The 72089-nt window shown below is 36.6% G+C and overlaps 2 protein-coding genes, 1 long non-coding RNA gene and 1 pseudogene across 3 annotated transcripts; all 4 read right to left on the reverse strand.

Moving 5' to 3' along the window:
* Positions 1 to 18933: 18933 nt before the first annotated feature.
* Positions 18934 to 19863, reverse strand: LOC143544357 (protein MIZU-KUSSEI 1 pseudogene; annotated as a pseudogene).
* A 9708-nt stretch (positions 19864 to 29571) lies between these two features.
* Positions 29572 to 30370, reverse strand: LOC143544358 (uncharacterized). The gene is made up of 3 exons (XR_013137243.1): positions 30200 to 30370; positions 29975 to 30111; positions 29572 to 29877 (listed from the first exon to the last, which is right to left on the reverse strand). It is a non-coding gene; the product is annotated as an uncharacterized LOC143544358 (long non-coding RNA).
* Positions 30371 to 30896: 526 nt separating this feature from the next.
* Positions 30897 to 34489, reverse strand: LOC143544364 (truncated transcription factor CAULIFLOWER A-like). The gene is made up of 5 exons (XM_077036487.1): positions 34146 to 34489; positions 32459 to 32528; positions 31558 to 31622; positions 31365 to 31464; positions 30897 to 30917 (listed from the first exon to the last, which is right to left on the reverse strand). The coding sequence occupies exons 1-5, from the start codon at positions 34430 to 34432 to the stop codon at positions 30897 to 30899; spliced, it is 543 nt and encodes a 180-aa protein (XP_076892602.1). The 5' UTR covers positions 34433 to 34489.
* Positions 34490 to 52987: 18498 nt separating this feature from the next.
* LOC143544375 (xylan glycosyltransferase MUCI21-like) lies at positions 52988 to 55802 on the reverse strand. Its single transcript, XM_077036498.1, has 3 exons — positions 55079 to 55802; positions 54925 to 54993; positions 52988 to 54433 (listed from the first exon to the last, which is right to left on the reverse strand). The coding sequence occupies exons 1-3, from the start codon at positions 55293 to 55295 to the stop codon at positions 53190 to 53192; spliced, it is 1530 nt and encodes a 509-aa protein (XP_076892613.1). The 5' UTR covers positions 55296 to 55802; the 3' UTR covers positions 52988 to 53189.
* Between the last annotated feature and the right edge of the window lie 16287 nt (positions 55803 to 72089).

The following is a 72089-nucleotide window of genomic DNA, read 5'->3' on the forward strand; positions in this document are numbered from 1 at the left end:
ATTATCTGACTTTTATTAATTGGATTTGTTCAAATCCGACACTAAATCAATGCATATCTAACGTAAGTGTTCTGCCACTATGAAATCTGGAACCCGGCCGTTGTGAAAGAACATAAGCCATGATGCAATTCGGTGCCTATCAAACAGGTACGACACTGATGTAAGAAATTGGTGAATTTCGAGTGCTCTAGACTCGAAGACAGAACGATCCACCGTGTTAGTTCACCCAATTGCTTGTGCCGCGAGTGATGAATCAATTTGGGTATTGTTCTTCGCCCTATGTTTCATCATCAGCAGCACTAGGGTTTTGTGAACTCCAATTACGATGGTGACAGTCGTGTTCATCAGTGGTTTAGCGTGAGTGACGGTGGTGCTCTTCGGAAGGGGGAACTTAGTTTTTCAGCTACTCTTCGTATTGCAACTAGTTCATGGTTACAATAAAGTTGTTCATTGGTGTCAAATCTAAAATATTGGGGTTCTTTGATCGATATGAGGCAATCTAAGAGGATGAACTCATCTGGTTCAAATTTGGAGTTCCATGCTCTATATTTTGTTGCAGATGTTGAATTAGGGCTTTAATTAATCATCTAGAGTTAAATGGGGTGATGAAATCCACATAATATGGCTAAAGGCAAAAAAGAAAATAAAAAAAGCCACGTCACATGCCAACACGTCAAGTTACATCAACATTATAGTAACATCGTTAGCTATTTTTAACGGGGGATCATAAATCAAAAAAGATCAAAAAAGTGGTACTATTAGAGGGAAATAACTCATGTAAGATTATTATTGGCCAGTACATTAAATGTGAGATTATTTTAATCCAATTTGCCTTAAATTTTTTATTGTCTATTGTATTATCTTCATGTTTATCATTTTCTAATTAATTTTAATTGTATGCATATGTTACCTTTTCTAGAAACCCGTGTATTTTATGGTAACTGATTAGTGTATTGTGCTTTTTTAAACCGTTTTAAACACTACTATACAACAGTTTCATTTAACAATTTATGATAAGTTTATTATTTTTTTGTATTTTTCTTAATTATTAAGTATTGTTTGTTCATCACATACTTGTGCAGTACATGGGCTCAAGCTTGTATTTCTACAAAAAGATTGCTAACATGCAAAATCCTTATACATCATGTATTTATAATTAAACAGCATTTGTATATAATAATTAGTAACCTACGCTTGTGCATATTACACACTATTATATATATATATATACAAACAAGAACATAGCAATACACCCACCTTCATACACACACGCGCCTACGCGCACGCACCCACACATATAATGTAATTACAAACAAGACATTAAAGTTTTTGAATTATCTTCTTTTTCAAATGTGTTTCAATGTTATACTCAAATGGTGTGACAACGGTTGGTGGTGGTACGACAAAGTGAGTGGGTCGAGTGGTGGCTGAGAGCAAGATGGTGTTAAACAATTTGGATTTGAGAGAGAATGAGTCTAGGCAACTGATGAAACTAGTTTGACTGAAAAATCTTGATGGTTTGTCGAAGGATGTCCAATGCACGGTCTAGTTTGACCGAAGAATCATGATAGATTTATGGAAGGATGTCCGATATGCGGTCCCTAGGTGATTGCCTTGGTAATCAATATAAAGTTTCTTTATGATAACAAGATTTTTGGGTATTAATGGACTTATCATTTTTTAATCGGTTGGCGTAGGCAACATAAAGACACATTAGGTTATTATTAATTCATTCTAGTGTTTTGGACACACATATGATTAATTGTACACTAATAGGCATTGATCAACATTGCCATTTGTTAGTGGGTTGGTTTAAGCTACATAAAACCACATTAGATCATAATAAGTTATATTTGATTTTAAAGGCATGTGTATAATTAGTTTTTACACTTATTGACCTTAATGAGCCTTGTCATTTGTGGGTTTGTTTAGATTATATAAAGTCACATTAGATCATAATAAATAATTTTGGTCTCAGAAACTTTTGAATGATTAGTTATGCAATTATAGGCATGAATGTGCTTATCATTCGTTAGTGAGTTAGTTTAGGTTACATAAAGTTACATTATCTTATAACAAGTCATTTTGCACTATAACACATGTACGATTATTTGTACACTAATGGTTACCTAGGGATGTCTGATGCACGTTCCATCGGTGATTTCCTCGATAATTCATATTAGCTAAGGCTTCTTATGATAACAAGATTTTTTTTTTTGTCTTAATGGGCCATGCCATGTGTTAGTTGGTTTGAGTTACACAAAGCCATATTAGGTCATTGCTAAGTCATTTGGGTGTGAAGACTTGTGTATGACTGATAGTACACTAATGGGCGCTAAGGAGCCTCTCATTTGTTTATAGGTTGGCCTAGGCTACATAAAATTATATTAGATCATAACATTTTTTTTGTAATAAATATATGTGTATACTTAATTCTACACTTATTGGTCTTATTGAGCCTGGTAATTTGTTAATGGGTTGGTTTAGGTTACACAATGCAATGTATGTTAAGTCATAAAAGTCATTTTGGTGTTAGAATTCTATGATTGGTTGTGCATTGTAAGTTGTTAGTGAGTTAGTTTAGGTTGCACAAAGTCACATTAGGTGATAACAAGTAATCTGGTGTTAAAAACATGTGCATGGTTGGTTATATGCACACTAATACCTCTAATGAGCCTTGTCATGTGTTAATGGGTAGGTTTAGGTTAGGTTACACAAAGCCACATTAGACTATGGCAAGTGGTGTTAAAGACGTGTGTATGATATACACGGATAAGCCCCAATGGGGGCTTTTCTTGTGTTATTGAGTTGGGTTAGGCTACGAAAAGCCCTATAAAGGTTCCGACTATTCTCCACGCACCCGATGTAACGGTGGGTATACATAAAGGTTTTGATTAAGGTTGATGGTTTGAATTTTGAAAATTTAGTAGATTGTCTATGCTTAATAAAAATGCACAAACTTGCCGTATTGTGTGGACACAAATACTAGTTTTGCTTAAAAATAAAGTCTTCAAAAACTCACGGACGGCCTAGTAGAATGGAATACTTTTTTTCTTTTTTTGAACGGCAGTGGAATGGAATAATAATGCTTATAATTTCTTAATAATATGAATTTCACGTTATAAATCTTTTCTAGAAGTTCTTTAAAAGACACTGGCAAAAGTATGTGTCGGCCTTTAACTTTTTAACTCCTAATTCTTTAGATTAACATTTGAAAATATCAATGAACATTAATTCAAGAATATCAAATAATTGGTTTTGAAAGAATTATACTATCAAGATTTTAATCAATAAGCAACTATTTTTAAATCAGATGATGTGAAAGATAACCAAAATAATTTACAAACATTAACCTAAAAAATTTAGATAATTAAGTTAATCAACTATCAAAGGGGTTTTGGCTTAGCACTCTAGCAATATCAAAATATTGAATAAGACTTTGTGTTTTTATACGTTAACCATTCAAGTCTAGTGATAGTAAAAAAAATTGTATACTCTATCTAACAATAGAGTTAGAAATGTCTTTCTAAAAAAATTAAGTTAACTAAGACCTTTTTAATATTATAAAATGATAAGTAATCTCCTAAGCAATCCCATTTGTTAAGCTATTATATGTTGAGTGCTATTGCTTTTCAGTTTTTATCATTGTCACACGCATTTTCCTTTTAGCTTTTTTAATGATGATGTTCAAGACTTTACCGATTTGGCTACATGCAAACTCCACATTTTCCTCATTTAAAATATATGAATATATGGAATATGTTATTGTCGTATCGAGTGATAGGTAGGGTGGAGTGTAGTGGGATAAGACACCACTCCACCTCAACTTTTAAGGGTGTTAAGCTATATGTAGTGGAGGGACTATAAATTGAGGTGTTTTGCGTCATGTGGCGTCCAGTCAACAAATGATAGGTATTTGTTTTTGGGATGTATTTGTGTTGTAGCCTAATATATATATATATATATACACACATATATATATCACACACACCCCTAATATAATAATAATAATAATATATACCCACAAAACACACACACACACAAGGCCGACGACAATTTCCTTGCGCCCCACCCCTTTTCGCCCCAAAAGTCGCCCAGGGGGCGGTGTGCTCGCCCTTCATTGCCGGAAATTGTAGCCCACTACGGGTGGCCTTAACACCATTACAGGGTCACTATTGAGGGTCGCCAAGGGCACATGCGGCATGTCATTAGACGGCGTTAGGGCAAGGGGTGTACGGTCACTCTTTTTGCCAACAATAACATTCAATGTTCACTTTTTTATATTAAAAAAATATAATAAGTTGTTAGTTAAATCATTACATGTTTTTATTAAAAAGTTAGTAAGAGCTCATATATATAATCGTTTCGTTTTCACTTTCTAATTATACCATTACACATATTCTAACACATACTTTTTTCCCAATTGTCACATGCGTATATCCGGCTTTGATCATATTACATGTTTTATTTAGTATATATACCTTTTTCATGCATGTTTTTTATGTTTTAGAAATTGTCGGTGGCATTTATGTAAACAAAAAGAACTCATTCCGCCGTGATAACTTTGATGTTTTCGCTTTTAGTGAGAGTGTGATTTTTGGACCTTGTTAAATCGTTTAGGGTTCATTTCATGAGCAATCTCATTGAGATTGAAGCGTAGATGATCAAGTGAATTTTGGATCCCCTAATTAAATGTTTCGGGGCGGTGTATATACGGGCAGGGGCGAAGGATATCTAGGGCCAGGGGTGGCCCCACCCCCCTGTTTTTTCGCGCGTTGTGTAAATTTAATTGTTTTTCGTCTCAAAATTTTTATACGTGGTGTAATTTTACCTGTTTTCGGCCAAAAGTTTGAGCCCCCGACATTCGTGTCCAAGCTTCGTCACTGTATACGGGCAGGTTAAGTATAATGTATAAAAAATAAGTTTTAAATGTGTGTTTTTGTGAATTTAATGAATGGTGTAATCTGCCAACAGTCCTTCTTGTGGACTTAATTACCTATAGGATGAGAGCATTTTAAACAGTGGCGGTAGTTGGTGGAAGCTGGTGGGGCTAGTTTCTAATGTCTTTATGGCATTGTCAGCAATCACAATTGTGTAGAGAGCGACGACAGTCATTTTGTAGTTAGGTGTGTCACCTATAGTAGTAGAAGGGTAGATTTAGACATTTAATCTTAAACTTATTAATGAAGTTACTTTATGTAGACGAGCCTATAGATGTTGTACGAAGTTTTCTTTTATACTTATGTTTCGTGTTGAGAATGGCTAGAGGTGTTGGAGATGTGATGGCTGTCGTGGCAGGAGAAGGACCATGATGATCGTTTTTTCGGTTGTGTTGGTTTGGTTGTGGAAGAAAAACTACAGTCGTGATTTGGCCTTAGACAAAGAAGAAATGTATGGTTAAAAGGTGTAAAAATCATCATCATCATCATCATCATCATCATCATCATCATCATCATTATTGTACTCAGTAAATCCCACAAATAGTAAAAATATGGTAGAGTATGAGGAGAATAAGATGTAGACAACCTTACCTCTATCACGTAGGAATACAGAGACTACTTCAAATGAGACCCTTGGCTAGATAGTAGTTTTGCATCAAGCATTAGACATAAGGCACATAACATTTAACCGTTGGGACACCCGCCGATTTGGTGCATGTACCTTTGTCTTTCGGCAATCAACGCCACCACATGATGCCTGATTAATATTCCGCCACTTTTAACGTTATTTTCACGATATTGGTAAAATAACGTCAAAGTTAGTGCAATTTGTCCACCTAAGGGTCCACCAGGACGAGACGTGTAAAAATGAAAATTAAATAACATATATAAAAAGTGAGTGGACGGTTTTTTTTTAGGCATAGTGATCAATTATTTCCCTTTCCACAAGCATGGCCCAGAAGATCCTTCTTGGTTTCAATTCCCTGCAAGTGCTAAGTATGTGAAGGGTTTCGCCTTGACACTGTACCCGCACTCGTCTTATAGTTTCTTGATTTCCAAGGTATTCTTGGCTTCAATTCCCTGCAGGTGCTAAGTATGTGAAGGGTTTCGCCTTGACACTGTACCCGCACTTGTCTTACGGTTTCTTGGTTACCAAGGTATCTTGTTAGCTTCGATTCCCTGCAAGTGCTAAGTATGTGAAGGGTTTCGCCTTGACACTGTACCCGCACTCGTCTTATGGTTTCTCGCTTTCCAAGGTAAGGGGGTATATTCCCTCTTATTTTTGAATCTTTTTGAAATATAAATTATTTGTTAATGCCTTGCCTTGTAAACCTTATATGTTTTGTTTCACGCATATTTTAGTTTAACTTAGCAATTTCTTGAGTACTTTGGATAAGTTAACCTTTCCTCCAAAAGCGTCACCGACATATTTGCCACCGAGAGGCTCCCATGGCCAGAGGCTCCAATAATCCAAAGTACTCAAGAAATTGCTAAGTTAAACTAAAATATGCGTGAAACAAAACATATAAGGTTTACAAGGCAAGGCATTAACAAATAATTTATATTTAAAAAAGATTCAAAAAGATTCAAAAATAAGAGGGAATATACCCCCTTACCTTGGAAAGCGAGAAACCATAAGACGAGTGCGGGTACAGTGTCAAGGCGAAACCCTTCACATACTTAGCACTTGCAGGGAATCGAAGCTAACAAGATACCTTGGTAACCAAGAAACCGTAAGACAAGTGCGGGTACAGTGTCAAGGCGAAACCTTCACATACTTAGCACCTGCAGGGAATTGAAGCCAATAATACCTTGGAAATCAAGAAACTATAAGACGAGTGCGGGTACAGTGTCAAGGCGAAACCCTTCACATACTTAGCACTTGCAGGGAATTGAAACCAAGAAGGATCTTCTGGGCCATGCTTGTTTGAGGCTCCAAGATGGAATTGGTTGTTTAACATAATTGATCACTATGTCTAAAACTACCAAAACCTCGTGGAGAATCTACACAAGTGAAACTCAACGCTCCTAACTTGCGAGGAGGTTACACACCTACCCGCATCATACCCAAAGATCAAGCAGAAAAGTCGGGAATTTCTGCACGTGACATTAGGAAAACCGTGGGAAGAATCCCCACGGAGAACCTTAAAACTAAAAACCCTTTTCAAAACCCCTTGCTTAAGTCCAAAAGTTCACCTCACTTATTAACAATTCATGAGAAGAACAATGGACTGGGGGGACTTGAAGAGGTAGGTCCCAGCAGAGCCCAGTTGGACCCGCAAGACTCACCTTGAAGAGGGACGTCTGCTCGAAGACCAACTGGTTCCGCAGGACCCACCATGCTCAGAGAGATGAAGACTTTACGCGCAGTACGCCAGCTGTTCCCGCAGGAAAAGCCTCCCAATGGTAAAGTACCCCGCCTGTTCCCGCAGCTGCGGATACAAGCCATCAGGGAAGGCTACCCGCACTAATAGTAAGGCTACACGCACAAGGCACTAACTCTCAATAATTCAGTAATGTCACCTGAAGAAGGAATGAGCAAGGCGGGAATACTCCCGCCCAAATGAGCCAGTCCGTACGCTTCTGGAAGATCTTTTGTACTATACCTGCCAAGGTATGGACAAAATAGACAAGATCTGACCAAAGCAGCCCATGAACCAATCACAGGGTGACAGCTCACCGACAACAGTACGAGGAGGAGCACGCTCTAGTACAAAATGTCACTATCAGCCGCTGCCTACCCACCAACCCTCATCGTGGCACGTACATAGCCTGTAGTTGGTGGAAAAGGAACAGTACACAGCCGGCCATGTCACTATCAGCCGCTGCCTACCCACCAATACCAGCATGGCACGTACGTAGCCCACAGTTGGTGGAAAAGGAATATTATACAGCTGGCTGTACCTGCTTGGAAACCTACCTTCGGCTATAAATACTCCAACACCTTGGAACGGTATGATTATCTTATACTATCACATATCATCTGATATTATCTTATCTACTCTAGCTATTTCTCTTAATATACACTTATATTCAGAGCAATCTAGTCTGATTCTCACGCCGGATGGTGGTCACAAGGAGGTACCCCCCCCCCCTTCTCAGTGACGAGCTCACGGTGTCTGTTTTGCAGGTCATCAGAAGAATAACCATCTTTGCCGGACCTAACCCTCGTGGGAAACATCTAATTAACCCTAAAATTATCCTTAATCTGCCGGGGTCACGTAGTGTTTCTTCAATATCCATCTCCAAAATCTAGTAGTTTATGTTTATTAAGAAGTGAATTATGACACATGAAATCTTAAGAAAACAATTCTACTATATAAAATGAGAAATCAAAAATGTAATTAAACTACCATGGATTAGGATGATTAAATTAGAACATGGGAATTCAGGTCCTAAGTTTGGTGGCGCAGAAGTCTTTTTAGTACGCAAAAATTCTTGGTTCAAATCCTGAAAAGTAAAATAATTTGCATTTAAAAAGAAAATGTGAGAATTCAAGTAAAAAGTATTACACTACTTTCACTCATTTGTAAGACCATCTCAACATCCATAGGCCTCGTGACCATAATAATACAGTAAGTTTTATTCGCTAAAAAAATTTACGCATTTTAGTACGAACAGTTTTAGATGAGAGTCAATTCACATGTGTGATGATATTTCATATTTGTTTATAGATTTCATATTTGTTTATAATAATATTTATTTACCAAAAGCTTTCTTTACTGTAACTTTTATTCGCTCAAAAAGTTTACATATTTTTTGGTTGCACGATTTTAAATGAGAACCAATTCACATATATGATATTTCATATGTTTAAAAGCAATATTAGTTGATCGCTAAACTCAGTCACAACATGTTCGGCGTTTTTCATGGTTGCAACATTGTGATCGCAAATCAACTGTGATGGTTATTTTCCCACCGCGGCTCCGTTGCAAAGTAGTGTGTATAACTGGATCTTTCATATTTAATATTTATTTTTATTTAAGGATATAGATTAATTAATTAAGTCTAATCCTTTTCATAGTTTCTTAATAAAAATAGCAATATAGTTTATCAAAAACAAAATACTGCTTTATCAAAGTGTTCCTATATTTAATTTTTTTTTTCTCTTTGAAGTTTAAGTACAAAGAGAGATGTACTTACAAACTACCAAAGAAAACATGCAATTTAATAACCCTTAGTAATTAATTGAATTATTCCTCAGTGACAACAAGATATCTTAGTTTTCATGGTGGCACTTCAACATAAAATATCCAATGCACACCCTGTTTTCTCCAATAATTGTGTTGCACTTTTTATAAATATCTTCTAATTAAAAAAGCTTGTATCTTAACTAATATAATATCGTATTGCACTTTTTTCTAAATATCTTCTGACCAATAAGTTTATAATAACATTAATCAAAGATCAAGAAAACAATAAATAAATGTTTGAAAATTTTCGATGTCCAATCTTGTTCTCAAACATCTTTTAAGTAGAAAAATGGAATCTTTACGTATATCTCAACCGACGTATTTAAATTAAGTAATAAAAAATTATCATAGTTATCAAAAACACAAAAAGTGTGAATATTTTATGTTGTTTTTTTTAATATTCTTTTCATTATTTCTTGGAACTGCAAGTGTTCAAACTGCAAGTGTCAAGTGTTGTGTTTTACATCTGAGGAACAAAACATTGGCAGTCTAATGGCTTCATGCCATCTGAACCAAGGCTAGATAGTATTTTTATTATTTTCTTCTTCTTTCTTTTTTAATAAAATTCGGTTATTACTTCAATTTTTAGAAATTGTTTACAATAAAGTGACAGACAAACGGGCAACAGGCTGTGCCGCTACCCTTTTTCTTTTTTTGCCTGATCTCGTGTTGCCTTCGCTTCGCGTCTTTCTTCCATACCGTCCACCTTAATAAAAAAGAACGGCAAAATCGAATGCTTTGGGTCTCTTTATGAAAATAAATCTTGAATGAAATTTATTTTTATCTTTAGGTAATACAAGTAGTTAATTTGCAAAGTTGCGTAGTCAGTTTTCTTCAAAATATTGCAAAATATGGAAAAGTGCAAACTTAAAAAAACAAAAGTTTCACAAAATCTTCATCCTGATCTATTTGAGGAGAGAAAATGTGATGCCAATAAAAATATCTTAAACCTTACAATAACTTTTTAACAGCTTTCATATTTAAGACTTTTACCTAAATTCTTGTTACTTTTCAAAATACTAGAGGGACAAGCTTGAGTATGTATGTGAGAACCATTCTGAATGATGTGAATTACCAGCGCCGGCTTAGCGAATGTGGAGGCCTAAATCAAAACAAGATGTTGGGCCTTTTCATAACAATTGTTAAGAAAAATTAATTATTATAAGTTTTGAACTCATGACCTATACTTTAATAACAAACAAGGATACCATCACACCAATACATTACTTCAAGTTTACTATACCCACTATAATATATCTATATATAATGTTTTTTTTTGGATTTGAAGGCTCTTAACTGAGTGAGGGCCTAAAGCCCTTACTTTTTTCGCTGTCCCACGAGTCATTCCTGAGAATTACCGTTAGATCGTTTTTGTCTGTTCTTTCTCTCATTTTTTTAACGATCAACAAGTCAGATTTACTTGATGAAAAAAGTTAACAACTTCCAATTTTGTAACTCAAAAAATAATAATAATAATAATAATAATAATAATAATAATAATAATAATCACCATTGAATAGTTGAATGTTAGTATATAGTGTATTCACCGTTGAATGCTAATAAACATCACTGAATTCATTTTAGAATTCATATAGTGTATACACGGGTAATAAATAAAATCATCATTATCATCATCGTACTCAGTATATCATACCAATAGCAAAGCTATTGTAGGGGTCTGAGGAGAGTAAGATGTAGACAGTCTTACCTCTACCCCATAGGGATAGAGAGGCTGCTTCCGGTGAGACCCCCGTCTCGATGGTAGTTTTGCATCAAGCCTTGGACATAATGCACATAGCACTCAATCATCAGGACACCGGCTGATTGGTGCATGTACCTTGTCTTTCGGCTAGCAACGCCACCACATGATGCCTGGTTAACCTTCCGCCACTTTTAACGTTATTTTCATGAGATTAGTAAAATGACGTCAAAATTAGTGTAATTTCACTTTTGCCCACCCGAGGGTTCACACATATATACAATATATGTGCGCACCGCAAGCAGGGCGTTACGGGTAGTAAATAAAATGCTACAACAAAATCAAGCAAACAATTTTAGAATTAGGGTGCGGCCATTCTTGCTTATTTTGACATAAGTCACATAACTATTAACAAAGAAAAGATGTGTGTTAAAACTTAAAAGTGATTACAACTAAGGCATTCAACTAGCTGTTAGACTAAGGTTATAACTAATAGTTAATGTACTTTAATAAGGGGCATTTTTAGTCAAAACATGTGTAATGGATAATGTTCATTCAATCATTACCATTTCAAGACCCAAATGAAATTTATTGCAGAAACGGTCATGCTCTTATGATGCTCGGGGAATGGTATAGGAGGTGTATCCTCCTCTATAATGCTCATACAATGCACCATTACACATGATCTTAGTGTTAGAATGAGTTTGCTAATCAAAAGCGTTGTCATGACATGGGCATTAACTAACTCATGACTTGCGTGTATTGGAGGGGCTTTAAATAACCAAGTTTATAATCATTTTGGTTTTATAAATATATGAATGGATGATTCTCATTGGTTGGATTTAATTGTGGTCTCACACATTAAGGCCCTTTGCCAGTGGCGAAGCTTGAATATAAACGTCGAGGGGGCCGGACTTAATATGTATAAAAAAAATTCGTAAACTAGAGGGGCGTGGGCTCAAAATTTCGGCCGGAAACGGGTAAATTTACACTATGTGTAAAAGTTTTCGGCCAAAAAATGATAAATTTACACTACCGAGCGAAAAAACGGAGGGGCCGGGCTCAAAATTTCGGTCGGAAATGGGTAAATTTACACTATTTATACAAATTTTCGGCCGAAAAAAAGATAAATTTACACTTCCGAACGAAAAAACGGAGGGGGCCGGACTCAAATTTTCGGTCATAAACGGGTAAATTTACACTATGTATAAAATTTCAACAGTAAAAGGATAAATTTACACTATCGAGCCAAAAAACGGAGGGGGCCGGGGCCTCCCCTGGCCCCAACTAAGCTTCGTCCTTGCCCTTTGCTCGTTACTGAACTAGCGCCCGGGACTGAATATTGGTTTGGCGGCATCAAGCTTTGGTTGTATTGTAATGGTCTACCCGAGCCAAATGTTGAGATAAGTAAAGGTAACACTCATAACACTCGGTCTGATCACTCACATGATAAGTTGACATTATCAGACCAATAAACCTTAGTTACTAGTCACATGGTGTTTTTGGATCTCAGGTACGTTGCATGATACTATTTGATAAATCGCTGACATGCTCACTTCTGTTGCTGTTTTATTAATGGAACTCAAAAGCAAGATATGGTTATATCAAAATTAATTTTCCATTTTAGTCCCATCAAATTATATTACTTTCGATTAGTATTTTTCCAAAAAAAAAAAATTAGAAATGGGAATAATAAAAGGGATAAAATGGTTTATTGGAGAGAGAAAATATTTTGTGTTTTAGGTGTTCCGCCATTTGAAATGGCGGAACCCACAATGGTTACAGAGTGTGTCAGAAATTGTCTGATGAGCTGGAGAGTTTTTTGGTATTCTGTCATTTCAAATGACAGAAGTGACTTATTTTACACGTGTTCCGCCAATTGAAATGGTGGAACACCATTTTTACCCTATCATTTGAAATGACGGAAGTGAATAGTAATATTCATGACACGCCTGACGAGACCTTTTGACCACACTGTTCACTAATGTAATTTCAAATTGCGGATGCGAACAGTACTGACACTTATGACAATTGACAAGACTTTTATGATTTTTGAACGTACTATTCACTCATGTCATTTCAAAATGCAAAAGTGGAATAAATTGGATGTGGCTCAATGGTAGAGCACTCCCTTTACAAGTGAGAGGTAGAGGTTCAAACCTCACTATCACCAATATATATGAGAAATATGAGGGATAACCTTGGCTTGTCCTGATCTCACCCGGTTTTACTGGCTCCTCGTTGTCGTGTCGTTTGGCGGGCGTGGGGTCGGGTTTTATATGGGGAATCCCTCAATAAGTGGCGTCCGGACTTGTGGCCGGCTTGGGCTACCTTTAGCCAATAGGGGCCGCGTACAGAGTACCCGACGTTACTTAGTTGGTCGTTCTAAAAAAATGGCAAGAGTGGAGTTATATTATTAATTTTTTTACAATATTATTTTTCTTAAAAAATTTTATTTGAAAAATATAGTTTTAAATTTAACTTTAATTTTTCTTTTTATTTTTTCTGATAACTATGAAACCAGAGTTTTTTTAAACATTTTTTAGTGATAACTATGACGTTTATTGTAATGATATAGTCAACTATGTTGCCACTTAAGTTAATTAATGTTATGTTTGTAAATATTATGTGTTTCTAATTATATTTATTATAAAAATATTTATTACATATTAAGCCAACTATATAAAGTAAACAAATATATAAAGAAACTGAAAAAAATAAATAAAAACTAAAAAAATGTTAAAAAAACTCTAGTTATATAGTTATAAAAAAAATTATAAGAATAGAAGTTGTAATAAATTTATAATAATATTTTTCAAATAAAAAATTTCAAGAAAAATAATACTGTAAAAAAATATTAATATAACTCTACTCTTGCCATTTGAAATGGCACGAGTGAATAATATAGTCAAAAAAGCAGATAACTCTTGTCAATTGTTACAAGTGTCAATGTTGTTCACTTCCGTCATTTGAAATTGTATGAGTGAACAGTGTGGTCAAAAGGTCTTGTTAGACGTGTTAGGAATATTACTATTCACTTTCGTCATTTGAAATGATGGAAGTGAAACAAATCTTATAGGGGCAAGTTATAAAGGGTAAAAGTGGTGTTCCGCCATTTCAAATAGCGAAATACATGGAAAATAAGTCACTTTCGTAATTTGAAATGACGAAACACTAGAAAAACCTCCAACTCACCAGACAATTTTTGACACGCTCTGCTACCATTGTGAGTTCCGTCATTTTAAATAGCTTAACACCTAAAACCCAAAAGTATTTTCTCTCCAATAAACCATTTCATTCATTTCATTTTTTCCATTTCTAAATTTTTTTTGTATTTTTCCTGATATTTTAAATAGTAAACTATTTCAACATTTGAGGCTGAAAATATCTTAAATAACATCTAAATGTTGTTGAAAACACGAAAAAGTGTATATATTTTATTGAGCTCATTGAAGGCTGGGTTATTAGGGAATCTTTAACCCATGCAAATCAGTATATCAACTAGCGGAGATAATATATTTAAATTTCTTATAACTTAAATATCATAAAATGGATTTGTTTTTTTAATATGAAAAATCAAATATGTTAAGTGTGTGAGTTAGATGAGTCTATTAAAATTGATAATTATTGAGATGGCTTTCTTTAAAAAAGGTATATTTAGATTTAACGTAACTGTAAAATATATATATTTAAGTTAAAATATTTTTAAATTAAAAACACCTTAATTACCTCATAACTGAATATAACTTGGTTTCCAGCCCAATAAAAGTAAGAGCATGAGCAAATGGGCAATCTTTGTAATGGAAGATGAAAATAAAACAAAAGTAAATATGTTTAGAATGGATGGATACATAAGCTGTTGATACCAATCAAGCAGTTTAAATCAAATAAAATAATATTTATACTATTTGTTTCATGATTTGCGGTTTGAAAAACTTGATTAAACGGTTTAACTTACGGTTTGAAACTTGAAATCACAATATAAGCGTTAAGCGGCACTAACCCTTTACCATTACTACTTGTTTTTCATTTTTCATTACCATGTAATTATGCATCATCATCATCATCATCATCATCATCGTACTCAGTATATCCCACCAATAGCAAAGCTATGGTAGGGTCTGAGGAGGGTAAGATGTAGACAGCCTTACCTCTACCCCATAAGGATAGAGAGGCTGCTTCCGGTGAGACACCCGGCTCGACATGTAATTATGCATATGTATGATATTAATGCACCATCTTTGTCTCTCATTTGCTTTTAATACATTTGGTTTTTTAGTCTCGAAAGCTGTGAATTTTTTTAACAGGGTTCAGCGTGTCATGCAAGATACTTGTTCGGCTCCTAAGTCCAAAAGCTTTTTTTTAGTAGGATTGGTTTTGCTATTCAAAAGGGGTTGCGGTGCAGCTTGTTGCCCGTTTGTCTGCCACTTTATTGTAATCGTTTTGAGTTTAATGAGAAACTCAACTTTCAAGTTAAAAAATAAACCGATTCGATTAGAGCCATTTTGGCCGATCCGTCTGACCCAAGTAGCCCATCAATCCGACATGTTTGCTTTGTCCTTTTTTGAAACCTAATTAGTGAATTAATTCAAATTAGATCTTAGAAATCGGTCGAAGCAAAACCCATGGACACAAGGTAAGCAGTAAATATGCATATATTTGAATTTTTTTTTTTTAAAGTAAACATTTGATCTGTTTAAAGAAATATATCTTATAATGTGGGTAAGATGTGATCTGTTGTTATAGAGTCGGCAAAGACAAAATTGGTCTTTCCCATGTGATACAAACAACATATCTGTCTTCTTCCAAACAATATGGCAACTTTTCTTTGGTCAACATAAAACCAAATCAATTAACTTCATATGTGACTATTTTGTTCACTTGGATCGGGTAATATAATAAGGGATGGACACACTTTCACTCTAGATACTTTCTAAGTCTCTTAGTAAAGTTTAATCATTCTTATAATTACTTACCGTCTCCTAATTTGGTTTGTATTTTTCTCAAAAAACATATCACACTTGTAGAATTGATCACGCCGTTAGAAGTGAAGCCTTGATCGATATACAACAAACATTGGCTTGCATTATAAACTTAACAAGAAACTTTTCAAATCATTTATGTATTCGCAAATTCTAACATGATCAGTACTATCATGATGAACGTTTTACACTTTGAATGTGTATAATTTTGTTTTTCAAGGTATATTAGATAAACATTAGACAATCAAGATCTTATGAGATACATGCTTGAGTTTCACAAGTAAAAGATGCTTGACTTGTATCAATCTATATTTACAAGAGTGTAGGTTTGAAGAGTTTAGATGGAACCACATGAACCTCTACTATGCACATTTTAATAGGCGATATTTCTGTATTTTTATTGTTTTTTTAAACAAAAATAGCAAGTTCATTGCTCGACTATTTCATATTTTGTATATCGCATTGTTTGAAAGCGTCTTAATTATTTCACTAAGAGACTACATCTAAATCAGTTAGCATTAAATGTATTTGGTTTATTAGGACACTTCTGAATCAATCAATAAACCTCTTACCCATTAAGTTTTCTAAATGATGTTGAATCAAAATTTTACTATTTTGTTTCTTCATATGTGTTCATAACCCGCGGTCTGCCACTCAGGCACCACCTCCTCAACCCACCATCACTTCGGCGCACTCAACATTTACTGACTCAGAGTTTCTTAATCATTAAGACCTCTTAATAGCTCAACACTTACTAGTGCAACGGTTGCCAAACAACCAGTAAGTCTATAGCCCCCATGCAATGGATGTAGGAAATTGATACAAGACATAAAACTTAGAATTAACACAACTCAAAACACACATTTTTATATATATACGACTTATGTTATATTTGTTTTTGCTTCAAACGCCTGCAAAAGGTTTATGTCTGCGGGCGCGCAGACATAAGGCTCTGAAGACAGTTTGTTTTAAAAAAATCTAAAAGCTGATTTTATGGTCTTAAAAAATACGCAAATATCCATCATCTTCACACTTCTTCACATCCTAGCAACACCCAATGTCCAACACCACCACCACCACCCATCGTCCGCCACCACCATCACCATCCACCACGCCACCCACCATCCGCCACCACCACCGTCAACCACCCACCGTCGTCCACAACCACCTTCCACTACCCACCACCCACCACCCATTGTTCGCCACCGCCACCACCGCCACCAACCACCCACCATCACCGTCCACCACCCACCATCACCATCCACCACCTATCGTCCACCACCACCACCCAATGTCTGCCACCACCACCCACCGTCAGCCACAACCACCGTCCACTATCACCACCCACCGTCCCCTACCACCACCCACCCACAACCGTCCATCACCACCACCACCGTCCACTACCAACCACAACTGTGCATCACCACCACCCACCGTTCACCACATACCACATAACTAATTGTCAGCTTTTGTAGACGATATCCAGTTTATTAAACAAACAGTGTTATATTTTCAGATTGCAGACAGGGGCGGACCCACGTACATCCGATCGGGGTCCCGGAACACTAATGTTTTTTGAAAATTACTTAGAGACGGTATATTAAATTTTGTATTGACCCCATAAAAATTAATACTTGGAACTCATACTATTAAAACTGAACTGGTCTAGTGGAAAATCCCTTACTTTTTCTTTGAGAGGTTGCAAGTTCAAGCCTCACCATACTATGTTTTTGTTCTTTTTTTTATATATCCTAGTCAATATTAGTTATTTAGTTAGGATATTTGTGTTTTTCTTTAGTTTCTCCCATACAGTCATTATCACCCTACAACATATATAATGGCAACATGAGTTTTGCATATTATTTTATTATTTATCTTGTGTATGTATATTATAATTAATCATTTATTTGTGTTAAAGTTATTTTTTCAGGTTTTGGTCATGTATGTAAGACTATATATATAGCTTTCTTTTATGTTTTTCGAGTATGAATAAAAATAAGTTAAAAGTCAAATCTAGGTCCTTTCTACTTACTCGTTTCCGATGACACCATATTTTCGTGTTTTATTATGTTCCTCGCCTCGACCCGACCCGAATAACTAAAGACCCGAAAATTTTGTAAACCGAAAAAATTGGGACCCCGGTGACAAAAAATCCTAGGTCCGTCACTGATTGCAGATCTTCAGACTATATCTTCAGTTGCAGACATGAAATCGGATTACAGACAAATTTTGTCTTAAAAAACAAATAACACCTTACTTGTAATAGATGCCTACTTATCGTAAATGTGCCCTTTAGAAACTCACATAATTGAAGCTTGATCAATGTCATTGTAGCACCACGTCCCGGTTAGAGCTGGTGTCAGTTATACTATGTGTCAAAATTCAATTTTCCTTTACACTTGATGACAAGACATTTATGAGATTGCAACTAAATACAAAACGTTATTATTTACATTGAGAAAAACCATTAAATCTTTAAAACCCTTGAGCCCTAGCTAGATTAGTGCATCCTGAAAAACATTGTAACCTAATGTATATAAAAAGGAAAATATGTGAGTTTTAATAAATTTAGTTTTACTTGGTGGAACAACAATTATATAGTATGCAATGTCCTAACAATATATATGTATCTAACAACATTTATGCGCACTCAGTAGTTCACCTTCACTAGTTCACATAATCACATATTCACATTTAGTAGTTCAGCAAGTCAAAATTTGCGAACCCGTAGCAACAATACGAATTTGTTGATCTAGACATGAATATGTGTCTTTAATTCCATAGTCCTTTTGTTCAGGATTTGAATCTACCATTTGTAGATCTACATTAGTATTGTGTTGCTTTTCCCATATTTTTCCTGTCAGACCTAGTTGTTTCCATTTTTAGAAAGTTTTACAATGATTTGTTAATTACCTGTCATAGATTTTGATTAATAAAAACAGGAAATGTATAAATTAAGGACTAAAATTGAAAAAGAAAATATTATTTATTACGAATTCCAATGAGCAATCAGCAAACATAAGCAAATTAAATTACATGTTTACATGCATAATGTACATTGTAATCCAAAATTCTAACATGGCCTTCAAGTTCAAGCCATATACTCCAACATTAAATCTACAATCATCATCAAACTTATAATAAAATCAATCCAGAAAAAAAAACTATAAATTTGACAACAAACATGATGATTTAACAAACATTATATTAACTTAACTTTCTTTAAATTAAATTCTAAGCAGAAATATACTTAGTTCCGGCCCTCCACTTTGATCCGGGTTCATCATATAATACGCTTCTGAGTCACGACTCCCCACAACTCGCTCGAACTTGGCTCGCATATACACCAACTCACCCTCGGACCCACCGGCCCCACTTCCACTAACATTACTCTTTCTCCCATCCTCCAACACAGGAATCACCCCAGCCCCGACTGACACACTCTGCACTGTACTCAGCATGTGCCAGTCGGAGTCAGTACACGCCTTGGAAGACGCGTAACCACACTTTCTTCCATTACAATACATGGTCCACACGGGCTCCTTAAACAACTTTCTGCCACGTGTCACCAACCGCTTTTCACACTCGAGTGCGATTCGCACTAGTCCCGATGACATTTCCTTAACCAAAGACGCGGTGGACACCCCCATTTCGATAATTAACACGGGGGCGGACCGCGGGTCATATTGCACCGCGAAGCTAACTTGACCCCTTCGGTTCCCGAATAAGGTACCGGTCACTTTTCGCCCTAGCGAAGGGGTTAACGACAAATGGTACGGCAAACTAATCCGCCGGAAAGTGGGAAGAATGGCTGGGATTGATATGACGGTGAGTAAGGACCGAATAAGTTTCGAAAACCCCGAACAAGCACCCGAGAACCTGCGGTAGGATACCGGAGAGCCTTTAGCGACTAGAGGGTTTTCGTCGGACGAATTAGAATTAGGGTTTATCATAAATGAAGTGTTGATGATGTAATTTGATGGGATTAATTTGCTTGAGTTGTTTCTTGACATAGAGACTAGACTATCGTGACTCATTCCGATGGTGGTCATGGTATTGGTGGTGTTATAATTACTAGGAGGTGGATGAGACAGTGAAGGTCTTGTTGTGTAAACGATGGATATTTATAGAAAGCGTGATGGTGTGACCTACAAATATTATTTCATTTTCATATATTAATTATAAGATTATTAACGAATTAATTAATAGACATTATTAATTTGGATGTGAAAGCAATTTGATCATTTGATGCATGTCGTCAAATCTTACAAGCTTTTTAAGAATGTTTTTTCATGAGTTTAATATGTAAAAGGTGAACTATGTGATTAATATTATCACCGTGTTGAAAACAATTAACCATGTCCAATAGTCAATATGTATATCTGTTTCATAAAGTCGGGTATTATATGTCTGTCGCTCATTATCTATTCGTTTCGTAAGTGTTTAGGGTGTTTATTACTTTAATTAAACTCAATCTTAAGCACACTTTATAAACTGATCTAAGTTCTAAACTATTAAACATTTTAAGTGCACTTTTAAACAATATTTTTATGTTTATTAACTATTTCATGTTATTAGAAAGGATAGCTAACAACCCTAATTGTACATATGATATGTTTATTATATGGATGAAGACTTAATCATCATTACGAACATAATTTTGCATACGATATGTTTATTATATGGATGTATAATAAACATATTGTATGCTAACGACCATATAAAGGATGTAGACTTAATCATTATTATGACTTTGTACTCTTTATGATGGCTAGCGACCTTAATTGAACACATTGGTATGACAATTTCTTTTTAATAATAAACTCAAACAAATGTGACAACTAATGGAAGCCTTCGACCATTTACTACAACGGTTTATTAATAACTAATCGAATGCCAATTTTTTTTTTTTTTTTCTGAATGGGTTTATAACAAAATGTTATAAATTTTTCGGAAGAAACAGATCTTAAATGTTTAGTTTTAAAGCAATAAATCAAAAAAAAATTTAAGAGGAAGAAGTATGGTTTCACGTGGTTTTATGTGTTAATCTTAAGATATTTGTGATTATCATTAAAAAATGTATATGTTTTAATTTGATTGATGGTTATTTTGTTATTCGTGTGTCACATCATGATGCTTACACGCGCAGCCTTTCATTATCGTTGGATCTCATGTGTGTCATTTGTTTATTCGTTTGTAGACCCCATGTGTTAGGAAACATTGATTCTTGGCCGGAGTTGCTCCACTACAACTACTACTTTTTTTCTTTTAATTTAATAATAATCAAGAAAGAAAAAGTAAAATCATGTCCCTCTTCATAATATAAAAAGAACTAATATGATGAATTTTCAATGTGGCTAAACAAACATGGATTGCTTTCCAATGAGTATTACCCTAATGTATGAATGTTATAAATTTAATAAACTTATCTTTAGTTCAAGAGTTCAAAGTGAGTAAGCAATACTCAAGAAAACAGATAAAGGTAAAATTGGAGATCAACTTGAAAACACGACTTGTTTTAGACTATATAATGAGTGTGCATGTGTTAGTTTTAGACGCTAAACAAACACACTATTTATATACGGTTTTGAGAAACCAACTGATTTTGGTTCATGGCCGGTTCAATGACATTTTTGCAATGCGGGTCGATTTGGTGCACAAATTCTATCGGTTCGCTTATGAAAATCGAAATTCGTATATGTTTGATTCACATAGTTACAAACATTTAGGTCCGTTTAAACTATACAAATATTTTGTTTATGATACCATTAAGAATAACCTAGAAAATTGAATTAATAATCACCAATGCCATGAAAAGTTGTTGATGTATGTTTGTTGATTGTATATTCAAGATGTGAGCCCAAGAGTGTTGGAAGATACGAAATTATCATGAAATGCATATTGGTTTGGTTTAATTAATTGGTTATGACGTGCTCCAAAACCTAGCCACAGTTTTCATTTATCTACAACATAGATTAACTAAATAATCGGTTATTTTTGTAGTTCAACTAATTCTATGGTTCGGTTAATTGGTTAGTTATTTAGCCTTATGTTAGGTGTGAAGGAGTCATATCGCTCGTTAGCTACTTAATATCGGTTTGTTAAAAATTCGAATCGCGGAGTCTAAACGAGACTACAAAGAGTGTACGTGTTGATTACCATAAATATATATTACCTTAAAAAGACACCTTTATGAAGTTTCGAGTTCTTTTGTCATTACAAACAAAGCATGTTACGTAATAAACATAACAACATAGTAAAATATTACATTTGAATATAATTAAAACGTTTGAATCCAATTTTATACTTAAGAGTGATGTTTGACTTTAAAACTATTAATAGAAACAGTAAAGGTCAATCACTCTCAACAGATAGAAGCATGACCTATAAAGGCCACGAAAGTCTAAACGACTGTTTGAGCTCCCGCATAATCGTTCTTATCAGCAATAGTTTTCTTTTATTATTTTAGGGTAATTATAGAGTAAACTATTAATGTGTCACATTTCCTTACAAAATTAAGATATTTTATTTCTAAGTTATAGCGTACAATTTGTAAATTTCATCTTATTAACAACTATTTAAAACTTCCATTTTCACTCAATTTTTTTAAACCTTTTTTTAACAATGATTAATGTTTGGAACTATCTCTAATCCATGAGTAAGTTTTCCTGAAGCAAGAAGCAATTAAAAATAGGAAAAAAAATAATAAAAAGGTAAAATAATGATGTATTGTTTAATTGAATAAGATTAAACATGGGGACTTAATGTGTATTGGTTATTTATAGAGATAAAGATGAGGATCAGGGACGTAGGTTATGAGGGACTCGGGGTTTTCTGGGTCACTCTGTTTTTTTCGTTTAGTAGGATAAATTTTGACGATTTCCCGTGAGTATTTTCCAACAAGCTATTGATCACCCTTGATTCAACTTACGATTACTTACAATCATTTAACTTTGAGTTAGTTGGGTTTTTTCTTCCGATCGACAGCCAAGACTCTGATCTAAAACAAAAGAATGGCTTCAGAATTATGAAGAAGATGACCTAACTAATAATATTGGATTTTTTTAAAATTTAATCTATGATCCATAGTCTTTAACCAACTAGGTTTTCCATCATAGGAAGATAAAAGTTAAAATAAAAATAGAAAAGAAAAGTCTTTATAACCATTTTTATTATTATTTATGATTTTGAATATAAACAATTTAAAATCTGAATTTTATTTTTTCTTTAATATATTTGTTCACCCTTTTATTTAGTTTTATTGTTTATAAATTTTCAATTGTTCTTATGTTTGTAATACATTGATTGTTAAAAAATTAGTAAGCTATCATATGATTGTAAATGTAAACTCAAGCTCTTATACAAACATAAGTCTTTTAATATATATATATATATATATATCTATCTATATGTGTGTGTATGTGTGTGTGTGTGTTTGTGTGTGTATAGATAAAAGATCCAATACAATAATTGGTTATTATATAATTAGTACACGACTTAATAGATCGTTGATTTCTAGAAACATTCGGTGGCAAAATTGTAAATTTGTTCAAATCTGATTTCATCCTTAACTGAATCCTTCGCTCATCAACCAAAATCATACATTGACTCCTAAATTGCAGACTAATATCTGAAACAAAATCAAATTTAAATTGAAAATGGAACGTATAGTTTTGTGTTCTCCATCCTTGTTCTCATTCATGGAGTCGGACTAATTGAAGATTGAGAACTAGACTAATCGAACAATTGAACATAACGAACAATAAAGAAGGTTCAATTTTGTTTCAAACTAATTCATCTGAACCCTAATTTTGTTACGAACGTATATAATTTTTCATATGAAGGTATCAATTTTATTCTGAAGGTTCAATCTTGTTTCAAAGTAATTCATTTGAACCCTAATTTTGTTCTGAACGTATCAATTTTGTTATGAAGGCTAAATATATTTTGAGTAATTCATCTAAAGCCAAATTTTGTTTTGAACGTATATCAATTTTATTCTAGACGTATCAATTTTTTGTTCCGAACGTACATCAGTTTCGTTGTGAATGTTCAATATGGTTTCAGAGTAACTCATCTGAATCCTAATTTTGTTTTGAATGTATCAATTTTGTCTTAACGTATTAATTTTGTTTTGAACATATCAATTTTGGTGTCATTTTTGTTTTGAATGTTTCAATTTTCTATTGATCGTATTAGTTTTAACACTCAAGATAGTATTGCAAGTAAGCTCAAGGTATGATGTACTTAGTTAAATCACTTGGCAAGGTAAAGTTGCAGAAATACAATACTCTTTAAGTTGGTCGCTATGGGGCTTGGTTGAGATGGTTTTTGGGGCGCGGTCCAACCAAGGGCGCCGAGGGTAAGGTGGTTCAAACGGCCGGCGCGGATATATATATGCATATCCAACCAATGTGTGGGCCCCCTTTCAGCTGCTCTCTCCATCTCTCTCACACACATGCATACATATGCATATATATATATATATATATATATATATATATATAGGGGCGCCCTTGGGGCATTAAACCATAGCGGGGCATTTTTGGGGTGGGGCTTCGAAGCCCTCGGTGATTACGTGGCGCTGACGTAGCACGGTGGAGGGGCTTCGAAGCTCCCCACCATAGAGGACAGCCTTATAGTTGGAGTGTAATTGTCCCTTTTTTAACCCGAGCGTAATTGCAATTTTAATTGAACTAATTCAAAGCATATGAGTGGCATGGAGTAGTGATCATAAAAGAATTAGTTGATATGAGTGGTATGCAACAGTGATATTAACTTAAAGCGTACCTTTTTAATCAAACTAATTCAAAGAAATACTCTTCAAAACATGATTAATTCAACTATAACGACCTGCAAATTCAATTAGTTATGTCGATTAGACACTCTATTTTGATTTTGTTTTTGTTTTGTCGATGATTTGATTATGGTTGAAGGCTTGAAGCAAATGGCGATCTGATTTAGTATGTGTGTGTGAAGTATTTTTAAGTTAGGTACAACTATGTGTCTATGCCACTGCGTAGTATTAATTGCAATTAGAATCAGTGGTGCAGGATGCCGCGTACGTAATGTACGATAACCCATATTGTACAATAACTCACCACTATATATATAATTGTATGAAATGACGGACGAACCAGGAAATTTAGTTCTTCATAAACAAATTATATAAGGTTCATTTTCTATATTTGTCTTGTGCATTGGAAAACTCGGAGAAGGCCCTGCACCTGATGAAAGAAGTATTGGAAAAACTGAAACACTTTCTCGAGAATTAAAACACTCGGACCAGGCCCAAACCGAATCACCGACCCTAAATCATCCCTATGATTTAGCCCAAACTTTACCATTGATGGGGATGAACCATGAATCCTCTCTAAGTAGTTACATATTATTTTAGCCGTATTACGCGTGTGATGGTTTAAGAAATGTGAAACTAAGGGGGTGTTTGGGATTCCTTATTTTACTTCCTTATAACTTTTCATTAAGTTAATAACTTATAAAAGTGTAACTTATGGAACTTTTACTCTCACAATATAAGCAAACCAAAACACGTTATTACTTCTTAAAAAGTTTATAAGTTATAAGTTGATGAAAATAAGCAATCTCAAACACCACCTAAAGCATGATAAAAACAGTTTATGTAGAATGAGAAACTTTATAAACAATTTTGAAATAAATATTTGTGGTGATAAACTAAACAAAGTTTAATAAAGCAATCCAACCTTTTCTGATTCATACTAAAATCCAACTCATTTCAACTATAAATTAACCAGTCTTTACCAATTAAATCGGACAAACCGCACACTTTTGTCACTTATATGTTATAATCATTAGCACGATACTCTCAATATAATGACTCAAGCTCAACTTTACTAGCACGAGGCCATGGATACTGACGAAAAATGGTCGTTCCAGTCAATGATGAAAACCTTATTTCTTTAATCAATTATTCTTGGTCACCTAATCAAGCTTTTGATGACGACCTTGCTATCAAACAAATTACGCCTTTCACCATGTCTTTTTCAAATCAACTTCATCACCCTTGAATAAGGTCGATATGCTAGTGTCCAAATATAATTTCATGCACAATTATTTTTAAGATAATCTAAAATGATGAGGATATACAATTATTTTAATTTATTTTATCAAAATTATTAAGACATGTATGCATATTAAGTATAGTAAAACATATCGAATGATGAATCTACCATTACATATATTTTTTTAGTTTTAAATATATAGATACAGCGTGCTTATTATTACATATACGTTTCTGTATATACGTTTAAATCAATTCTTGCCAAATATAATACACTTTCACTTTTTTTTTGTCACAACGTGATGTTTCTTTAAATTATGAATATACGGTTGTGACTTTGTTGTTTCTATGAATTTTTTGATATAAATTTAATTCAAAACCGATCCTTTATAGACCGAAATGCATGGATCAAAATATAATATATTTTTGTTTTTTTTTATTTTAATAATGTGGCGTCCCTGCTTCTATTTACGTTTCGATATATATAAATTATATATAAAACTTAGTTACCACAACGCGCAAGCAAAACTTTATTAAGGAATTAAGAACCATCATTAATGTTATATAGCATAGACGACATAGATAGATACTGCAAACTCACATCAGAGCTCTAACCTACTTCTATAGATTTTGCCCAAAATAAAACTTAACCCCACGTACCACTTATGAGGAACTCCACCTTATCTAAGGTGTTATTTGTTTCTTCAAAGGTAAAATGTTTATAGTTTATGAATAAAGTTGTTCACGAGCCGAACCAAGCGAAGACTTGCTTGTTGCTTGACTCGTTTACAACCAAACCAAACGAAAACCGAAACGAGCCAAAATCGAATTGAGCATTTTTTGATCGAACATTGAGCGATTTCAAGCATTATTTATTTCTTTTTCACTTTTAATTTTTTCAATAAAAAACAAGTTTGAAGGTTGTAAATTATATATATATATATATATATATTATAAATAAATTAGTAGTTTTTAGACAAACGTGTAATAGATTGTAAATTTTTATTAGAAGTGAGTTTAAAGTGAGATAAATTGATCATGTAAACAAACTTCTTAGTATTCTAAAAACTTGAAACGAACAAATAAAACTATAAAATTGATAGAATGGGAAATATTTAGAGATTAAAAAAATTGTAAGCTTATATTTATGTGTTTTGTCTATATATTTATATATTTGTACATATATAATAATATATAAAATAAATTAAAAATATTCGAGTCGAACCAAACTGAGCAGACCTTTGCCCGTTGCTTGGCTCGTTTGCAAACCGAACCGAGCAGAGCGGCTCGTTTACAATCGTGCGAAAAAAACAAGCGAACATTTTCCTAGCAATTTTTGAGTGAGCAGCGAGCGATTGGGTGGCCCTATTTGCGGACCACATAACAGAATAGATGAATCAAATCTCTGCATTCTGTAAGAAAAATACTTTTTGTTTTTTAAACTTTGTAGACTGCTAAAATAAATTTTCTACAAGAACTATTCAACCAAACACAAGATCTTTGTATATGTATCATTCAATTCAATTCAATTCAATTCTAAATAATAATCAACAAAGGCCCTAATGATTCAATTCTAACACAAACACTATAACTTTTCATTTCTCAATTCAATTCTAAAGAAGAATAAAAAAATATCTATCTATCAATGCAATTCAATGCTAAATAATAAACAACAAAAATCACCACAACTGCATCACGTAATCCCCAAATTTAATAAACTTATCCTCTAATTACATATATAAACCTGAGGTTTGTATACCTCAACATCTGCTCGTAATATGTGCGGACTGCGGAGTAGACACAAAGATTCAAAAGAACTTTTCAAAAACACAAACACATCCTAAATCTTTGGAAACTAAGATTATGTAGAATATAAAAATTATAATGGCTGTGTGGAAAAAACCAGATTTTATGCTTTACCTTTATTTTGTTTTTTGCATTAAAATATGTTTAATGAATATTTCACAGAAAAAACAAAAAACAAATATGCATGTTAAACTTGAAATGATAATCCCCGATGAATAATTACAGACAGAAGAAACAACTACATTGGTTAAACTTCAGATCGTGTCATATCTCCGGTGGACCCCAAAATTGATGGTGTGTATATCCCCAGCCACAAAAGAAATTTCGACTTACCCCAAGCCACAAAAGAAATTTCGAATCATATTACCACGATTAATCAATTTATTAAAGTTTTTGTAACTATATTTTTATTTTCAGTAAATACAATAAGACTACTGTCTTTATTATAACTAGACGTATACTTGCTTATCGGCTCTAGTTTGCGATGGATTTCTTCACTCGCAAGTTAGTTGTTGACTTTAAGAATTAATACAACTCTTTAATACTCAATTTAACTTGTTAAGACCAAATATGCTGGCCTATTGAAAGTGTCATACCCTATTAAAAGCTATCATAATCTCTAAAATACAATATATTGGTTAGTTTTCCGGTAATTATTCAATTTATTTGGTTTGGGATTTTATTTAGTCGTGTCCTAAAGCCAAAGTGAAATGAATTTAATAAAGCTCTAACCAGATTTAGTATGGTCAATTAAGACATGCAAAAGTAGCTATAACTCATTTAAACTTAACTAGTATTTTAGTTTGGCGCATTGCGTCGGGGAAAATCAGAAAAGCTAAGTGGTGGTAAAACCCAAACGTTGAGGCAGTAAGTCGACACGAATTTGATCTATTTCGGTTTCGTGCGTTATTGTACTGAAACTAATACCAAAAATAAAACAAAAAGGTTATAAAAGTTGAGATGGAGTCAGTCGTTAAAACTCAAGCGTTGGTAAAATCCGATAGTTGTCGATCCCGATCGTTGGTAAAGCACGCATTGAAGTGGTGAACCTACGTGAATTTGGAATAGTAGCGGCACTCGTATAACATATAACATGTTTAAAATGACATTTATTTAACCGGCAAAACTCGGACGTTGCGGCAACAAATTAACTCGAATCCAGTGGGTATCTGATAGTTTCGTTACACTGTCATAAATAACCCCAAATAATAATTTTGATAATTTAACATACTTAAAAAAACAAAAATAATAAAATAATTCAAAAGAAAACCCATATAAGACAATATGCAGTCATAATGTCCCACTTCTGGGTATTATGCGCCTTGTTGTAGCATGGGAAACCTTTGTTGTCTTCCTTCAATTTTATATCATTTGGATCTCATCGTAATCATATCATGACTATTTTAATTTTTGTCATAAAAGATAAATTAGTCAATTTTACATGTATTTTTTTTTCACATAGTTTGTAGATATTTGCAGATGGGTGCAGAAATATCTATTGCTTTTGAAAATGCACTCTTATGAATATGGAAAACATTTATTATTGGAATCGGCTATATGAACAACCATGATTTTACATCAACAAGGTAATTAAACACGAAGCATCTTCAATAAGTCATAAGAATTCAGATTATATGTACATCATCTTTATATTAAGCAAGAGATCCTATCAAATTCTATACTTAGTCAATACGCGTTGCATCTCAACCTTCATCGCCTCAAATCATTTTTACAGATCGATTTCACTTCGAGCAACAACCTTTTAAATCGTCTAGAGTTCTAAACTCCCTAGGATTAGAATCCATGTGTGTCACAATGTACAACTTTGGCAATGAATGATCATGTAATATGCAAATATATATATAATCGATAATTATTCTTTTAAGCTTAAAATTGATAAAACACTCGATAAACATTACTTGTAATCCATACTCTTTTTGATTTTTATGTTTTAGCTATTACACACATAGTCGTGTAAGATGCCTTATACGTCATAAGTATAATAAACGTACACTTATGATAATCAACATTAAAACACGACCAAAAGTAAAAACAAGATGATTTTTTAGATCGTAAAGAGCAATTCGCTTAGCATTTCATACATAAAACTTATAGAATTGAAATTTAAAGGAATGGTTTCGTCGTACTCTTCAAAACTTATGGATCATGCTCTACTTTTGGAATTTTTCGCTTTGGATGATCATCACGTTGTGATAACCTGTAAACATTACAAAAAGGGGGGATGCCAACATAAACTTTTTATAACTATTAGAAACACCATTAAGCTGAAAATAATTATTGCAAATGTCACATACCCTAAATGCAAAGAAATGCCGGCATCTCCGTTATCCGGACCAAGATATGTGACTGTGCTAGGCCTTACGAAAGGACTCTTTCGCCCTACTAGACATATTTCATGTCCGCTTGTTGATTTATATAGATGCTTCGCAATCTGCAAAGATTCGGTTTTTCAAAATTCTTAGAAAGCGTATAACTGAGTGTAGGACATGTCGGTAACTCAGTATACGAGTAATAGTTACCTCTTTCTTCAAAGATTCATTTTCCTTCATGGTCTTTTGTTCCTTATTAACAAATTTTAACAGATCAATATTAATCTTTGGAGTCAAAACTCATCAAATATTCAAACAAAAAGGTTTTATGCATCAAAAAATAATTTACCCTCCGTTTTGTTTGTTCGATTTCTTCTAATAATGCCATATCCTGAAACATAAAAGGACTACTTAGTATATATGTTTAAAATATAAAAAAAGAAATACTTCGTCGTGACGTACAAACAGGGCGGCCCAAATGCATTACAAAGTAAGGCTAGGGCTTTAGGCCCCACTAACTTTGAGGCCCCAACTTTTAAAAAAAAATATCTAAAGTTTATATAAAAGGGTTTATTTGATTCTCTTAACAAACGAAGTGATTGTAGTCTGTTGGTATAGCAGCATGTGGGTTACCAAGCTGACCATGGATCGAATCTCAATTCCCTTCTGCATTTTAATTTTTGGATGCTAGGTGGGAAACGGCTCGCCATATACCCAATATATTTATAGTGTTTCATTTGTTTTTTATTTTTCACTTGCTAAGATTAATTCAATGTTTTTTCTTCTAGTACTTCAAACACTTTTCATTTTTTTTTAAACTTGAGTGTACAATGTAGTTCCCAATTAGTTGCAGCAAAAGTTGTTTTAAGTATAAAAGATTGAAATTCAACATATATTAGTTATAACATTATAACTGTAGAAGCTCATGCTGAAAATGTCAAATGTGTGTGATGTCATCCACAATAATTTTTTCACTATCTTCCAATCAAGTTATTTTGCATTTTAGTTAGTTTGATTTAAAACAAATATGACATTGTAATTGACTAGCTTATGTTATAAAAGAGATTGTCTAAAGAAAAATGAACTAATCTGGTCATATTTATTTCACGATGAAGCAAAATGAATAAGAAATTGAAACGTACAAGCTTAACTTTTTTTTAAAAGCCCCGAAATTTTTATTTACTTTAGGCCACCAAAATTGTTGGGTCGTCACTGCGTACAAACACACAAGAGTCTAGTGTCACATGACACCGAATAGGCGGATAAGTAACTTTTTTATGTGTTATACAGTATCTTCTAAGTTCTAACTCTCCTTTTTATTGTAGCATACGTATCCACCCTTGAATATATATATATATATATATATACATGTTACCTTACGATTCTTGATGGCTAACATGCCATCATGGAGTTGACGCTCCAAGTTTTCAAGCTCCTTGTAGTTTAACCCTTCCAACTCTTTTCCCATCATCAGCCTTCAAATATTGTATATATTTTTTTATAAATAATTAAACATATATAAACTTTTTATCAAAGAAGAAAATATATAATATTATAAATAGAGTCACCTTTGTCCCTTCCGTAGCTTCACGATTTCAGCCTTCAACGCTTCTACCTCATTGTTTACTTCTTGCTTAAAATACCAAAAATGATACGAATAGATTAGTTCAATTAAATAATCATATTAAACTAATTAAAGTGAGAGGTTATTATATACACTCGACTGAAAGGAGAGGGGTGAAGTGACAATGAGGTACGCTGGTTGGCTAGTGTTATGAAATAGAGAAGTAGAGCAAGTCCCACCTACCAGGTTAGCGGAGAGTGACTCACCTACCAGGTTACCTGTCCTTATGAAGGAAGGTGCGCATGAAAGTCTTTACGGAAGACCATCAAATTACTGATTAGGAAGCCATCTATTCTGCTAATACCGGTCCTATCCTCTCCTTTCTCTGATTCCCAGTGAGGGGTATAAGTAGTCTAAACGCTCTTTCCAGCCTTTGGTTTGGCTAGGTACTACTAACTATCTGAAAGTTCAAAAAGAGGCATTCTTTTAAGAAAGAGATCCGAAATATTCATAGGTCATATCAAAGATTTTCTTGCAGCGAGTGATTCTCCTAAGAGAAGGAGGACTTACCTTACACGAGTAGAGGAAAGTACGATGCTAGGCGTGGAAGAGCTTTTTGTATGCCTTCAGAGAGAAAAGCCTTCACAGCGGAGGAGAAAGCAAGATAGAAAGCTTCCTCCGAAGCTTTCTATCTGAGTAGTCACTACGGCCTACCCTATCGCTGAGTCTTTGGAAGTGGTTTCACTCCTTTATAGGTCGGAACTCTGGAACCTAAAGACTTTCTCAATCAGACAGGATAGATGGATTGAGCGCGCGTTGCCTTGATTTGAGGTGAACTCCTTTTCCTCTTCTTCCGGTCGATGAATACTACTATAAGTAATAAGTAACGAATTGGCAGCGGATACCTGTGTCCCAGAGTTTGGGTCATTCCAGCCATTCGAACTTCTTTCATATCTTGATATGATATTTTGTAACCTTAAAAGAAAAGGGTAAAAACAAGTTTATATAGGAAGCAAGAATAAGTTAAGTACGATATAATTAACCTTTTAAATATGAGAACTCGAATGTTATGAACTTACGATTAGTGTATATCGATTGGTAAAATATTAACTGATGTATGCTATCAGATACAAAAAAGTTCATTTGTGACCGACTATTAGAAAGTCATGAAATTGCTAGTGAAACTATGGATACATACACATATGCATACATTTTATTGGTATTAACTATTAAGCATTGAATTTCTAAAGCGTTAAGACAACTTATGAAGTTAAACATCACTGTTAAAAATTCGTCACAAATTGGTTGTCGAATAACTCATTGGTTGTTAGATTGATCGCCTTAGGAGTCTGTCTAGGGCTGTTCAAAATGCTCGCTGCTCGTTCGTCGTTCGCTCGAAAATTGCTCAAAAAATGCTCGTTCGATTTCGGCTCGGTTTGGAAGTGAATCGTTCGGCTCGGTTCGGTTTAAAAACAATCCAAGCACGAGCAAAGCTTTGCTCAGTTTGGTTCGGTACGTTTTGCTCGAATTATTTTTTATTTATTAATTTTATATATAAACTTTATGAATCGCTCAGTTTGGTTCGGTTCGTTTTGCTCGACTTATTTTTTATTTATTAGTTTTATATTTAAACTTTATGAATATATATAAAAGTATACTATTTTTTTTTAAGTTTTTAAAATTTCAATCTTTTGTGTTTAATTCAAAATTCAAATTTAAACCATAGCCGCTCGTTTTATATATGTTTTGTTGTTAACTTTGAGTTTTATACATTTTAAAGGTGGGACTTTAGACAATTTAGAGTTAAAAATCTTGAATTAATGATATTTTGAAGTTTTAGAAAATTTAAAATTTGAAACTTTGTACGAAATCAAGCAAAACCAAGTCGCTCGGTTTCAAACCAAACCAAGTTCAAGCATAAAGATATCGCTCGTTTCTTTAAATTCAATCCGCTCGGTTCGGCTCGCCTTCAAACCAAACCAAGTATGAGCATGTCCGCGTTCGGTTTGGTTCGGTTCGTGAACAACACTACTTAGGACCCCCGTATGATGAGTTAAAACTAGAAAATAAATCAAATATCATAAATCACACAATTATATTAACAAGAAAAAAAAATAGAAAGTGCTCATGTAGATAAAAATTCACTATACAATTATACAAAGCAGTAGAGTACTAGAGTCGATGTCCACCAATAAACCTTTTGGGTCCAAATATCTTTTATGGGCTTAACAACAGTGATTCTCGTAGACTTAGTAGGCTAAAAGGCTTATTAACATGTCTCTTGTAGGCCCAAATATCTCTAAAAGGCTTATTTACTGGGCTGCTTTTAGATTAAGTAAACTTTGGTTTGCGCTTTTCCTAAAGAGTAAAGCCTAAGCAAAGATATAACGCAATTCATTTTTTTATATATATATTTATATTCCGATTTTAACTTATATCTATTTTAATCATATATTCATTAGAAGTCTAAACTAATATTTATCAAGATTATAATGGCCCCATATGTTCAAGCAATCTGAATCCGGACCAACCAATCAGTGTAAACTTTTGTCTAAACAAACCTCTAAACAAAACATTAAATCTTATACTTACCGAGAACTAGCAAAATCGTAGAGCTTTCCGGTGCTCGAGAAAATAATAACGCCTACCTCGGCATCACACAAAATCGCCAACTCTTTAACCTTCTTCATAAGGCCAGCTCGACGTTTTGAAAACGTCACTTGTCGACTACTCACATTTTCAATCTTCTTTATTTCAATCCGCCCCCGACCCATCGTCTTTCTCGTCCTCTCCTCTCCTCCACCACCAACAGAACCACCACCACCACCACTAGAGGATGAAGAAGAACCACACATGATCATGGAAACCTTAGTGGGCATTTAAGAACTTCTATATGAGCTCTACTAGTTTGAAGTGATCTCTTTTAAAGGGTAATAGTTGCTAAATTTGGAAACATATCATAGAAAGGAAGCGATGTGGTTACTATAATTGGAAAAATGCCATTCTCATCATCAAAAATTATATTATAAATAAAATATAAATATACCATTTTGGTGTGTCCTCATTACAAATTTACAAGGTTGGTCATCGGGTATTTCCCATTTTTATAGCTAATTAACTATAAATGGAAATATATGAATTCTCAAGGAAGAAATATTCGGCCATCATTCATATTTATTGCAAGGATGTCACACTTTAAATACATTCAGTTTTCTTACCACACGTTTCCTCTTTTGGAAATCACACCTAAATTGAAGAATTTTAATTTTCAGAGTTTACTTAACATTCTAATATTGTATTTGTTAATGCAAACAATTAGTTTAATATTTAAGATAATAAGAAAAATGGAGGAGCAAAAGATGGAAACTTGTAAAATAAAGAAATTATACCAACACAAAAGTAGAATGAAACTTGTTACATCCCAAACTTTGCATAATTCTGTTCAAAACCACACAAAACACGTTTACGTGTTAGTTTCGAACTTTAGTTGACGAAATATATGTTACAATCAATGATTTTGATGGTTTGTTGAGCATAGTAGCATAAATTGTAATGCCATTTATTATTTTGTATATACATCTTTTAACATATTGATTTGGTATGACATTCATTGAATTATCAAGTATTTAAGACTAACGGAAATTATTTGTTTATTTTTAGAACGAAAACTCTTGCACTCTCTAACTCTGCTCATAAATTACACATTTACAACCACATGACTTTAAGCCTTGACATTTAGAAAGAAAAAAAAAACGTTATCAAACACCTTAATACTATTAGCTCAGATATGTTTATTAGATGGTATAAGAAAATCACTTTTCAAATCTAGCATTACTACCCACTGGTATAGATTTCGCAAAATGAACTTTGGGTGAATTAGAAAAAAGAATGCTTGTAGCATAGATTAAATCTTAGACAGTCGAAAGATTTAAAGATTTATTGTATGGTATAATAGTGATTCCATGAACTTCTATGACCGGGAAAAAATAGATCAGGTCAAAGAACACGAAATGATTTAACAAATAACAAGACTTAAAAAAAGGTATACGATTATAGCTAGCAAATTTTAATATTTTATACTACATTTGGTATATAAAGTTTTTCTTCTTTCAACGGAGATTTACACAAATAAATAACTAGTTTTGACATACGAGTAAAGATAAGACGGGAAATATAATGAGATTGGCTTTCAGTTCAATTTTTTCAAGAATATTTCATAGTTGGCAAGTCCTTATATAAAGTATTAACCGGTAAGGGTAATGGTGAAGGGGACACAACCATAACAATTTCAAACTACCCTAAAATCCGACCAATCTTACATAGTCACCTTATTTTTATCCTGAACTACTCTGCACTACTATAAGGGGTGACGACGCAAAAAAAACAATATTTAATTAAAAGTTACTAATATATTAGAATTAAAAAACACAAAAATAAATAATAGTACATAAATTATAAATTAAACAATACTAAGTCATCAAAAAGAATACATAAAAATAGCACTCCTATAAATCCTAATTCCATCAGCTTTCGGCTTTGTTCTCTCTCCAACGTATCGTTATTGCGAATGGTAATTTGTATCATGCATCTTGTCATTTTAAACACACTTAGTGCATAGTACGATCGCTTGATCCTCTCTCTGACTAGAAAATAGTGTCATACTCATTACCAAAAACCCAACGTTCATTGGTTCACATGGTCCAAAACTTTGGGAACATAAACCCATGCCTTTTACTAACGATACTTCTTTTTCATAGCTCCATGTTCATAGTCCTCTTCTAATTCTCGCCTTCTCGATTTGAGATTTGGTTGTTTAATAAAGTGATGTTTTTGGAGAAAAAAGTTTAGGAATGGTTATAGAGAGTGTAAAATTTGAGAAGAAATGTTGTATTTTTTTTAGTGTGTAAAAAATGAAAGATTTATAGGGTATTTAATAATGAAAATGGGATAATAAATGTGAAATATAACCGTTGAATGGCTATATTTTGTTGAAGGCCAACGGGTTCTATAACCTGAAAAACATACTAGCTTGGCGGCATAAATTAAGTGATTAACATAAACACTTTTAGTTATATTATATACTCCATCTGTCCCATTTTAAGTGTCCTAATTTGATTTTTCAAGTCTTTTTTGTTTAACTTTGACCGACAATATTTTTGTTTGTGTTATATAATACTTGATGTAAAATATATGAATGGATTGAGTTTTAAATGTATTTTACATTGATATAATTTTCATCAAGTATTATATAACACAAACAAAAATATTGTCGATCAAAGTTAAACAAGAAAGACTTGGAAATTCAAATTAGGACACTTAAAATGGGACGGTGGGAGTAATTAATATGTTAATTAACTTGAAACTAGATAAGCAAATCACCACACCAATGTTAATTACTAACTAACAAGTACAAGTCTCATATAAATAATTAATTAAATATCAAGTTTCAATCAATAAAACAAAAAAGAAAATTCTTTGAACCTGGGAGAGGACAACTGGACAAGTGGCTCTCATATGCTTAGAGATCAAATGCTACTGGTCCACACAACCACCCAAACTCTAACCAACCCCACATGAGCCTAAGATAAACTCATAAAAGTATGTGAAGGGAGCCCCATCTTCTAAGAAAAATTGGGCTAACCCTTGGACAGAAAAACCAACTTTAGAGCCTTGTTGGTGGGCCTGTACAGGGCCTTGCCCCCGACTTGTGCATTGAATCCGTCAAATTGATTCCAGTTTCCCGTTGTTTATAACCAAGACCAATATTTGATATTAATACTAAATGATGGTACGTTTTCTTGCAAAATCGATTGTGTTGTCTCAATGAACATCAGTTTGTACAATATGAGATCCGGAAAACAATCCTTGGTGACCGACTATGAAAAAAACCAAGGACCTGATCGCCAATAGATTCAGCTAAAAGAAATAAATGATAAACACTAACCCTAAATGTACGCATTCGGAGCATTTGTTATTCAAGTTTTTAGAAAGGTTTATAAATTAAATTAAAGCACTAGCTTGCATAACGAAAACATACACCCAATTATGATCACAACGAACAATTAATTGATAGTAAAAATTATATACAAATTGGATGCAGTAACTATTAAATTCTTCACCATAGTTAATAAACAAATTAATGTTCAATGACTAAACAAGTAAACAAACTCTTTCGCGTGCACCGGTAACCAACGAGGTTGCTTTTCTTCCATAATAGTTCTTGTAGCAAGTTATCAAAACATGAATTCATATTAATTCAGCCCACTTGCAGATTACCTGCAAATGGCGATTAATGTAAGTTAATACGTCTATTAACTGGAATTCCATTTTACCACGTTATCTTCCTATTGACTTTGTAGCAAAAGTATTTTCACCATTTAATCCACAATTTAAGTGAATTCATTTGTTTCAAAGTTATATTCAACCAGACAATCAATCACTAAACGTGTTTTTAATGCAAATTTGTTGGCTTAGCTCACGGTTTCTTGACTTTCTTCAAACAAGTAAATAATGATAAACAAATAATAATAAATCAATTTGTAATGATGCTAACGTATTTGATCAACAAATTAATAGGAGTATATCATAAAGTGTATCTAATATGAATGGAGTGATCCATACGGCATGAGTGAAGGAGTGGAGTGTGATGTGATGCTGATATTCCACAGAGTTTTATTTAGCATGGAGCGATCCATACCGCATAGTCTTAGAGAATTCCAGTTGGGTCCTTTCATCTCCACCTTTAAAAAAATCACGTATCTCTCAATTTGGTTTAAACTCATACATATATATCATTCATTATCTTTATCTTATTTTATTATAATTTATCTCTCCTTCAAACCGAAATGATTAAGACATGTGAATAATGAGTCTCAACATGTAGAGATTTACTACAGTATTTTTTGTTTTCCATTTTGATGATGAAGATACAGATTCGAATGAGGAAGCTTAGGTTTTTTTGTTAAACTTCAACCTTATGTACCAAGCGTGTCTCAAACTTCGTATAAACAGCAAACTAACCCCTTGATAAATTGGAGTATTGAAAACAAATGGTAAAGAGCAAGACTGCTTACCAATTGGACTTCCTACTTTAGTCCCAAATTCTGTTTTATTTTTATTTCTTGAACTGAAAATTATACACCATTTTTTGGCCGCTATAGGATGTGAACCGTCACTATTTATGAGAAACTTAATTAACTTTTTAACAAATTTCTTGACATCATTGGGCTACTAGCAGCCCAATAAGCCTCATTCACAAATGTTTCCTTCACCAACTGTTCCATGGTTCCATTTGCAACCTCTATCTATAATCGATGGACCACTTGTGCGAAAAGGGAACATGCTAGCAGTTGAAGCCGTTCTACACGGGAGTTCCTTGACAGGTTTAAGTTGCTATTCACTCATTTCGAATCCGGTGGACAAGAATCATATATAGAGAGAGTATTGTTACATTCATAAATAGTCTAGAACTATAAATGAAAATTATAAATTCTGGTGACTATTTTGTAACTTTTGTGACATCCAACAAACATTTGATTACTTAGTTGCTATCATATTAATACACAATTGAGCAATAATAGATACAGCTTAGGTTTGGTCCGTTTGGATGCTTCTCTTTCAATTCTCAGCCAACATAAATATATAATATTTTGACGATGTGATACGTGACGCCCAGACAAGGTAACATGTTTGATTCCATAGGTCTTCACTCTTCAATATATTGAAGTTATTTAATATTTATTTATATATATATTTCATTTTTAAATTTTTTGAATCACCTGTGTGACTCTAAAAAAAAGTCAAGTTGCCATAGAATCTTATCTATAAAACAGTGAAGCATCAGTAACAAGATGTCAGAGAGTAGTTTGCGTAGTATTTTGGAATAAACCCCATGGTCCAATGGATGGTAATGTTGCCAAAAACAAAGGCAATTTAACCTAGTTTAAGTTTGTTTAAGAAAAATGTTATTCCCAGCACCAATCATATTATCCTTTTACACTCCCAAGAAGAGGAGAATCCAAAGGGGGGGGGGGGGGATTTAACTAATTAAAAACTTTAATTCATTAATATAAAGGTTACATAATAAATAAACTAAATACTTAATAAAATCAATGATGAATATAATAAGACCATCACATACTCTAAATTCTTAGGAGGCAGCCGGCAGGCTACCCGATTCCAGTTCGAATGCTCCGTCAGCTCTTTATTCTTCACCTATAAAAGAATTGACTTTTTTTTTCCTTTCCTAATGGTGTTTTGACTTTCGGTAACTCATTTAATCTTTAACGTTACATTCTCGATCGACAAGTACTTTAATCCAATATACATGTTAGTAACACTAACTATTAACTATTTCAACCATCAATTATTAGTTTAACGATTCAAAATTTCATACCCAAAACCACCACAGAAGGAAACCCCTAAATAAAAATCTACGACTCAAAATTTCATACCCAAAACCACCACAGAAGGAAACCCCTAAATAAAAATCTACGATCCAAAAATTCATACCCAAAACCACCACATAAGAAAACCCCTAAATGAAAACCTCCCAGCCTTCATACTAGAGCCCTAATGGCTAGGGCATGGTCTATAATAACAGTATTAATGATTACTTAGTTATATGAGAAAATGTTGTTATATCCACTCTCAAAGGCAAGCCGTAGTGATTCGATAAATCCTCACATTCGGGGCGATTTTAGGCGGTAAATCACACCCCCTCCCACCGGGCGATATGGGGGGAATGCGATATGTACCTGTCGCCGGTGAAGGTTAGAAGAATATTATTATTTTATTAAATGGATCATCGGGGGCGATTTTTGGAGTATAACATCACTACACCTTTAAAATAAAAACCGATTATTTGTTAACGTGACGCCACATGTCAAAAATCACCTCCACGTTAATTCACACACATAACCTATGTTAATTCAAGGTAGTAGGTATTTTCATAGTTATAGAATTTATAAGTAAAATAATTATATATTGTGTGGATAATGTGAAGTGGGTACATGTCAGTTTATACTTCATAGTTTATAGAATCCCAGGCATTTCTTTTGTCATCTTTGGTTTCAGTTTTCTCTTCAAAGTAATTAAAAAGGAAATGAAACAAAAATATAAGTTGGTTATCTTGAAGTTAATAAACTAGATGGAGGCATCCGCACATGTTGTCACTTCTCTTGCCTCAACACTGTTCTTAACCTTATCAGAAATTTATATATAAAGTGTGTGTGTGATGAGATAATGTTTTTTATATTATGATAGATTTACTTAGCATGTTACAAATATTTTACTCAAACGTGAATCTCTAGTTTTATAATAATATGTCACTGACTCACGGATCATGGCGCATGATAGATGGCGCCAATTAATCAATTATTATTTTATCGTATAAAGAAATTATCACAATCTACTAAAACAATGCCAGCTTTTACTAGCATTTACGTAGCATTCTTTATCCTCGTCCTTATAGTTTAGCTACAAGTTATCAATGCTTAAAGTTATAACAACTAGCTTTTAAACCTCTCACATCTTACTTCTCGTATTCATCCCTATATTCTCTTTTAGTTACTCTTTTTCCATGTAATTTAATATAATATCTATATATATCAACACTTAATTGGATGAGGCGAATTTGGGGGATGAATATTGAACCCCCAATTTTGGGGGATGGCCATGTTTCTCTTACATTTTTGGGACGAGGTGTTATAATGAAGTTACGTTTTAGTACGATTTCCTTTGTTTTTAATGATACAAGTAAGAATATGATGTCAATGCTTTTCATACTCTTAGTTATTTGTTGATTAAAAAACATAAAATTTAGAACTTTAAATATGAAGTGGCCTTCTAAGATTTAAAAGTATTAGGCCGCCTGCTACAGTATAAGGGTCACATGTGAAAAGATGAAAAGTAAAAAAACATCACGGAGGTACTGATTGGATTGCCTCACATTTCACACCTAAGGACATATGTGTAGTGGATTGAAATTTGAAATGTACAATATAATTGTCGGTTAATAAGATGAGATACAGATAAATGAATAGATTATATATATTTAATATTAAAAAAAAACAAAACAAAAATAACTATGCCCTCGGTCTCATGCCTATTGCGCCACATCCCTCTTGGTACCCGGTGTGTGGCGGTGTATAGCTGCCACCAATCCACCATGATGGGAGAACCACACCCTCTTGGAAATTGCACAACGCATTGCCTTAATTATAAGATATTGGGTATTTTAGATATATGAAGAATGAATAGGGTCGTGTGTAACATGATATATTTAAAGAAATAGAATTATCAAAATATGTTGTTGTAGCAATTTAGAGTTTAGTTTATATCAACTTATCAAGTTAAAAAGGTAAATGTAGCAAAAGTAAAAATTGGTGATATGAAGAGCGAAAAGTTGGGATAATTCATCGTCTAGACAATGTTTGCCTAGTATCATGATCAAGATACTAAATCCTTAAAAAATAGAGTATGGTATTTACGTGTATAATGAAAGAAAGTAGAATGCTCGGTAATACAAAGATGGTTAGAAATGTTATTGTTTGGTAACAAAGATAGTTTTCTTGATGTTTATTGAACTTTTCTTTTTCTGTTATTTTTTTTAATCTTCTAAAAGGTTTTTCTTTCTAAAATCTAAATGCCGTCTATTCAAACTGCATTTGCACATATTTGAACCCGATGAGACAATCACCAATGCCACCAGCACACTAGGCTTTGGGCTTATATAATTTAACTAGGAGTTTAAAATCACTAAAAGTTGAAAATGGAAGCCTTAGACGAAAATGGAGGTTTAAAGTCACACGGACACGGGCATGTGAACACTAATCCTTGTTTATATAGTCAGTCACCAGGTTAGGTATCCGTGCAAAACACAAGTTGTACTAAATAAATTTATTTAAATTATAACACAATGAGAAATATAAAAAACGTGTTCAACATATATAAAGATATAATATATATGATAGAGTAAATTACATAATACATAATATGGAAATAAAAGGTTGAAAATTCGTAAATCTCTAATATTTTTTGTATACAATATTTGTAATTTTATTTGTAACTTTATCCTCTATACTAAAATTAGTAGTTTCAGTTTGTTTTTTTGTTTAACTCTAACTAATAGAACACATAACCGACCATGTATGTGTAAAAACAGGTTGTCTCAAAAACAAACAAACCATCTAAAACGATTGGCATTGACTTTAACTTTCATTAATCTTCATTGCAAAACAAACATAAAGTGATAAATTTCCTTTTTTGAAATTTAAAATTAATTATTTTATCTAATCAAGTAATAAACGTGAAAATATTAAAATAACAAAAAACTGGTTATCGAACCAACCCTTGTTTACAAGTCTGAATAGGTAACATAAAGTTTGTAAAATATAAAATATAGTATAAACAAAACAAAGTATAAAAAAAATTATTAAAATATTGAAAGTCCAGTCCAATTCTAGACAGGGGCGAACCTAATGTGTTTGCTAGGGCCGGCCGCTTATACCTTAATAATTTTAGTGTTATTTGTATGTAAAACTTGATCGTTCTTTAAAATTAGTGTTAAGTCCCTTGTCGCCCACCATGACAAAAAAAATCTGGGTCAACACTAACTCTAGATGCGATTCAACCGATTCAATACATGAAATCGCTAGTTTAGATGTTTAGATGTACTGGGAACGAAGAAATTTTAGGCTGTGTCTAATGGGCGATGGTTGGGGGCGATTTTGGGCGACTAAGGGCGCAAACACCGCCCCCCTGTACGATATTTGGGCGATTTGGGGCGGGGGGCGAGGTGTATTTGTCGCCGGCGAGATTGAGTAATAATAATATAATAATAATAGTGTTACCGTTGGGTAACGGCTAAATATATAAAAAAATAATTTAAAAACTTAATCTAAATATCAAACACAAACCCAAACCAATTAAACAATTTTCACCCTATTATACATAAACCCAAACATAAAAATACCAATCATTTTTATTATTTTCATACTTCTTCAAACTCAATGAGTTTCCCGGATTCGACGAACCCTGCCGAGATTTGGGATCAATTAATCAACGAGAGTCGAAGAATTCATCAGATTCATCGACAAGTGGCGGAAGAGCATTTAGAGGTCACGAACGCGGTTCGGTTCGTCGCCAATAACATGGTGTCCGGCTCTGCTCCATCTACGGCACCACGTAGACGGTCATATATCCTTCGGGATCGTAGGCAAGCGAACGCTCGTTTAATGAAGGACTACTTCGACGACACACCTACATTTAACGACGCTATGTTTCGACGACGTTCTCGGATGTCCTAGAGTTTATTTTTGCGCATCGTTGGAGATATGGAGCGGGAGTATGAGTATTTTCAACAGAAACCCGACACAAGAGGATATTTAGGATTCTCCGCCATCCAAAAGTGTACTTCGGCTCTACGCATACTAGCATACGGCAACACGACCGATATCAATGACGAGTATTTAAAGATGGCTGAGAAAACAACAAGAGATGCGTTGGAGAATTTTTGCATCGGTAATATTTAAATTGTTTGTATTAACTATTGTTTTTAATATAAATATTGTTTAATAATTTATTTGTATAGGGGTAATACAATTATACTCTCGTCGTTATCTGATGATTCCTACTTCAAACGACCTGACTCGCATATATGATGTACACGAAAGCAAACATTCTTTTCCAGGCATGATCGGGAGTATAGATTGCATGCATTGGGAGTGGGCCAAATGTCCAACCGCATGGCGAGGTCAATACACTCGTGGTGACCATGGAGTGCCAACGGTTAGTCTTCAAGCCATTTGTTCACACGACCTCTAGATTTGGTCAGCCTACTTCGGCTCAGTCGGGTCCAACAACGACATAAACGTTCTCAACGCGTCACCCGTGTTAGAGTATTACATCAGCCGTAGCATACCGGTCTTACAGTTTTATGCCAACGATACCTTCTATCGTCACGGATACTATTTGGGAGATGATATATATCTAGTACTCGATCATCGTCAAGACATTTCAAGACCCTATCGAAGAAAAAAGAGATTATTTTAAGAAGAAGCAAGAGTCCGCGAGAAAGGATATCGAGAGGTGTTTCGGGGTTCTAAAAAAACGTTCGCATTATGTGAAAAACCCTTGTCGTGTATGGACGTTGGCAAAAATGAGCGATGCCATGTATACGTGTATCATATTGCATAATATGATTTTAGAAGACGAGGGAAAAGCAATATGTCAACACTATATACCAGGAAGCGATCCAGAACAGTTCCCTGAACCAACCCAAGACCAACGAACGTATAACATTCACCAGCTCACATCAAGTGATATACATAACCAACTGAAGGCGGATTTGGTTCAACACGTGTGGGATAATCGTCCCATTGAGGACGAAGATGAGGACGGAGAGGAGGACGAATACGAGGAGGAGGACGAAGACGAGGACGGGGACGAAGACGAAGATGAAGACGAATAGATTAGTTTTTTTATTTGTTGTGGTGTGTTTTTTATTATAATTTATTTTTATTATTTGTGTGTTTTTATTAGTTTTATGTATTTTTTTGTATTTATTTTTTAATTTTAATACATTTTTATTTAATTATTTAAATAAATTGGTTTTTATTTAATTAGTTTAATTATAAAAAGAAAATAATAAAAAAGACAGTGTGGGTCCAACTTGTTGCCCCTACATCATTACATCCTAAAAACAAATTTTCACTCCATGCTGACTGGGCGCCACGTGTCACAATTCTCCCCCAATTGTAGCCCCTCCACTACACATGGCCTTACAAAAAAAAAGTGAGAAAAAAGTTGTATCTAGAAAAAGATATTTGTCTTTAAAGTTGAAGAAAAAAATAGAAAAAGCTGTGCATAGTAACGTTCACAAAAACCAGATAAAGAAGAAAAAAACAATGACACCCCACTTCCAAACCAACCAATGGGACACAACTAACGAAGTATAAAGTACAATCCCCATTTTCCCTGGAATCTAAAACCAGCTCAAACCCCAATTGTTTTATCAACAATAATAAGATTCTTTGTCATCAAAGCGACCAAACAAATTACAATTTAGAAAGCACTAAGAACAACATCATTTTGCATACAAATGACATTTTAATATTTTCTTTTTAAAACGTCATTATCTATGCTAGTTTTATTAAGAGTAGGTAACACAATCCATCAAAAACAACCAAGTACGACGCGTGATTTTGATAATTAGTTGTGTTAAAACTTAAAGTTTGGCATGTCCGCTAGTCAGAGAGCGGTATTATAATGTCTTCAGGCTTCTCAGGCTCAAGACTTTTTGACTGTCAACATCATCGAAGGGTTATGCCAACACATGTCAGCAGTGGAGTATCGGGTCATTCTTAAATATCATTTAATGATCACACTATTCCCAGTTGATTAGCCATACCCGGTATGCAGTAGAGTTTGTGTAGATAATTTTGGTGAACATGCGGTTCATTGCACCAAGGGTTCAAATATTAGACAAATTTGGTTAAGGATGTGCTTTGTGATGTGTTAAAATGGGCGGGAATCTCGGAAAAAAAAAGACGCTCCTGTGAATTTATTGTCGGATCCGCGTGAAGGAAAGTCTACTCTTCAATCAACGAACATTCTTGTGTTTGGATGGGCGGGGGAAGCATGCTTGTGTGGACCACTGGATCTTACTGGGGTGTCCCACGGGCTTAGAGACACCGGGTTTATTGTTAGGCAAGTAGTGCTAAATGCATAAGCAGGAAAAATTGCTAAACACGAGAGGCATGTGTTGAGAATCAACACGCCTTCATTCATTTTGCTTTCGATACATTTGGGTCTCTTACCCCCGATACTGCTACGTTTCTGAAAAAGAGTTCAGCGGGTAGTGCACAGTACTTAACGACGCCGAAGAACGATAACTTAGTTTTCAGTAGGATCGGTTTTGTCATTCAAAAGTGGGTGACGGCGTAGCTTGTTGCCCGCTTACCTGTCTCTTTATTGTAATTATATCCTTTTATTTGTTTTATGTGATTCTTAATTGATTAGATTAAGTCAAACTTTGTTTAATACAAAAAAACTTTAAAAAAAAACTAAACTATAATATGGACACATGAATCATCTAATCCACTTACGTAAACAAGTTAAAAATGTTGATAAATTATATTTCATTGATGGTTGTAAATGGACTACTATGTAAACGGGTTAACTATACATCCCGAAATACATGCTTTTAATGCATTGAAGAGGTAGGTCCCAGCAGAGCCCAGTTGGACCCGCAAGACTCACCTTGAAGAGGGACGTCTGCGCAAGGACCAACTGCTTCCACAGGACCCACCATGCTCAGAGAAGACCTTACGCGCAGTACGCCAGCTGTTCCCGCAGGGAAAGCCTCCCAATGGTGAAGTACCCTGCTTGTTCCCGCAGCTGCGGATACAAGCCATCAGGGAAGGCTACCCGCACTGATAGCAAGGCTACACGCACAAGGCACTAAGTCGATACTTCAGTAATGTCACCTGAAGGAATGAGCAAGGCGGGAATACTCCCGCCCAAATGAGCCAGTCCGTATGCTTCTGGAAGATATTTTGTACTATACCTGCCAAGGTATGGGCAGAATAGACGATCTGACCAAAACAGCCCATGAACCAATCACAGGGGTGACAGGTCACCGACAATAGTACGAGGAGGAGCACCCTCTAGTACTGTTTGTCACTATTAGCCGCTGCCTACTCACCAACCCTCACTGTGAGACGTGCGTAGCCTACAGTTGGTGGAACAGTGCATAGCCGGCAGTAAAGGAACAGTATACAGCCGGCCTTGTCACTATCGGCCGCAGCCTATCCACCAACCAGCATGGCTTGCGCGTAGCCCACTGTTGGTAGAACAGGGATACTATTCAGCCGGCTGTACCTTCTTGGAAACCTACCTTCGGCTATAAATACTCCAACACCTTGGAATGGTAAGGACATCATCTGATATCTCATTATCTTATCTTCTCTAGCAATCTCTTAATATACACTTATATTCAGAGCAATCTAGTCTGATTCTCACGCCGGAGGGTGGTCACAAGGAGGAACCCCCCCCCCCCCTTCTCAGTGACGAGCTTACGGTGTCTGTTTTGCAGGTCACCTGAAGAACAACTTTCTTTGCTGGACCTCATCCTCGTGGGAAACATCTATTTAACCCCCAGATTATCCGTAATCTGCCCGGGGTCACTTAGTGTTTCTTCATTGGCGCCATCCGTGCATAAAAGCTAGAACTAATTCTTAGTTTTTTCAAAATTTCTGAAGAAATGGTTAACGTTACTCGGGTCCCAAAGCCAGTAAGTGACCAAGAAACCCCGGTAACCACAACCCCAGCAACTGGGGGGAACACCGGCGGTTATACAAATTTTACGAACACTACCCCGGTTACCCAAGCCGGGACAAGTGCAGTAAACAATATTTCACTGGGGTTCACTGATGCCCAGTTGGAGAAACGGACGAGGGTCCCTCGCCAAACACTCGATCAAGTTAAGGCGTGGGCTGAAGCACGTCAGAAAGAGTTCCAAGCTGAGTTGGATGAACGCTTGCGTTCACTTCAACAGGCTGACGAATTCGGAGTACTCGCCAACATCTCAACATGAACAGTGAGTGCGAGTACTCGGACGATGAGCGGGAAGAATCCGATACCGACGCAAACCCTCGCCATAAGGCAAAAGGGAAGCGTAAGGAAACGGACTTCCAACCGACAAGGAATTTTGGAGAAATCTTTAAACCAACGAACGCGGGGAGAAACCCACGTGACTTCTCCAAAACCTTTAGACCAACTGCTGCAAATGCATGAAAGTCCAAGTTTGCAAGGGACATTGCGGAAGCAATCGCCCCGAGAAGTGCCAAACAAATGTCCAACATCGGCACTTATGATGGTCTATCCTACCCAGACGACCACTTGAACAGATTCATTGCGGGGGCAACCGTCAGTAACTGGACGGAACCCACGTGGTGTTATATGTTCCAGATGACTCTGGTTGGAGCGGCCAGGGCATGGTTCGATCGTTTACCGGTCCACCACATCTATGATTGGGCGGACTTTCAGAACAAGTTCAGCCAACACTTCAGCCAATAGAGGAAATATACTGAAGAACAGTGGACGATCCTCAACTGCGTTAGAGAGGAGGATGAATCTTTACTAGACTTCATCACTCGCTTCAACTCCAAAAAGCTGAGTCTGGGCAACATAAGTGAAGATCTTGTTCGAGCCGCTTTCATCCAGGGCGCCGAATACCCAGAGCTTATCCGCACATTGACGGGTAAGGACGGCATGCCATCCACATGGGATGCCATCATGACGGCGGCCAAGCGCTTTGCCGAGACGGAGAAGCAACTGGGAAGGGATCTTCCCCAGAGTACACACCTCTACACGCAAAGGACTAGAGAAAACAATGTTCGGATCGCCCGGCAGAACAAAAAGAGGAAGCTAGGTATTTGGCAGTCAAGGGTAAACTTTGACACCTCATCCAGCTCTCGCCCTCTTGTTGGCGGAAGGGATAACACACATCCTTCAAGCCGAAAACACCGGTGGACGCCACTCACCAAAAGCGTCACGGAGATATTTGCCACCGAAAAACTACCATGGCCAAAAGCTCCAATGATCCGGCAGCGACCTAATGCGGATCAAAGCAAATCCAGTGACTTTCACGGGACAAAAGGTCATAGTACGGAGGAGTGTACATCCTTGAAGGATATTGTTGAAACATTCGTCAAGGATGGAAGACTTGCACACCTTGTGGCATCAATCAAGAAGGGAGGAAGGAATGATAACCGGTACAGAGGCAACGGACGAAAGCCCGTTGACATCAGCATCAACATGGTTCATGGCAACATCAGAGGAAGAAAAAGGCGAGCGACAGAACCATGCGCGTGGAAGGAAGCTGAGGTGCGCTTCCCGCGAGTGCCAGGAGGACCCAGCAAAGAAGGCCCTATCGTCATCAAAAGCCAGCTGGGGCACTACATCACTTCTCGCACTCTTGCTGACAACGGCGCCTCGTCAACGGTGATGTACAGACAGTTCTTCGACAAGCTAGATGACGAAGACAAGGAACGCCTGGAAACGGTCTACGCCTCGATGGAAGGGTTCGACGGCAGCACAAACACCCCCTTGGGTATCCTATCTTTCCCCGTCACTCTTACGGATGGGAATCACTCACGCACAGAAGATGTGGATTTTGTCGTGATGAGGAAGCCACACCACACATACGACATTCTCTTCGGAAGAGACGAGATGGCAAGATTCAACGCCGTGGTATCTTCAGTCCACGGCATGATGGGATGGCCAACAGCTGAGGGTGTAGCGATGATCACCGGCATTCCCCAGGTATGCATCGCATCTGTCTCATCTAAACTCAAACCAAAGATGGCTAAACCAACCATCACCGAACCGGAAAGATGGGCCTTCAATGGCAAATACCCTGACCATGCCGTTACCATTGGCCCAACAGTTGTTGATCCCACACGCACCTTACTCAAACGCTTACTACAGAAAAACGCTGACATCTTCGCGTGGACACCAGCTGACATGACTGGTGTACCCCGAAGTAAGGCAGAGCATAAGCTCAAGTGCGATCCAGCTGTTACACCAGTCGTACAAAAGCGCAGAGTAATGGGGCCAGAACAAACTAACGCGTGTAGAACCCAAGTCAAGGAACTCCTTGACGCAGGCATCGTACGCGTTAGCAGATATCAAACATGGGTTGCAAATCCCGTTATGGTACCGAAGAATAACAAACAATGGCGCATGTGCATAGATTTCAAGGACTTAAACAAAGCATGCCCCAATCCGTTACCCGAAATTGATCTTAAGGTGGATTCGTTAGCACCGTTTCGCCTTAAATGCTTCCTGGATGCGTATAAGGGGTACCATGAAATCCACATGGCCGTTGATGATCAGGACAAAACCGCTTTTCGGACGCCCGATGGCACATTTTGTTATCAAATGATGCCATTTGGACTTAAGAATGCCGGGTCCACATACCAACGCCTGATGGACAACCAGTTTCATGCCCAAATTGGGAGGAACTTGGAAGTCTACATGGATGACTTGGTCATCAAAAGCCCTGACGCAGAAGCGATGTTGAAAGACATCGAAGAAACTTTCAACACGCTCAGGAAGATAAACATGAAGCTCAACCCGAGCAAGTGTGCCTTTGGAATGGAAGAAGGGAAGTTCTTGGGGGTCATCGTCACTAAAGATGGCTTCAGAGCTAACCCTGAAAAGGTCGAAGCCATTATCAAAATGGAATCACCTACTACCATCAAACAGGCTCAGACACTGAATGGACGACTAGTCGCACTTAATCGCTTTTTGGCAAACCACGCGGATAAGTCGTTTCCTTTCGTTTCAACGTTGAGAAACTGTTTAAAGAAAACGCACTTCCGCTGGACACCAGAAGCGGAAGCAGCTTTTCAGGAGATTCGGTCACGCTTGATCGAACTCCCAACGCTCACAGCACCAAAAGCGGGGGAGGAGTTAATCCTATACCTTTCCGCAACAGATAGAGCAACCGGAGCGGTTCTGCTAGTTGAACGGAAAGGCATCCATATGCCAATCTATTATGTCAGCCGTATCCTAACAGACGTAGAAACCCGGTACTCTACCCTCGAAAAATTAGTCTTAGCACTTATACACGCTTCACGCAGGTTAAGACGATATTTCCAGGGTCACCCAATCACCATTCTCTCAAACTTCAAACTTGCAAACGTTCTACACAAACCAGAGTTATCGGGACGCCTAGCCAAATGGGCAATTGAGTTGGGGGAATACGCGATAAAGTATAAGCCAAGACCAGCCATAAAAGGCCAGGTTTTGGCCGACTTTATTGCGGAAGTGCCTGCATCGCGGGAAAAAGAGTGACAGGAAGAGGCTCAACCCTCTCCAGCACAGGACATCAATGATGTCTGGCGACTCTACACTGATGGAGCAGCCAGTAACGAGGGTTCAGGCGCAGGGCTGAAACTAACCAACCCAGCAGGCCAAGAATACACTTACGCTATTCGACTGGATTTTCCAAGTACGAATAACGAAGCCGAGTATGAAGCATTCTTGGCCGGGCTGAGAATTGCGCGTAAGATGGGAGTGAAACACTTGGAAGCCCACGTGGATTCCATGTTAGTAGCCAACCAAATCAACGGGACGTACACGGCCGTGAACGACACAATGGCCCTATACCTCGCACAAGCAAAAACCCTTATGCGCGATTTTAACGATTGCAAAGTCATACACGTCAAGCGTAGTGAAAACAAATCTGCGGATGCGTTAAGCAAGCTTGCATCATTAGCCTTCACCCACTTGGGAAAGGACATCCGCATTGAACTCCTCGATGCACCTTCAGTCCCGCACAAGGAAATTTGTGTCATCCAAACCGGCACAGAAACGTGGATGACACCAATAATAAAATACCTTGCGGCAGGTACACTACCAGAGTCAAAAACACAGGCAAGAAAACTACGCTGTAAAGCACTGAATATCAACTCATCGATGACATCCTTTACAGACGTAACTTTCTTGGCCCACTCTTAAGATGTGTGGACAACCAAGATGCTGACTACCTCCTAAGGGAAGTACACGAAGGCATCTGTGGAGTACACGCAGGTCCACGCGCTGTTGTAGCTAAGCTAAACAACGCGGGATACTTTTGACTGGGGATGCATACGGATGCGCTGGCATACATCAGAAAGTGCAGGTCTTGTCAGTTCTACACACCCAACACGCATCGCCCGAAGAATGAACTTGTTCCAGTCACCTCTTCATGGCCATTTCAGAAGTGGGCCATCGATGTGACAGGCCCATTTCCTACAGCAGCAGGAAATGTTCAGTTCCTAGTGGTAAGGACATCATCTGATATCTCATTATCTTATCTTCTCTAGCAATCTCTTAATATACACTTATATTCAGAGCAATCTAGTCTGATTCTCACGCCGGAGGGTGGTCACAAGGAGGAACCCCCCCCCCCCCTTCTCAGTGACGAGCTTACGGTGTCTGTTTTGCAGGTCACCTGAAGAACAACTTTCTTTGCTGGACCTCATCCTCGTGGGAAACATCTATTTAACCCCCAGATTATCCGTAATCTGCCCGGGGTCACTTAGTGTTTCTTCATGCATGATGTATAATGCTATTTAAGCATGATTTAAAGATAAACGCATTTAGAAGGGGGAATATATTTATTGTCCCATTATTTTAAATCATGTTTCTTATAGTTTGGTGTGCACGTCAACCTGGACATTACATGATTTAAAATTGGGTTAGAGTAGTTTGATTGTGGTCGATAGATGAGGTTATACTTTGATGAGTCAATGACGGGATAAAACTAGGGATCCATTTCAATAAACAGTACCATGATGAAATAATTAACACTTGGATAATCGAACACACTCTGCCTGATCTTTGTAGACACTATGCTTGCAATCAATTACTAAACATGAATACTGTCGTTGTATGTAATATATGTATTAGTAAAAGAATGTTCTTACTCAAACATGAAATAAAAGAATTAAAAAATATAGTAAACATTTTATCTATTTTTCCTACAATATACTCATATACAATCATTCAACCCCCTAAACTTATACATTGGGTTCCAACTCCACCCTACTACTTTCGTTATGTGTTGCAATCTTCTTGATCTTATTATTGTGACCGGACCATCTCATTCCTCTTCGACATCGTATGAATATACGAACGAACCAAACGCTTTCTAAATCGCACGAGATTTAGCCTCACTTTTTGTCGATCAAGATAAATCTTTTTTGTGAATTCCCACCCCCTATCGTTTACACTATTCGGGTCTCTTAAAACCGGGTCATTACTTTCATATTCATCATACAACGAGCTCTCTCGAGGAAGAATCTCATACCCAATATATCTCAACCCAAGCTTCTTCGCGGGCTCACCATAATACGTCTCTGCAGCCCAATTTGTACCCAAAGGTACAACTTGAATAAAAACCGATCCCGGTTTCATAAACAAGAAATGAGTCATGGCGGCCCCGTGGACCCCAATCATGACATCACTCGAGTTAAGCTCCCGATAAATTTTCGCAAGCTCGGAAGTCCTCTCTGGCTTTAGCACCGTAACCGAAAACCCAATTTTCGAAGCCATTTTCACCAACTCGTTCTCGTTCATTATCGCCCGTGACCCGTTTCTCGATATGATCACAAGCTTCGGTTTCTCGGGTCTTCCAACCATCCCAATCGGGTTTCTCGACCCCGAATTTTCTCGCTCTTCTTGAATTAAACCCTCGATTCTCGGCCTATACCCTTTATCCAAAATCTTACGAAAATCGTTAATCGTTTTACCACCGGTTAACGACGAATCAACCGTGAGCTCATCGTGAATTCGTAACCCGATAACCGACTCCGGGAAACAGTGTGTTCGCTTATCTCCGGTAAAATCAATCGGTTCGTAATCCGACAGATGCGTAAGGATATTCGAGTATTTCGTTATCCACCAATCATGATACTCAAGAATCACAAACACAACCTTCTTGTTATACTTCTGCGAGGTAATATAAAGCGGAATCAACCCGTCATTAAACTCGTGATAAATATTTCCGGTGTACCCTCCGGTGGAGAAGAACACCGCCGGAACATCATGATTCACATCACATTTATGATCATTGTGATCATTACCACCAATGGTTGAAGTATTTGAGTTCTTGACAATAAGGGTAAGTTCGTCAATTGTTGCCATAGTTGATGCCTCCCATTTCCGAGTGTACGGCCGGATCTTTTCTCGCCGGAGTTGCTCCCCGCCGGCGCCGGAGTTCTTGGTGTTGTAAAGAAACACCGAAAACGATGAAGAATCTGTTCTTATATCGCCTTTCATGTAACACACATCTGTTCGAATACTAGTTCTGTCACAACACATAGTTCCTGTAAATCAGATTGAAAAAAATAAATTAAAAAGATTTCTTGTACAATAAAGTGTCAGACAAACGCGCAACAAGTTACGTTGCAACCCTTTTATAAAATAACATTAAATTTAATCAGATTAAAACCCTATTTGAATTGGAAAAAAACCCTCGATAATAATAATAATAATCCGTATATCAATATAACCGTTGACAATCATGACTTTCACTTTCATTGTCAAGCGCAATCCTGGTAGCATAATAATCGTAAATATGCAATTAATTTCCACCTAATTTTCGCTTGTACCTTTTTTTTTAACGGAATCGGAGTCAAAATCAAATGTAAATCAATGGCGTATATACTTTACGCTGTCAGGGGTATGCTTGCCGATAAAAATGAAAGTTATGACCAACAATAATTAAACTAACGGTATGGATTATTATCGGTCAATAATATGTCATAGTTTGTGTTATTAAAAATTTAAAATCCAATTTTCAGTTTTAGTAACTAACCATTTGAGACAGATGAACAAATATTAGTGTTTGAACCAGAAATGGAGTCTTGTTGTTCACCAGATGGATCTGTAAAACATGACAAAGAAACATTAACTTATTACAAAAGAACAAGACAGAAGCAAAGTGTTGGTTTTAGAGAGAGAAAGCTTACATAAAAGAGAGAGAGTGGGTGTGGGGAAAGGAAGAAGATGTGGGGCAAGAATCAAGCAAGAAGAAAGAAGTGTGCAAAACAAAAGAAAGAACAAAAGCTTGGGTTTTGATTTCTTGTTGCATCCACTTATATGAACACATGCATCTTCTTCATCAACATAAGTTGCTGCTACTGTGACACCTTTTCTTAGTTGGATGTATCTTTGATAATGCACCATTTTTAATTTTTATTATGGGTTTTTAGAGAGAGAAAGTTGAAGGAGATTGGAGAATGGTGAGGGGTATTTATGGGGTGGCAGAGTACACTGTTTCTTGTTGTGGAAGATGAAATTGGTGATGAGCTGGCACAGGGATGGCCAAGTCAGCTTTTGGTGTGTGGGTTATGCTTTTTCAGTTTTTTGACAGTCAAAACCATTGGATGTGGGGATGAAGAAATGAAGAATACAAAGAATAACAATTTGGACATTTAAGTTTTGGGAGTTTGTGTTTTTGGTCCTTGTAAAAGTTTATTATCAAGGTATTTGACCGAAAGTGTGTGTTGTGATGTTATATTTCACGTGTTTCTTGATTTGATAAAGTGATCGAGTCAACTTAATTCACCGTCCATCTTACCATAATACTTTAACTATACATAACGGTTGGTTTTCAAAATAGTATTAACATGTTTCTCGTGTTGTCGTTACTGAAACATGAGCCATGTGATTTAACTTTTCTGAATTTGTCAGACAAGTTAATGGGTTTTAATAATTGAGTTAAATGCATATTTACACGTTAATTTTAAACAATTTTGTGGGTCGGCGTATTTAGTTAAACATGTCAACACGAACATGATTGGGTTATCAAGCTATATATAAATGACATCCGGGAATCCGAATTTTTTTCAATCCAAAGTATTCTCTAGTTATATTGGTATTTTTTTAATTATAAAGTAAAGTTTTTATTTGTTTATTTATATATATGATCTATTTATTTTGAAATTGAATTGTTCACGTATTAGTTTTGATAACATATTGAGTTGTAAACATCTTAAAGTTATAGATCATTTAATAAGAAACATGCCTAAATAAGAATGAGAATCAATTCAAACAAATTAGGCACACATCATAATTTTCAATTGGATAGTTGAATAAGTAAGCGGAAACATAGCATACATTAACTTGCATCTACATTTATTTTTAGACACGTTCTCGGTTTAGAATCCAATCGGACCGATAATAGACCTTACCTAATCAAGACTATTAATGTGTAAAATAGTGAGCCGGGTGTTTTAGACCCTTTGGTTACAGTGCGGACCGGTTTTGGTTAGCCAATCATTCATGTTCGACCAATACCGCCAACAACTTCTATGGGAATTAGGAAATCTTTCTTTGGCTTTGACCCATTTTTACTTCTATTAGTTTATTTCAAATTCATATTTTATATCGCAAATGTACACCGAAAGATAACACTGTTTTATATCTTGTTTTAACTATAAATATAATTTTGTAAGATTTCAATTGATTGTGCTTTAATTCAGTTCTCTAAATAGTCAGACCGGTCCAGTCCGTAGACAGGTGAGATGACCTATCTTAGAATTGCCTATTTGCCTTGGTTACAAAAACATTGATTTTTATTGGCGGTATTAGCAAATATAATTAAGTGAAATAAAACATATAATTGTTGTAATAATAAAAGCATACTTATATATGCCTAATAAATTAAGCTAAAACGACGTCTAAGAAACGAAAAAACACTCGGCACACCTATGGGATGAAATAAACTTAGGAAGCAAGTGTTGGTTTTAAATATTAAGGGTTAATGTAATAATTGAGAGGATGACATTAATTAAAATATTATAAGATGACCACTTAGGCTGCTTGAACAGATTTAGCAATTAGCAGAGTGGCTGCTGTGGACCTCACGCGCCTGGGAAACGGCGTAGGGTCCTAACTGGGGGCAGGGTGGCCAGCTAAGAGTTTTAACGGGACAATTTTCTGTTGTAAGGGGCATTTAATTTTATTTTGTAGCATTATGAGAATATGTTCATAGAAATTAGAGAGTATTAATTTTTATAGGCTGTTTGTTAACTTTTTCAGTGAGTTGAAAGAAAATTTCTTAGGGCTAATTGATTGTAGGGCGGGCCTAAGGAATAGGTATGGTGAGAGGGGTATACGATAATCACATTCTTTGATTGAAGGTTATTTCCAATAAACGTTACCTTCAACAAGTATTAAATCCCTAATATCATATTCTATAATCTATACCTTAAGACTATACGTAATGGGCGATTTTAAGGGCAAATTTGGGTGAAATTGGGGCGGGGGGTATTTGTCGCCGGGAGGACAAAAGGTTTTATTATTATTGTATTATTATGTGTTTTATATATCTATAATATATAAAAACGAAAACATAAAAATCTTAAGTGTCGTGATGTGGTCGCTCCCTCTTTTTTTGGAGTTATCAGATTTGCTTGATTTTTAATTGGAAACTTCTCATGCATTTGACCCGAATTCACGGGCATTAGTTTTACCAAATCCAAATATTCCTTAAATAGGTTATAACATCTCATTAAATTAAAAATTATTCTCACCTAATTATTGATGTGAAAAACCTATAAAATAGGATATACTAAAAATTATTTATAATTAAGAACAATTTTATAGTAAAAAAAAAATAAGCTGGTCTTGGGTCTTATCAAACCCAGATAACTTTTAAACCGGGTTATAACATCTTAGTTATTTGTGAAACCTTTTTATCATCAAACTTTAAGTATATTATAAATTTCATTACAATAAATAAAATTAAACCCAAAAAAATATATAACTATTAAAAACGAGTAATATAAAATAGCTTCCGTAATAGGGGGGATAAAAACTAGTATATATATATATATATATGGTTAGTATCATTTAAGAACTCTAAAAAAGTTAAGAACTCTTAGGAACTCTACACAATCAAACATTTTTTTAATTTTTTTTTTATATATTAACATTATTTAAGAGTAGTTTTATCATACTTTATATAAAAAATTTTTATTACATACATAAATAACAAGTTTACATATGTGTATAATTTATGTACTAACAAATTTACATATGTGTAAAACAAAACATAGATATGTATAAAACCTAATTTTCAAAATTGTAATCGTAAATATAGATATAAAAAACGATAAAGCTACACTCAACTTACATTAACATACAAATTTTTTTATAAAAAACTTTAGTTTTCATGGGTTCTTTCAAGTTCTTAAATAATTTAACAGTTCTGTAATGATACTCATTATATATATATATATATATATATATATATTTATATTACTATTTTTAGCCCATACATCATTACACCACAAAAACAAATTCTCACCCCTTGTTGACTGGGCGGCACGTGCCACAATTCGCCCAAATTTATAGCCCCTCACTACACATAGCCTAACTATCTTACCATGTTATAAAAGTAGAAATGACATTTTAACATTATATAAAAACTTCTAATCTATATTATATTTATTAAACATTTGAGAATGTTAATTTAAGAATTTTGTAAAACAAAAGTATAAATAACATTTTAACATTTTTTAAGTATCCCGTGGTGTGATGACAAAAGTGGTTTATTGTAAATATGGAGGTCCTGGGCTCGATCCCTATAACCACATATGCATTTAACATCTTTGCCGTGAACTTAACCAACGATGTCGTATATATATACTTTGAAATATGTGTAATATATAGTTTTCTATTTGCCTTTAAAATCAAAATTAACATACCATAGTTTTTAAAACAATTATTTAAGTCAAAATACAGTTTAATAGCTGACGTAATCGAATTTTTTTTAAATCTGTTTTAAAAATATTTATATCCATTAAAATATTGATTTTGTAAATATTATCAAGGGCTTTTGTTATATATATATATATATATATATATATATATAGATTACTTTTAATGTATCCACCATTTGTGGCCTCGTGATAGAAGTTTTTGGTTCTTCAATGCCGACCCAAATTTGATCCTCGCTGATGACACTTTGAGTGGATATTGACAATTTAGGATTTGAGCTAGGTCTTATGAGGTTGTTAATTCGAATCGAAGCCACCCCCCCCCCCCCCCCCCCCGGTTTTAGTCCCAATGTATGTTACACCAGAGAGTTATGCTCTTGTAACGTTTGTCAAGTGACAGTCGACGGTATGATTTTCCAGGGAAACACCTAAACCAAAATTTGAAGCCAGCATGAGCCCGATTAAAAAAACATGGTCTTTCCAAAATGAAACAACGAGGCTCTCTAAATTAAAAGGTACATACCTAACATACACAAAAATCGTCGACTTATGTCATTTATCTTTTTAAGAATTTTTCATTGATATAAAATATAACCTGTTTTTGTATGTTTATCCTAGGATTGCTCAAAATAATAATGATTAAAAAATCATTAAAATAACTATAATTATTTAACATATTAATAATACACTTTCAAATTATCAACTTGGGTTAGGAATATTCGTCATTATTATTGTATTAGTTATTAATTATTATCATGGGGTTAGATTAAATAAATAGCATGATCAGTTTCATTCTAAGCTTTTATTTTGAAATCACAAACTAAACAGCAATTAGCGCTATAACTAATTCTTTACTTTCAAAACCAACAAAGACAGGACATAAAAACTAGCAAGGTATTCAAAGGCGTTAGCAAGTGGATTTTAGAGTAGTATAGCGTGCTATTAACCAAATATACACACCGGTATATCTAAATAGTGTAATCATGTTTTGAACTTTAAATATCAAACTTTTTATAAAGCTTTTATCAAGTCCGGCTCTCACTTCACGCTTTCACCTCACACACCTCAAAAATGTCATGTGCGTAATGGATGGCGGGTCTCTTTGTTTGATGTGACAAGGGGCTTGGTCGCGTTACACACATCTAACGGTTTGGGATATCATATGTGATTGGTTGCTCATCCTTTATATTTTTAAGATCAAAGTGTGTAAATGTTTAAGGCCAAAACCTACGCCTATAAGCTATATATTTATATAATACATTGTACTTTCTTGTAATAATTTGTAAATTGTATTCTAAAACAGTTGAACAAAACCGCATAAATGTCAAGTCTTTTTAGCTTCTATGCCGAAGCCGTTCTAATAAAAAACTACAGCCAATGAGCTCAACTGGTTCGAAGGGGAAGTAGAGATTTGGGCTGGAGTTCGTAAGGTCACAAATATGAATCAATCCTAACTAGGTTTTACCAAAGTGGGCATTCAGATGAGTTTTCACTGGAAATTGAGATAGCGGGCTTGAGCTACCAAACGCTATCTGTGATTGCGGACGTATAAGGTTGCATTTTGTCATTGCATTACTCCAGGTAGCTAGAATTTTCTTCGTTTGCCATTAAAAAAAGATAATTAAAATAATTATTTTCATGATATTGGATGATGGTTTAGTGCTATGATGTCTATCCTTTCAAAATGAAGATGACCGGGGTTAAGGAGGTGTTTGGGATTCCTTATTTTCATCAACTTATAACTTATAAACGTTTTGAAAAGTTAATAAGGTGTATAAGGTGTTTGACAAACCATAAGACCTTATGTGTTTTAACTTATGGGCAAGGCAAAATAAATAGGTTTTGAAAAGTTAGGAATCTAACTTATTAATTTAATGAGTTTGATTTACCTATTATACCCTTCTAACCCTCAAGACTCATTATATTTCTTTTAAAAAAAATGTTCTTTTTAGTTATTTTGGTTTTCTTCAACACATAAGCTAATCCAAACATTTTTTTTTAACTTTTTTTAAAAAAATTCATAAATTAAAACAAAAGGTCCTTTTTCACTTAAATAAGAAATCCCAACCACACCCTAAATTGTTGAAGTGCAAGTTAGAAGGATTTTGAAAAAAAGAATAATCAACATATTGGACCATTGGTCGATGACATCAAGGGTAAGGTCTTTGTGTAAAATATATGTTAAAATTTGCATCGTGGGTGTTTATTTTCTTCCTTGGTTTATCCAACTTCTGACATGTCACCACCACATGGGTCCGTTTATCTTGACATGAAAACACACAAAATCCACGCTCCGATGAGCGAATGCAGATTACGATGTCACTTTTCCTACCCTTTTTATTTGTATTAAAATATTTTATCTTTAGAATAGGAAAGTGACCTTTCCTTAAATCTTCAATCTATCAATAAAAAAACAATAGATTTTTTTTAACAAAAATACAAAATTTGCCCCTTACGTTTTTCACTACTTTCGAATTACATTCTTAAAGTTTAAAATTCATACTACACATTTTTTTACGTTTTCTTTTTGTTTCAATTTTCATATTTACCATAGTATTTTAGATTAACTTATGACATGTAATCTAAATCATTAAAAAATATTGAAACACTTTGCCGTTAAGTTTGTCAAAAACAGTTTAATAGTGAGTCAAAAACTGTAGGGTAATTTGATGATAACATGATAGTTAATTTAAGTGTGTTAGATTAAAGTTTGAGTTGTTTTCTTAGGCCATATGTAATAGGGCTACAATTTGGGCGATTTTGGGTGCGAAGGGGCGCGAACACCGCCCCCTAGGCGATTTTTGGGCAAAAAGGGGCAATTCGCCCCCAATTGTAGCCCCTCCACTACGCATAGCCTTACAACTTAGAAAGTAGGGGGCGTATGTGATAATTACAGAACTTGGTTGTTAGTTGATTCAAAACATAGTTAAAAGGCTTTCACGCTCATCACAACGACCACTCTTAATCTTTTGCAGTTTGTTTTCATTTTCTGTAATTCAAGTTGTTATTCGTTTCATTTCCGTTCATGTTCTATAACCCTCAAATCAATTTCACGTTTCCATGATTGATTTAATAAGATTTATATCTAGGATTTTGAGTGTTCTTCATGTGTTCTTTCAATTCAATTCTGCTATATAGATTAGTGAAGAAACACTAAGTGACCCCGGGCAGATTACGGATAATCTGGGGGTTAAGTAGATGTTTCCCACGAGGGTTAGGTCCGGCAAGATGGTTATTCTTCTGATGACCTGCAAAACAGACACCGTGAGCTCGTCACTGAGAAGGGGGGGTACCTCCTTGTGTGTGACAACCGGTAAATTCCCAAACCCATAAGCTAAGTAATCAACCTAATAATTAGGTGATTGTAAATATTAAGCGCGTGCATTTGTTATGTGCGCCCTGCGCGAGCGCGCCATGTTAGTCAGCGCGTGCAGTTATGTGCAACCTGCGCGAGCGCACCATGTTAAGAACCAGCGTGAGCATTTGTTATATGCGCCATGCGTGAACGTTTTGGCCTTATGTTTTTCATGAAACTTTATGTTGCCTAAATGGGTTGACCGTCACGCATGAGGCTAAGGCGGGTGCATCCCAAAACCAATTATGCGCGTGCGGGAGGGGAACTAACCTACCCGCATGGCGGGAACGTTGAGAGCTAGTTTGTCTGAAGCTCCAAGATGGAATTGACTTCAACATGACTGATCACTATGTTGAAATACCAAGACCACCTGGAGAATCTACAAATGAAACTCAAATGTCCCTAACTGCGAGAAGGTTACGTATCTACCCGCAGCAAAAGAAATGTCCTACACGCAGAAAGCTATGCGCACAAAGTTATACGCGCAGAACACTTAGTCTATTCTCCAGTTATAAGGAGATTACTCCCGCCCGAAAGGAAACAGTAGCGTGTTTCAGAGATTTTCCACTTTTTACTGTACACTGACAAAAGTACCTGAAAAAGCACACTGTAACATGAAAAGTCAACTGTCAGCCACCCTATTCTCACCAACCCCAGACCTGCATGTTCTGTCCAAATCAAATCAAAATCTTTTATCCACCACTCCACTCTTAAGTAAATAATAATAACTTCCATACTTTATCATCATTACATTTAGATATGAAAAGATTTCAATCCCCTAAAGCAAGGGACTGTGTTCCCTTGAGTTTGCCTATAAATATGTAACCTAAATCATCACTCAAAACACACTTCAAAGAACTGCAAACTTGCACTAATCATCTCCCAAGCATCCATTATTTTCGATTCCGTTCCAGTTACTAGGTAAGCCGAGGTTATAAACTTGAGATCTACTTTCCAAACCTTATATTCTCCTATTTCTTATATACTTCTTGCTATTTCATCGTATTCTAGACCTTCAAATTCAAAGACCAACACCAAGAAAACCCGAATCTCGACTAAATCCCTTAACAAGAACCACAGGTGAGTCTCACAGCCCCTATTTTCACTGTTTTCACTGTTTTTTAAACTACTTTCGGGGCGAGGGACACGTACTTAAATAATGTTTTATCATGGTATACTTACAAGCTATGCAAACGATTACGTGTTTAAGTTATGTTTCATGATGAGCAATGCGAACAGTTATCTATGGTATTTCAATGTTAGTGCACCAGATTCGAGTAAGTGATCACTCTACCATTGGAACTCTAAGGGTAGGGACTGCTGGTTTGATCCGCCCACTCGTAGGGGTCGCACCTCTTACACAGACGAGTGCCTAGTATGGTCATGGGGCAGTACTATGGGTTTGAGCCCGCTCGTAGAGGTCGCTCCTCTTACGCAGACGAGCGCCTTGTTTTCCGGCACAACGTCCGCGCGTAACCCGCGGGACGGTATTACAGTATTATTCGCTCGTAGTGGCAGCGCCACTTACTCAGACGAGCACGGTTTTCCAGAAGTGTCCGCGCGTAACCCGCGGGACGGTATTACATTATTTTAGCTCGTAGTGGCAGCGCCACTTACACAGACGAGCACAGTTCCCAGAAATGTTCGCGCGTAAACCGCGCAACGAGTTTATCAGAATATGTTGATAGATCTATGTTTTACCAAGCATGTGTTTAATAATGCTATCAAAATTATGTTTCAGAATGATTTGTATCGAGATTATGATGCAATACGATTTATCAAGTTACTAAAACTTGTGAACTCACTCAGTTTATACTGATTCAAATATTTTTACGTGTCTTTCAGGAGATATCTAGGTAGCGCATGGAGTCACACTTAGAGCACCTCACGCTGAACATCTAAAACTAGCTTTTTGGAAGATTTTAGTTCTATCCCTTCGATGCGCGTGGTTGTACCCGCCGCGCAAAGGGGATATGGCGTGGAAATCTTCAACAGTTTTTATACTTGGATGATTTTATGTAATCTTTAAACAATGTAATGTATTTGTATTAAACATTTCATGCGCAATGAAAATCTTTGAATGTTTTGCAATGGCCCGTGCTTAATTATCAATCCCCACTCGTGCACGCCCGGCTGTTTCCGCCGCTCAGGGCCGGGTGTGACAGATTGGTATCAGAGCACTGGTTATAGCGAACTAGGAAAAGAAGTTTTAACCTAGACTATAACCGTTGGGGAATCGCATGAAATATTTTTCAAAGAAAATATTTTCAAAAGAAACTATACACACACTTAGGAACACGGGTCACACTGTCTAGTAAATAATGATAACATAATGTACTCAGAGTACATGCGCTAAGTCTAATATATTTTCACCCTGTTTAAGCAAGAATGCCTCCAACCAGAGCCAAGGGAATTACCATGACGCCCGAGGAACTCGCGGAAATAATCGCGCAAGCGATCGCAACACATGAGGCCAGCAAGGCCGAATCAAGTCAGGGTCGTCAGAACGAGACCCCAGAACCCGAATCAGGAGCCTTGGACAAAGGATGCTCCTATAAGACATTCATGGCCTGTAAGCCTTGGCCATTCAAGGGAACCGAAGGGGCCATTGGGCTCTACAACTGGATTGACAAGATGGAGACAGTTCTCTCCATTAGCGGATGTAGTGAGAACCAGAAGGTCCTTTACGCGACCTGCATGTTCCAAGAGGCAGCTTCGTCTTGGTGGAAGCTTCAAACGAAAACTTTGGGGCGAGAAGTTGCTCTCCACAAGACCTGGGAGGAACTGAAGGAAATGATGATGAGAAAGTTCTGCTCTCGCGCAGAAATCCAGAGTCTGCAGCAGGAATTCTGGAACCACACCATGGTAGGAACGGATATCGACGCCTACAACAACCGGTTCAATGAGCTTTGCCAGTTGGTGCTAGACATGGCAAACACGGAGGAAAAGAAGATCGAGAGGTATATTTTTGGGTTACCTCCTGTTGTTAGGGTTCCGCTCAACGCCGCAGCGCCTCCAACCTTTGATGAGGCGGGTAGCGCGGGCCATCACCCTTACAAGGGATACGGTCCGTGCGGGTATGTTAACTACGCGCGGAATCGAGCAGCGAACCTCTGATCCCAAGAGGAAGTGGAACTCTCACCACCGAGGGTGAATGCGCGAGCGTCACGTGCGCCAAATGTAACAGGCCAGGACACAAGACGGTGAATTGCCGTGCTAAAGAAGCTGGAGCCAATGACAACTGCTACGCATGCGGAAAGCCAGGGCATTTCAGTCGGGATTGCCCGCAAAGGGGAAACCAAGCTCGCGGGAGAGCTTTTGTGATCAGCGCGGGTGAAGCTAAAGAAGAGCCGAATGTGGTAACCGGTACGTTTTTGCTTAACGGCCATTTTGCATCTGTCTTATTTGATACTGGCGCTGACCTGAGCTTTATATCTGCTGAGTTTAAAAACTCCCTAGGCTTAGCAACCAGTAGGCTAGACACGCCTTATACTATAGAACTAGCCAATGGTAGGCAGTTATGCGCGAACGAAAGAACTGAACAATGTGTAATAGTCATGGGAGGTCACGGGTTCAATATTAACTTGTTGCCAATAGACTTGGGAAGTTTTGACATTGTGGTAGGTATGGATTGGTTAATCGAGAACCGCGCGGAAGTTATTTGCCATGAGAAGCAGGTTCGGATCCCACTGTTGAACGGAGAAACCTTGGTAATTCAAGGGGAAAGAAGGGGAGTTGCGACGAAACTGATTTCGTGCCTAAAGGCGCGAAAGTGCCTAAGGAAAGGGTGCTACGCCTTCCTGGCGCATGTCGTAGAGAAGAAAGGAGACGAGCGAAGAATTGAAGACTTACCAGTAGTGCGCGAATTTCCAGAAGTTTTTCCTGAAGATTTGCCCGGATTACCGCCGCCGCGACAAGTCGAGTTTCGTATTGATTTGGTCCCAGGAGCTGCGCCAGTAGCTCGAGCGCCTTATCGATTAGCTCCATCTGAGATGCAAGAGCTATCCAATCAGTTACAGGAACTATTGGATAAGGGTTTCATACGCCCAAGCTTTTCACCTTGGGGAGCTCCAGTACTGTTTGTTAAGAAGAAGGATGGTTCGTTCAGAATGTGTATTGACTACAGGGAGCTGAACAAGCTGACAGTCAAGAATCGGTACCCCTTACCGAGGATTGACGACTTATTTGACCAGTTGCAGGGATCCAGTTATTATTCGAAGATAGATCTACGGTCAGGATACCACCAACTTAGGGTCCATGAGGAAGATGTGCCGAAAACAGCCTTCCGAACTAGATACGGCCATTATGAGTTCTTAGTGATGCCTTTCGGGCTAACTAATGCGCCGGCTGTATTCATGGATCTGATGAACCGCGTATGCAAACCATATTTGGACAAGTTTGTGATTGTGTTTATAGATGATATTCTGATTTACTCTCGGACCAAGGCCGAGCATGAGCAACACTTGAGATCGATTTTGGAATTGTTGAGGAAAGAAAAGTTGTATGCGAAGTTTTCCAAGTGCGAGTTTTGGCTTAGAGAAGTTCACTTTCTCGGTCACGTTGTAAACGAGAAAGGAATTCACGTTGATCCTTCCAAAGTCAAGGCCATCGAAAACTGGGAAGCGCCAAAAACCCCAACTGAGGTGAGGCAATTCCTAGGACTAGCTGGCTACTATCGACGCTTCATTGAGAACTTCTCCAAGATAGCTCTACCTCTGACCGCGCTAACTCAGAAAGACAAGAAGTTTGTTTGGGGCGAAAGTCAGGAAACAGCATTTCAATTGTTGAAACAGAAATTATGTAGTGCGCCAATTTTGTCTTTACCCGAGGGGACGGATGACATCGTCGTTTACTGCGACGCTTCACATCAGGGACTCGGATGTGTCCTTATGCAGCGAGACAAAGTCATAGCGTATGCCTCACGCCAACTCAAGACCAATGAGAAGAACTACACAACGCATGATTTAGAACTTGGAGCGGTTGTCTTCGCGCTAAAGATTTGGCGCCATTACCTCTATGGTACAAAGTGTGTAATCTTTACGGATCACAAGAGCCTTCAACATATATTTGATCAAAAGGATTTAAACATGAGGCAACGAAGATGGGTGGAGTTGTTGAATGATTATGATTGTGAAATTAAGTACCACCCTGGAAAGGCGAATGTGGTAGCAGACGCGCTAAGTAGGAAGGAGCGAATAAAAACGCTACGAGTCAAGGCTCTAAGGTTGACCATTCACGCAGATCTCTCTACCCGCATCCGAGACGCTCAGCAAGAAGCCTTGAAACCAGAGTTTGTTAAAAACGAATGCCTTGGGGGTATGGTTAAAAGTTTGGAACTGAAAGAGAACGGCAATCTATATTTCGCTAACCGCATATGGGTCCCTCTCAAGGGAGGATTGCGCGAGCAAGTATTAAACGAAGCTCACAAGACGCGGTATTCCGTACATCCTGGCGCAGACAAGATGTACCAAGATGTTAAAACGCTGTATTGGTGGCCCAATCTTAAAGGCGCCATCGCGGCGTATGTCAGTAAGTGCCTGACGTGTTCGAAGGTGAAGGCTGAATACCAGAAACCGTCAGGGTTGCTTCAGCAGCCAGAAATTCCCATGTGGAAGTGGGAACAAATCTCTATGGACTTCATCACCAAACTGCCAAGGACACCTGGGGGCTATGACACAATATGGGTTATTGTGGATCGGCTAACTAAGTCAGCGCACTTCCTGCCGATCAAGGAAACCGATAGGATGGAAAAGTTAGCCCGATTGTATATTCGAGAAGTAGTTTCAAAACATGGAATCCCAGTGTCCATCATTTCTGATAGAGATAGTCGGTTCACCTCAAGGTTTTGGAGATCGTTACAAGGAGCTTTAGGTACTCGTCTGGACATGAGTACGGCTTATCATCCTCAAACGGATGGGCAAAGCGAGCGAACAATCCAGACATTGGAAGATATGCTACGCGCGTGCGCAATCGATTTCGAAGGTAGCTGGGATACTCATCTTCCATTGGTTGAATTTTCTTACAACAATAGCTATCACACAAGCATTAAGGCTGCGCCGTTCGAAGCTTTGTATGGGCGCAAGTGTAGATCCCCACTATGCTGGGCTGAAGTAGGTGACAAGCAAATGACTGGTCCAGAATTGATCCAGGAAACAACAGACAAGATTTTTCAGATAAGGGATCGCCTTAAGACAGCGCGCGACAGACAGAAGAGCTACGCAGATGTGCGAAGGAAACCATTGGAATTTCAAGTAGGGGATAAAGTACTTTTGAAAGTCTCTCCATGGAAAGGAGTCCCCCGTTTCGGCAAGCGAGGAAAGTTGAATCCACGCTACATTGGACCATTTGAGATCCTGGAAAGGATCGGTCCGGTTGCTTATAAGCTCCGTTTACCCGCCGAACTCAGTGGAGTTCATAATACGTTCCATGTGTCCAACCTCAAAAAGTGCTTATCTGACGAAACGTTGATTTTGCCGTTGGAAGAGATTCACATCGACAAACAGCTGCACTTCGTAGAAGAACCTATAGCAGTAACCGATTGGAAAGAACAAAAGTTACGCAGAAGCAAAATCAAGTTAGTAAAGGTTCAATGGAACTCGAGGCGTGGGCCTGAATTCACTTGGGAAAGAGAAGACCAGATGCGCACGAAATACCCACACCTCTTTCAGAGCATGGCTTCTGACAGCAACGTCTCCTAAATTTCGGGACGAAATTCGTTTAACGAGGGGAGAATGTGACAACCGGTAAATTCCCAAACCCATAAGCTAAGTAATCAACCTAATAATTAGGTGATTGTAAATATTAAGCGCGTGCATTTGTTATGTGCGCCATGCGCGAGCGCGCCATGTTAGTCAGCGCGTGCAGTTATGTGCAACCTGCGCGAGCGCACCATGTTAAGAACCAGCGTGAGCATTTGTTATATGCGCCATGCGTGAACGTTTTGGCCTTATGTTTTTCATGAAACTTTATGTTGCCTAAATGGGTTGACCGTCACGCATGAGGCTAAGGCGGGTGCATCCCAAAACCAATTATGCGCGTGCGGGAGGGGAACTAACCTACCCGCATGGCGGGAACGTTGAGAGCTAGTTTGTCTGAAGCTCCAAGATGGAATTGACTTCAACATGACTGATCACTATGTTGAAATACCAAGACCACCTGGAGAATCTACAAATGAAACTCAAATGTCCCTAACTGCGAGAAGGTTACGTATCTACCCGCAGCAAAAGAAATGTCCTACACGCAGAAAGCTATGCGCACAAAGTTATACGCGCAGAACACTTAGTCTATTCTCCAGTTATAAGGAGATTACTCCCGCCCGAAAGGAAACAGTAGCGTGTTTCAGAGATTTTCCACTTTTTACTGTACACTGACAAAAGTACCTGAAAAAGCACACTGTAACATGAAAAGTCAACTGTCAGCCACCCTATTCTCACCAACCCCAGACCTGCATGTTCTGTCCAAATCAAATCAAAATCTTTTATCCACCACTCCACTCTTAAGTAAATAATAATAACTTCCATACTTTATCATCATTACATTTAGATATGAAAAGATTTCAATCCCCTAAAGCAAGGGACTGTGTTCCCTTGAGTTTGCCTATAAATATGTAACCTAAATCATCACTCAAAACACACTTCAAAGAACTGCAAACTTGCACTAATCATCTCCCAAGCATCCATTATTTTCGATTCCGTTCCAGTTACTAGGTAAGCCGAGGTTATAAACTTGAGATCTACTTTCCAAACCTTATATTCTCCTATTTCTTATATACTTCTTGCTATTTCATCGTATTCTAGACCTTCAAATTCAAAGACCAACACCAAGAAAACCCGAATCTCGACTAAATCCCTTAACAAGAACCACAGGTGAGTCTCACAGCCCCTATTTTCACTGTTTTCACTGTTTTTTAAACTACTTTCGGGGCGAGGGACACGTACTTAAATAATGTTTTATCATGGTATACTTACAAGCTATGCAAACGATTACGTGTTTAAGTTATGTTTCATGATGAGCAATGCGAACAGTTATCTATGGTATTTCAATGTTAGTGCACCAGATTCGAGTAAGTGATCACTCTACCATTGGAACTCTAAGGGTAGGGACTGCTGGTTTGATCCGCCCACTCGTAGGGGTCGCACCTCTTACACAGACGAGTGCCTAGTATGGTCATGGGGCAGTACTATGGGTTTAAGCCCGCTCGTAGAGGTCGCTCCTCTTACGCAGACGAGCGCCTTGTTTTCCGGCACAACGTCCACGCGTAACCCGCGGGACGGTATTACAGTATTATTCGCTCGTAGTGGCAGCGCCACTTACTCAGACGAGCACGGTTTTCCAGAAGTGTCCGCGCGTAACCCGCGGGACGGTATTACATTATTTTAGCTCGTAGTGGCAGCGCCACTTACACAGACGAGCACAGTTCCCAGAAATGTTCGCGCGTAAACCGCGCAACGAGTTTATCAGAATATGTTGATAGATCTATGTTTTACCAAGCATGTGTTTAATAATGCTATCAAAATTATGTTTCAGAATGATTTGTATCGAGATTATGATGCAATACGATTTATCAAGTTACTAAAACTTGTGAACTCACTCAGTTTATACTGATTCAAATATTTTTACGTGTCTTTCAGGAGATATCTAGGTAGCGCATGGAGTCACACTTAGAGCACCTCACGCTGAACATCTAAAACTAGCTTTTTGGAAGATTTTAGTTCTATCCCTTCGATGCGCGTGGTTGTACCCGCCGCGCAAAGGGGATATGGCGTGGAAATCTTCAACAGTTTTTATACTTGGATGATTTTATGTAATCTTTAAACAATGTAATGTATTTGTATTAAACATTTCATGCGCAATGAAAATCTTTGAATGTTTTGCAATGGCCCGTGCTTAATTATCAATCCCCACTCGTGCACGCCCGACTGTTTCCGCCGCTCAGGGCCGGGTGTGACATTGTGACCACCCTCCGGCGTGAGAATCAGACTAGATTGCTCTTGAATATAAGTGTATATTATGAGAAATAGCTAGAGAGAAGATGATATGATCATAATACCGTTCCAAGGTGTTGGAGTATTTATAGCCGAAGGTAGGTGTCCAAGAAGGTACAGCCGGCTGTATAATATTCCTGTTCTACCAACTGTGGGCTACGCACGTGCCATGCTAGTGGTTGGTGGGTAGGCAGCGGCTGATAGTGACATGGCCGGCTGTGTACTGTTCCCTTTTCCACCAACTGCAGGCTACGCACGTGCCACGATGAGGGTTGGTGAGTAGGCAGCGGCTGATAGTGACTTTCAGTACTAGAGCGTGCTGCTCGTCGTACTGTTGTCAGTGAGCTGTCACCGCTTTGGTCAGATCTTTTGTCCATACCTTGGCAGGTACAGTACAAAAGATCCTCCAGTTGCGTACGGACTGGCTCATTTGGGCGGGAGTATTCCCGGCTTTGTGCGGGAGTATTCCCGGCTTGCTCATTCATTCTTCAGGTGACTACTGAATTATTTAAGAGTTAGTGCCTTGTGCGTGTAGCCTTGCTGTGCGGGTAGCCTTCCCTGATGGCTAGTATCCGTAGCTGCGGGAACAGGCGGAGTACGTCACCATTGGGAGGCTTTTCCTGCGGGAACAGCTTGCGTACTGCGCGTAAGGACGTCGCGTCTCTGAGCATGGTTGGTCCTGCGGATCCAGTTGGTGTTTGCGCAGACGTCCCTCAGGAGTCTTGCGAGTTCAACTGCGCAGACGTCTCTGTTTAAGGTGAGTCTTGCGGGTCCAACTGCGCAGACGTCTCTGTTTAAGGTGAGTCTTGTGGGTCCAACCGCGCAGACGTCCCTGTTCAAGGTGAGTCTTGCGGGTCCAACTAGGCTCTGCTGGGACCTACCTCTTCAAGTCCCCCCAGTCCAATGTTCTTCTCAT

This window comes from Bidens hawaiensis, unplaced genomic scaffold (genome assembly GCF_021521415.1).
Source record: "Bidens hawaiensis isolate Kalapana, Puna unplaced genomic scaffold, B.hawaiensis_p1.1 tig00013539_1, whole genome shotgun sequence".
In the NCBI taxonomy this organism is placed as follows: Eukaryota; Viridiplantae; Streptophyta; class Magnoliopsida; order Asterales; family Asteraceae; genus Bidens; species Bidens hawaiensis.

Excerpts from the sequence above, each read along its gene's own strand:
- LOC143544364 (XM_077036487.1), bottom strand. The coding sequence starts at position 34,432 with ATGCCCACTAAGGTTTCCATGATCATGTGTGGTTCTTCTTCATCCTCT. Across the intron at positions 31,623-32,458 it reads ACCCAAACTCTGGGACACAG|CAAGAAGTAAACAATGAGGT; the intron begins GTATCCGCTGCC and ends TGGTATTTTAAG. Across the intron at positions 30,918-31,364 it reads TAGCCATCAAGAATCGTAAG|CATGAGCTTCTACAGTTATA; the intron begins GTAACATGTATA and ends TGACATTTTCAG.
- LOC143544375 (XM_077036498.1), bottom strand. The coding sequence starts at position 55,295 with ATGGTGCATTATCAAAGATACATCCAACTAAGAAAAGGTGTCACAGTA. Across the intron at positions 54,994-55,078 it reads ACCCACTCTCTCTCTTTTAT|ATCCATCTGGTGAACAACAA; the intron begins GTAAGCTTTCTC and ends CATGTTTTACAG. Across the intron at positions 54,434-54,924 it reads TTGTTCATCTGTCTCAAATG|GAACTATGTGTTGTGACAGA; the intron begins GTTAGTTACTAA and ends TCTGATTTACAG.